The 72,089-nt window shown below is 41.4% G+C and overlaps 1 protein-coding gene across 2 annotated transcripts; it reads left to right on the plus strand.

Moving 5' to 3' along the window:
- Positions 1 to 1,888: 1,888 nt before the first annotated feature.
- On the plus strand, positions 1,889 to 55,574 carry STMN2 (stathmin 2). Of its 2 annotated transcripts, XR_008844275.1 has the most exons (6): positions 1,889 to 2,044; positions 41,950 to 42,045; positions 46,909 to 47,081; positions 49,463 to 49,654; positions 53,476 to 54,475; positions 54,538 to 55,574. XR_008844275.1 is itself a non-coding variant. In XM_056522210.1 (5 exons), exons 1-5 carry the CDS (start codon positions 2,026 to 2,028, stop codon positions 53,533 to 53,535), a joined length of 540 nt encoding a protein of 179 aa, XP_056378185.1. In that variant the 5' UTR covers positions 1,889 to 2,025; the 3' UTR covers positions 53,536 to 55,574. The 2 variants fall into 2 exon arrangements, 1 of the variants encoding a protein (XP_056378185.1); XM_056522210.1 differs by having other exon boundaries at positions 53,476 to 55,574.
- Positions 55,575 to 72,089: the final 16,515 nt, after the last annotated feature.

The following is a 72,089-nucleotide window of genomic DNA, read 5'->3' on the forward strand; positions in this document are numbered from 1 at the left end:
TCTCCTCATGCTGCCGCCACCTCTACGTTGTGTAATTCATCCACTATATGGTCTCCTCATGCTGCCGCAAACTCCAGTCTGTGACATTCAGCCACTATATGCTGCCGCCATCTCCAGGCTGTGTCATTCGGCCACTATATGTTCTCCTAATGCTGCCGCCACCTCCACGCTGTGTCATTCAGCCACTATAGGGTCTCCTCATGCTTCCGCCACCTCCAGGCTGTGTCATTCAGCCACTATATGGTCTCCTCATACTGATGCCACCTCCAGGCTCTGTCATTGTGCTGCTCTCTGCTCTGATCTGCATGTCATACTGAATAACAGCATTATTTCACTAACCCAGCACACACCCTATGCCTGTTACAGCAAGGCAAACTGTTCTACACTCCTATTGAGGCTCTCTGTAGGCCAGAAATAGCCATTTTTAATAGTGATTCACCTTGAATAAATTCAGACCGAACCACATTTTTTAGTAAAATTCAGCGAATCAGCCCAATCGAATTTTTCAACAATTCGCTCATCTCTCAATGCGTTCATAAACTTCCTATTTTCGGGATGTCTTGTGTTTGATCATAGTGAACAATGCAGGTTCACAGCTTCCAGCAAAGTCCTAGTAAAGGGAGGGCAGCTGAGCTGTCTCTTATCTTCTCAATGCAAATACGCTCAACAAATCACACTAAAGTAGAACAAATCTGAAAAATTGTTGAATCAGCAGAGTTACACCAGTGTAAGGGTATTTTTTTCTCCCAATGATAACCCTTATACACATTCAGATTAGACATTTTGGAGATTAAAAACGTCTAAACACATTGCATCTTTCATGCCCAATGTTCTTTGCTTATGTTTTTTAACGTGCAAATCACAGTATGACTTACTGACTGTGATATCTGAGCACGTGCACGGGTGTGGTCAGCAGCCCAAAAGCTGGCAGCCATGGGAGAGATGGCAGTGACACAATGCTACACGTTCCACCGACAAGCCCCTGTCTGTTGTCTTTTTGGAGCATGTGCCTATTATCTTTGGCTTTTTTCAATCTGATTACTGCCTTCTCTCCTGAGACATTCCACACAGGGGAGGAAGGGTTAATCATGCCTTTCCACACCAGCTACCGGGCATTGCCAAATGCACTGTAAATTGGTCTCCTGCTGGGACTGTGTCCTGGCAGTGCTGCAAAGTGAAAGGTGGGAATAAAAGACCTGTCATTCCAGGTTTTTTTACCTCATTTTCTCCAGATAGCATATCTGCATTTAAATAGCAATCATGAGCACAAAGACCTACAGCATTGAAGTTATACGGACGCCTGTGTCGCAGTGTATTCCGTGTTGCTTCACATATACAATGAGGCTGCACACATTCACTTGTGGCCTTGGTGGAATGAGTGCAGATCAGTGTTCAGCACCGAGGACAGCTCACTACAGATCCTAAGGAGAGGGATCAGCATAGTTCATTCTAATGTGATCATATAAGGATTAAATTATGTATGCGCAGGCATAATATATGTGTATATATATTATATTCAAGTATATAGATCAATACATATGAACGGAAATATAAATAAATAAAAAATAAAATAAATATATGTACACAGATTGGTAGAGATATACTTTATAATCACTGATATAATGGTAAACTGTACATGTTGTAGACTTCTTGCCGGTAGCGTTCGACTTCCATTTCGATTTTTATGTAATTCATTTATATGGAATGTACTATTAAAAATAAAAAGGGGGTGTTTCGAAGATCCTCAAGTGGAGCTGCATCATTCTATTTTATCTCTGGGTCCTATTGGCGGATCAATATTTAATGCTTAGAGATTGAAGCCTGGAATGAGTCATATCAGGGGACCCTGGGAGCCAATCTGCTTTGTCCGTGGATTGCTAATTATTCATGGGCTCCTGCCTCTCGCTCTTTCTTTTGCACAGCCCCACAGTGCTGACTCAGTGCCTTATTCAGTCTTTTCTCCCTCTCCACTGCTGTAGCTGGATCTCTCGCAATCACAACCTCTGAGCATCCCTATACATCAACATGGCTAAAACAGCAATAGGTAAGGACGGGAGACCTTTATATTTTCTTAGATCGATTTATCTCAACCATGAAACCGGTTTATTTTATTGTATTTTTGCATTGTTTTATTAGAGGGAGCATTTATGCTTTACATAGTGATCTTTTCTGCAAACTATACATATATATATATACAATACTATGGCTGATGCCATCCCTTATACCAACGTCATTTATATGTACGTTTATTCTGCAGCATCAAGGAGAAATGATCTGTACAACACAGACAATTATTGTTAGACCTAGGAGGCAGACACGCCCAATACATTGCTCCCTATATGAATGAGATGTAATGAAAGTGAATTGTTTTGTACCATCTGCTTTCCTTTACTATAATGCAGATATTATCATTTGTGCACTTTGCTGTTTTATTGATTTTGACCGTCCACAGGGTTAGGCAATGCCGTACAAAGGATATAAGGCACCTGCACTTCTATACTGCGAGCTCTATAGCACAATGCAGACAGACCCCACCCATCTGCCTCCTTTCTTGTTCACAGACGGCTTAATGTGGAGCACTTTGCAATAGCCAAATGTGTTGCTGCTGCCCTCTTGCTATTGTAAAAGACATTAAAACCATCTAGCAGACAATTCATCTGTTTTACCGAAGTCACATCGACGTGTTCCAGTTATGCATATCCAGTCCTAGTTTTTGACATTTTGTTGGAATATCAGATCTGCCTTTCCTTTAAATAGCTGGCAGCTTCACCATGCATGGCGCGCCAGAAATATTACTACATCAATGCATAGCTTTACAGCTTTATTCTTTATTTATCTTTGCTTATTCATTGTATGTTGTCAATATTTTGCTGATTCATTTTATATTGTAAATATTATGCAAACAAAGAGTTTTGCATGATAATAAGTCATTGAACTATACAGTTGTATAATGGGTTATATTAATGTGAGAACTGGACCTGAATGGGTTAGACAGTAACATTTCTTGAATTTTGCATTATCATTGCATTCTTTGTCATTCACGACTGTTAACAAGTCTTCTTGACTCTCTGACACCCCTACAGAGGTTTCCATAGGAGGGGTGAGGCCATAATGACAATACTATCTGGAAATATGGTCAACCTGGATGTATGGGAGTCTGGCCAGCCCTGCAGTACTGATATTGCCACCCCTCCCTATTGCAGCAATAAAGTGATGGGTATTGATAATTTGCAGTCACTTGAAGACTGACAGATGCAGAAGTTTTATGAATCCTATGGATGGGGGACGGCTGTCACTGTATGAGATACATGGATTCACATCTCATCCATCAGAAACCTGTCTATGGGCATCAAGTAGATGTCTCAGATCATTAAAATTGTCAATCAGACTTAAGAAATCAGTCCCAAAAGGCTTCTACATCGGAGAGATTGTAAATTCATACTTTAAGATATCGTAAATATCGCAACTAGAACGACGTAGCTTCTCCGTGGCAAAAACATAGATTTTTTTTAAATTTATGGAATCAGTCACTGAAGCATAGAAATTTTACATTAGTCAATAAGTTTTTAAAGTGTTTAAAGGCCTTATATGAAACATCATAGAAAATCATGTACAAAAAAACTGTGAAAGCTGCGGGGAATTTTGGATGTAACAAAATTTAATTTTATCAATTCTCCCAAAACTAAGAAGAAACAATGGCTTAGGAGTGTTTTCTGTATGATCATTATCATGACAAGGGATAAAGTCAGGAAACTGCTGCCCCCTTGTGTGTGGGAGAGAAATAGCAAAATCAAAATCACACCTTGTTTTTTTTTTTTAGATTTATTAAATCTTTTTGAAGAATTAGACAATTCTTTAAAAAAAAATGTAATATATTATTTCTATTTTTTTTTCTTGATTTAAGGACATAAAAGCTTAAAAGTGGTCTCCAATTTGCAGCTCTTTTTAGTTGCAAAACTACAGCTCCCAGGGTGCCTCCAGCTGTTGCAAAACTACAACTCCCAGCATGCCCGGACAGCCTTTGGCAGTCCGGGCATGCTGAGAGTTGTAGTTTTGCAACAGCTGGGAAGCTTTAAATCAAATAAGTATTTTTAACAAAATTAATAAATAATAAGAAATAAATATTATGCAAATCTACTTACTCTTAATTATATTGAGTTGCAGTATACAAGCTGCCTATATACGTATGTTATAGTCAGCCATTTTCTGGGTTGGCCCAGAACTAAGAGTTCGGAAAGACAATAGGGGTTAGTGATTGACTATATAGACACCATCATTATCGAAAGTATTTTAAACTTACAAAGCGTTGTATTTTTTATAGCATTATATAGCAATGTTCAATAAAGAACACAAATAATATATTTAAGAATAATTGTAGCAAAGGGAGTATAGCAGTTGAACTAAGGGCCTTGAGCCTAAAATTCCACCCTGTCCACTAGGAGGACATGATATTTGGGGGGCTTTTTCTGATTTAGCATTCGGGGTGTATGTACACTTTTTTTTATTTTTTTTTAAGAAAACGTATGTAAGAAATTGTAAGATGAAAGCAATAGAATTAATAATGAGTTTACATATTAGGTAGGAACCCTCCCCATAAAGCCCATACATGGCTAGAAGAAACTAAATGCAGTCATCTTTGTCTCTTTCGGTTGTTACTTTCTTTAACATCTTCCTGAATATATCCGCGGAGAACGAGTTGGCAATGAAATACAGTATAATACTGCTGGGATTGGTAAAGGTGACATCACTAGGAGCCAACGTCTTCCCTTGTGACTCAGAGCTGAAAATAAAAAGATATCTAATGTCTGCTAGAGGACAAGTCCCTAAGGCGGTAGTGTAATGACTGGATCAGATTGCAATCACACTACCCCATATTGGATCCTTATGGGTCAGTAAGAATTAGACTAGGGGCTGGACATGCAGACCTTCTGATTTATGAGGCCGGTCGCTCATGGACGGGTCAAGGTGGACCCCCATATATCACTGCAGGGAATCTCTGCCTTCTCACTGATCTTCAAGGACAGATGTTGAAGGTAAAATGAATTGTGGCGAGGGAGGTGTAACCATTGTCATTCCTCCGGGGCCTTGAGCAAACCAAACAATTGCACTGCCTAGAAATATTGCAGCGTTCTTGTGATGGTTTCTAACCATTGGTCTTGATCAGCTTGTTTTAAGTAACCATTATGTTTATTAAATAGAATTGCATTCATGCACAACCTTGGGTATCAGTCAATGGAGGGGGGGGGGGGTTACAAAAGAGAAGGAGTCTACAGCAAGGTGCCCAATGGCTGCTTCTTCCTAGTGCTGATTCATGCACCCCCATGGCATTATAGGGACTAGGGAGAGAGCTAGTCCTGTATGCCACCTAGGAGAAGAAGGTGGGATGTTGGCTTGGCCACTACCTCTAAAAGAACCACCAAACAAGTGCACAGTCTTTATTTGTAGTTTACTTCGAGATGAATTTTAGGTGTCAACGATTTGTAAAGAGGATGCTGAATATACTACAATACCATCACTGATATTGTTTGCCACACTCATAACATATAGGCATAAAATATGGCCTGGTGTTACAAAATGACATATATAGATTTACTCAGACCGGCATTAGACTAGATAAATATAGATATATTCAGATTAGCTTTAGAATGAATATGGATGAAAATACTGAGTATTGCCACTCCCATCTGAACCGCCATGTTTCTTGTTGCTGATTCACAGCAATGCTTCCGGGGCCTGGCAAATGGGGGGCCCATTAAAGCACATTGAAAGGTGAGGGACAGGGAGAAATGTCTTTCGTATTTCCACTGGAACAAGGGAACAATATAGATGAGGAAAGGATGAGTGCAGATAAACAGATAAAGTGTAGATACGGTGAAAATATAATGTTGTCTGATAAATATTAAGCAATTAATAGTAAATGAAGTAAAGGCAAAGAAAGATTCCCTTTATTTATTAGTTATGCTGATTGTGGGATTACTACATCTTTTACACAATATGTGGCTCATTGAATTGTTACAGTCATTTACATTGCAGTTGCAAAATATTTTCCTAAAATGAATGGCTGCCATGATGAGACAGCATATTTTATTGTGAAACTATGTGCAATACTAGCAAAAAATACCATAGGAAAGCCCAGGATGTAGAGATAGATGACTAACAAATGCCGACTACCATATATCCTGTAATAATTTGCATTAGAAAGTCTTTCAAGGTGCAGCATAACTTAAAGATTCTATTCTAGTTTAGTTCTCTTTTAAGGCATACAAAACCTTTGTAATATGTCATAACATTTATTGAAATATGTATTCATAAACCACACTCATTGTCAAACAAATGTGAAGCAAGACTTGCAAAGTCTGACCAGGAGATGAACGGTTTGGTCAGGTATTATTCACAGTCAGCAGTTATAACACAATACTGCTGCCTCACAAGACCATCTTTAAGAAATCTAATTTACAGATGTCAAGATCAATTGCGTCTTCACATGGTCTACATGGCATGCCTGAGGATGCTTGTGAATCCGTGAGGGGTTACACATCAATTTAATATGATCTCACATTACTGGATTTTTTGCACATTATGGAAATTCCAGTTTAACAGAAGGAAATCATATTTACCAATTCAGCCAGTGAGGAAACCAAAGATATAAATGGAAGAATTCATGGAATTGTCCCAAAGCATTGGAGGTAGACTATGTGACAGATAAGAAAAAAAATCAAGACTGGAGAACTACGGACAACATATATGAACGTCAAGCCGAACAATAAAATACCCATATATTAGTAGTTTACTTGTTAAAGAAGCAGCCATAGCTTTAGAATTATATTTCTTTTCATACAAAATGGAATTTTTCTGTTCTGTTGTGGCAGCCATTTTTGCAACAGGAACAGGAAGTAACTACAGGAAGTGCAGCCATATTGCTTGTCATCCTAGAATCACAAAAACCATGCCTTTCTAATTTTCAGATGGTCAAATATGAACACTTATGGTTTATTGTGTAAAAGATCTCTTTTAAAGCATTATATGTTTAATTAACTCATTTTTAATTAAAATATAAACAAGAGAATCACCAGAAAATGTTTTTATATTTTAAATTGCACCAAAAGATGGCATAATAGAAAAGCTGGGGTCTTATATACAGCTAGGAAATAAATAGATAGCTTCTGGGGCAATATACTAAGTGTGTTATATCACACTAATTTCTCGAGTGATAAAAAAAAAGAGACATTTAAGGAGCAAGGGGACTTGGGTCAAAAGTAGGGACTGTTACTTCTAAAGAGGGACAATTGGAAGGTATGCAAAAATGGAATATAAACTAGCCCATTGTCACCATGTTCTGTAATCATAAAGTTTTGTCATGACTTGCTAATTCTAGACAAAACACAAATACTGTATAAGGGAATTTTGAGGTTGTATATTAGAATCCTTTATTCAAGACCCATGACAATGAGCTAGAGTGGAGAGCAAAGCAGCTTCAATGAGCCTCTCTTGTTCTGGAGGACCCAAAATGTCTATACATTACATGGACAGCCTTTTGATTTTAATGAAAATTCTGCAATTCCCCTTGTCTCCAGTGGTGGTGCTGCAGGGGAATTGAACACTGGCTGCTTTTTTCATGCATTAAAGTATATCACTGGATGTCTTAACAAAAGGATAACTTGTGCTTGTTGGGGAAATTTTTTTTAAACAAAGGGCATATAGACATGGGTTGTCGCCTCTTTTTATTATAATTTTATTTATTTTTTTATCAAGTGGTGCCCGAAAGTTAAACAGATTTGTAAATTACTTCTATTAAAAATGCTTAATTCTTGCAGTACTTATGAGCTGTTGTATGCTCCACAGAAAGTTCTATTCTGTCTGACACCTCTGTCCATGTCAGGAACTGTTCAGAGCAGGAGCAAATCCTCATAGCAAACCTCTCCTATTCTGGACAGTTCCTGACATGGACAGAGGTGCCAGCAGAGAACACTATGGTCAGACAGAAAAGAAATTCAAAAAGAAAAGAACTTCCTGTTGAGCATACACCAGCTGATAAGTACTGGAAGGATTAAAAAATTTTTTTTATAGAAGTAATTTAAAAATCTGTGTAACTTTCTGGCACCTGTTGATTTAAAAAAAAAATAAAGTTTTCCACCGGAGTACCCCTTTAATTTCCGTCTTTTGGTATAGGAATATAGTGGGGCAAAAAGTATTTAGTCAGCCACCAATTGTGCAAGTTCTCCCACTTAAAAAGATGAGAGGCCTGTAATTTTCATCATAGGTATACCTCAATTATGAGAGACATAATGAGAAAAAAAAACTAAAATCACATTGTCTGATTTTTTTTAAATTTATTTGCAAATTATGGTAGAAAATAAGTATCTGGTCACCTAAAAACAAGCAAGATTTCTGGCTCTCACAGACCTGTAACTTCTTCTTTAAGAGTTTCCTCTGTCCTCTACTCGTTACCTGTATTAATGGCACCTGTTTGAACTTATTACAAGTATAAAAGACACCTGTCCACAACCTCGAACAGTCACACTCCAAACTCCACTATGGCCAAGACCAAAGAGCTGTCGAAGGACACCAGAAACAAAATTGTAGACCTGCACCAGGCTGGGAAGACTGAATCTGCAATAGGCAAGCAGCTTGGTGTGAAAAAATCAACTGTGGGAGCAATTATTAGAAAATGGAATCTCCCTTGATCTGGGGCTTCACGCAAGATCTCACCCCGTGGTGTCAAAATGATCACAAGACTGGTGAGCAAAAATCCCAGAACCACACAGGGAGACCTAGTGAATGACCTGCAGAGAGCTGGGACCAAAGTAAGAAAGGCTACCATCAGTAACCCATTATGCTGCCAGGGACTCAAATCATGCAGTGCCAGACGTGTCCCCCTGCTTAAGTCAGTACATGACTGTCTGAAGTTTTCTAGGGAGCATTTGGATGATCCAGAAGAGGATTGAGAAAATGTCATATGGTCAGATGACACCAAAGTAGAACTTTTTGGTAAAAACTCAACTCATCATGTTTAAAAGAGAAAGAATGCTGAGTTGCATCCAAAGAACACCATACCTACTGTAAAGCATGGGGGGGGGGGGGGAGAAGCATGGGAGATTTTGAGTGAAAACCTCCTTCCATCAGCAAGGGTATTAAAGATTAACTGTGGCTGGGTCTTTCAGCATGACAATGATCGCAAACACACCACCCTGGGCAAGGAAGGAGTGGCTTCGTTAGAAGCATTTTAAGGTCCTGGAATGGCCTAGCCAGTCTCCAGATCTCAACCCCATAGAAAACCTTTGGAGGGAGTTGAAAGTCCGTGGTGCACAGTGACATCCCCAAAACATCACTGCTCTAGAGGAGATCTCCATGGAGGAATGGGCCAAAATACCAGTAACAGTGTGTGAAAACCTTGTGAAGACTTACAGAAAACGTTTGACCTCTGTTATTGCCAACAAAGTATTGAGAGGAACTTTTGTAATTGACCAAATACTTATTTTCCACCATAATTTGCAAATAAATTCTTTAAAAAATCAGACAATGTGATTTTATGTTTTTTTTTCTCATTATGTCTCTCATAGTTGAGGTAAACCTATGATGAAAATTACAGGCCTCTCATCTTTTTAAGTGGGAGAACTTGCACAATTGGTGGCTGACTACATACATTTTTTCCCACTGTATGTGTTATATCATGACTACTCTGTTGCTCTAAAACAGTGATCTCAAACTGTGGCCTTCCAGATATTGCAAAACTTCAACTCCCAGCATGCTTGGACAGCCGTTCAACAGCCGTTGAAGTTTTGCAACATCTGGAGGGCCACACTTTGAGACCATTGCTCTAAAACCTGTCTGAATTTCTATTGCTGTAAAGTACAAAACCCCCGAGACCATTAACTTTACCGGTGTGTCAGCAGCCAGCAGGGGAGGTCGTCGTTCTGACCAATCTATCGTAGGGATGCTTTATTCTTGTCCTACCTAAAGCTTTTATGGCAGAAATGTGGGCCAAGATTCTGCTAGGTCAAGAGAAAAGGCTGACGGACAATTACTCCAAGTAATTACAAGTAATTATTTCGGCAGCTTATGATGTAAGTTCCTTAATGTCCACTTACTGGCCGCTCTTAGTGCTGCAGCCCCAGGTAATAGCGAGCCCGGACATTATACTGAATTAATAATGAAGACAACCTTTAGTGTTTATCAGGGCAGGTCAGTTCATAAGCATTACAAGTCCACATAGTTGTGTAAAACCCAGTTCCCCAAGGACTTTTAGGATATTATCTATCTGTACATATTTTATTAGCATTTAGAACTATAGTGGAAACTATTTTATCCATTGTCTTCATTGAGCTAAAATGACATGGATTATGACTTTTTTGCACTACCAAGAACAGTGCCATTTAACTGAATGGGTGTAGTCTGCAATACCACGCACAACCTATGAGCAGCTGTGGTGCTCATAGAAAAAAGCGGCCATGTTTTTTTTAAACAACCTTTACTTCATAAGAGGTTTTTCGAATACTACTAGTACTATAGGTAACAGCTTTAAAGGGGTACTCCGGTGGAAATTTTTTTTTTTTTAAATCAACTAGTGCCAGAAAGTTAAACAGATTTGTAAATTACTTCTATTTAAAAATCTTAATCCTTCCAGTACTTATCAGCTGCTGTATGCTCCAGAGGAAGTCCTTTTCTTTTTGAATTTCCTTTCTGTCTGACCACAGTGCTCTCTGCTGACACCTCTGTTCATGTCAGGAACTGTCCAAAGCAGGAGCAAATCCCCATAGCAAACCTATCCTGCTTCTGGACAGCTCCTGACATGGACAGAGGTGTTAGTACTGTTGTCAGTCAGAAAATAAATTCTAAAAGAAAATAATTTCCTCTGTAGCATACAGCAGCTGATAAGTACTGGAAGAGTTAAAGGGGTATTCCAGGAAAAATAACTTTTTTATATATATCAACTGACTTCAGAAAGTTAAACCGATTTGTAAATTACTTCTGTTAAAAAAAATCTTAATCCTTTCAGTATTTATGAGCTTCTGAAGTTAAGGTTGTTCTTTTCTGTCTAAGTGCTCTCTGATGACACCTGTCTCGGGAAACGTCCAGTTTAGAAGAGGTTTGCTATGGGGATTTGCTTCTAAACTGGGCGTTTCCCGAGACAGGTGTCATCAGAGAGGATTTAGACAGAAAAGAACAACGTTAACTTCAGAAGCTCATAAGTACTGAAAGATTTTTTAATAGAAGTAATTTACAAATCTGTTTAACTTTCTGGAGCCAGTTGACATATAAAAAAAAAGTTTTTTCCCTGGATAACCCCTTTAAGATTGTTTAATAGAAGTAATTTACAAATCTGTTTAACTTTGTGGCACCAGTTGATTAGAACAAAGTTGTTTTCCACCGGAGTACCCCTTTAAGGCTACCAATCAGTTCTTATACACACTGTCAATCCATTGAGTCAAAGGCAAACATTGACAATGGGAATGATGAACAAAACATGATAATAGAGTTGAATATCCAGAATATATATAGAATATACATGTGTTTTTATATGCTGAATGACACTCTAAAAGGGGGTTATTCTAACATCAAATGGTATACCTGTTATGTATTGTCTGTTATATATGTCCAGTGCCACTAGATGGCTCTGTAACTGTGAGGTTCTGAAATATTATATCAATGTCAGTTATTCCTATCCTATCACACACGTAAACAATCTAATGGGGGAGATTTATCAAAACCTGTCTAGAGAAAAAGTTGCTGAGCTGCCCATAGCAACCAATCAGATCGCTTCTTTCATTTTTTTAGAGGCCTTTTCAAAAATGAAAGAAGCGATCTAATTGGTTGCTATTTACAACTTTTTCTCTTAAAACTAAATCTCCCCTATAGTTTTTTTTAGTTCAGTCTCCATTTAGTTCGACCAGTAAAAAAAATAAATAGACCATTGTAATTGCATCATTTTAATTATCAAGTATAATTAAATACAAGACATAACAATATATATTCACAGGATAGGGGATAACTTTCTGATCTGTACGGGTCTGACCACTGGGACCCCAAGAATGGAGGTTAAATGTACCCAAATAAATAGAGCAGCAGCAGCACACACGCGCGAGAAATGCTTTATTCATTTTCTATGGGACTTTTTGAACAAACCAGGATTGTGAGGGTCCCAGCAGTTGGGACCCCACTAATCAGTTAGTTGTCTCTTTTCCTGTTGGAAGGGGGAGAACAGTTGGTGCTAAAATTATTCCTTTAAATTTGTGGTGTGGTGCCTATTTAGATGAGTGTGTGTGTGTTTTACATTATATGAATCAAAGAGATAAACTGTTGGTCAAATATAGGGAGGTCCTACTTTTCAACTGTTAATATACATAGAATCTATTTGTTTATTTCACTATTTCTGAGAAAACAGTGATATTCTAATGACAGAGACAAGTTAATAGGCCATGTCTTTCATTTTATTCTCAGATGTGGTTCTGCTTATGAAAACAGGTTCATATGTGCAGCAACCCATAAAACCACCCAGTAATGTGTATGACGGAGCCTGCGCCAATTAGGCTAATGAAAGCAAATGCTGTAGGAGCTGCGTGGGGTTAGTGTCTCTGTGCAGCGCTCTTTGTAAATCACCTTCCGAGGATCAATATTTCCATGCCCTCTGTGACAGTCCTTCCTCCTATGTCATCACCTTTCCTACAAGCTGATTCATTAGCAGTCGTGTTCATCTTCTCAAGTGACTTCTGAAAAAAAGGGCAAAAATATTAATTACAATTGCTTAAGAGATGCAAAGCTATTTCACAGTAACAAGTTTAGGGGACATAGGAAAATAGAGAATAAATGTATTAACCTAACCAATTAAACAATGAAGCTTGATGTGATAATACTTACTTGGCCTATTGTTGTGTAGTCGTAATTATATCTACTAATGCTTTTCTTTTCCAGTATTAGGGTAGGGTCAGACGGAGCGCATCCACAGCATATTTCACGCTGCGGATGTGCCAAAGGCATTCACAAGAGCGAGCTCCCTGCAGATGCGCAGTGGGAAATCCACCACTATGAGCAGACACACAGATATACCAGGCCACCTCAGGGAGCTCACCCAGGTGACTTCCGTTGGCACTGTGGATGGGCTCCGTGTGACCCTACCCTTATACTGATGTTCATTCTACAAGAAAGAGCAAACAAAATAGGTCTACACAACACAGGATGAATTTAGATTAGATCAGTTCAATCTTTTACCAATAATGTTCAATAAATTATACATTGATCACTTCAGTATAATAGTGAAAAGTTCTTCACGGCAGTCACCATTTATTTCTTCATTCTTTATTTAAAAAAATGTTCAGGGAGAATATGTGCTATAAGAAAATAGACATGAGTAACACCAAGCCTATGACCATTTCGTGTCACACCAGAGACTTTTTAAGGCCTTTCTCATGGACTGATATCTATATTTACATTTCCAGTTATTTCATTAGAGATGACATACATTTTTGCCACCTTTCCGCCAAGGACTGCCTCATTCTAAATATTAGTAGGATATGCTGCTACCAGTAGATCATGACATGAAGAAATCCCCTTGAAGTCAGCATCAGAATCCAGTTGCAGCTACTACACTGGATATATACAGGCAGCATACAAGAATGTGGTCAGTAGTCAAAGTCAGCCAGAGGTCAGTACACGAATATCAGCAATATGGTTACAAACAGGGAACGGTCAATACTTTATGGGCATTGAACATTGATAGTCTATTCACACGATAGGCCATCAATGTCTGATCGGCGGGATGCTAACACCTGGTACCCCCACTGATCTGCTCTTCGGCAGAGCTGCACTTTCAGCACATACACAATGAATGGCCGTGGCACTGTTCATTGGTGATGCTAGGGTGCTACATTACAGCTCTAGCTCACAACCAACTGATCGCAATTGGTTTTTCTTACCAACACCAGATTTTTTTCCTTGCAATTCCACTGCTGGAGAAATGTAGCATGACATGACAGCCATTGAAATGACACATAAACCACATGGATTGTCCAGGTCCAACAGAGCAGGAGACACTCTCTCTGAACTATTCAGGCTATAGAATCAGGACAACTTAGAGACCGAATCGAGCATCTCATGAACAGGGATTCTGAACAGAAGGCCTCACTGTAGTGTCTATGTACTTTAATAAGGCATGTGAAAAAATAAGCCTTTATGAGAAAAATGAATATGTCAATAAACATTTTTATATAAAACTATTATATTCATAGGTTGTTCATTATTGATTCTTAGAAATATGCCGATATGTCCAATTTAATATGTTTTAAATAAATAAATAATTCAATTTATAACTTATAAAGGGATATAATAAACCCCTGCAGAATCCTATTATTGATTCCCCAGTCAAACTGCCAAAAAATCTATATTTTTTTGACCTTTTAAAAGGATATTTTAAACAGATAAATCACAGTAAAAGTCACAAGTAATACAATAAATTGTATTAAGTTAACATTGCCAGTCAAGGACTTAGAGGACATAATAGAAAGCATGAATATTTTCTGTCCTCTTGGAGCACATAATGGCTACTTCCGCAATTTGCCATCATTCTTTAAATATATAACAAGATTATATTAAGAGGAAAAGAATATATGCAATTTGCCATCCTTATTTCCTTGCTTCTCATATGTCGATAACAATGGTTATAAATTTGTCTTAATCTGTGTGAAATATTAATTTATTAGACAAATGTATTATATGTAAAATATTTAATTATAAAAGAAAAAGAAGGAAAATACTTCTTCTATTTCAGGAAACACAATAACTTGAATATTTCAATCATGGAGATGGAATAGTCCCTGGGATTAGGATTCTTCCTGTTTGCAAGGAATCAAAGATTGGGATATGCTTTCTCTCGCTCATGGTTTTGGGTGGGGGGATTTTGTGGATGCAGATCTACCTCCTAGTTCTTTGATAGGACATAAAACGGTAAAAGCATCCTTTAAATTATGGGTTGCCAAAAAAAGAACAAGAATAATGTAAAATTTATTTTTTATTCCTAATATGCAAAAATTGTAATATAAACATAAAAGTGAGGGCCACAAGTAACCATTAAAGGGGTATTCCGGGCAAAAACATCTAATCCCCTATCGAAAGGATAGGGGATAAGATATCTGCAGCAGCCCACATTCTATGCGTAGCTGTGTCTGCAGTTTCAGAAACCGCCGGGCTACCGAGATGGGGACGTGACCTCATGCCATGCCCCCTCCATTCACTTCTATGGGAGGGCGCGTAACGGCTGCAATGCCCCCTCCCATAGAAATGAATGGAGGGGGCGTGGCGTGACGTCCCCATCTCGGAAGCTGGACGGTTTCCAAAACTGCAGACGCAGCTACGCATAGACACCGCGTTCAGACATCTTATCCCCTATCCTTTCCATAGGGGATAAGATGTTTTTGCCTGGAAAACCCCTTTAAGCCCTAGACTTAAAGGGGGACCTCAGCGTTAAACACCTTATCTCCTAGTGTCTGATCGGGGTCAGGGGGTCCGACCTCTGTGAACACCTGCAATCTTCAGAACAAGTCTCTGAATCTCCAAGCAGCATAGAGCAGCTAAGAACCCTTTCCAATTTCTAATACGTTTTCTTTAATATTTCCTTCTCCAATTTTTTCAACCATAAAAGTCTGTATGACCTCCCAACTCTCAAATCATGCAAAGCTTTCATTTCTTCTACTAGAGCTTTACATTTACATTTATCACATGCACATTCATAGGGGATAAGTTTGAGATCGCAGGGGGTCCGACCGCTGGGGCCCCCTGCGATCTCTCTGTACAGGGCCCCGGCTCTCCGGCCAGATAGCGGGTGTCGACCCCCGCACGAAGCGGCGGCAGACACGCCCCCTCAATACATCTCAATGGCAGAGCCGGAGATTGCCGAAGGCAGCGCTTCGGCTCTGCCATAGAGTTGTATTGAGGGGGCGTGTCGGCCACCGCTTCGTGCGGAGGTCGACACGCCCCCTTCCCGCGGGCTCTCGGGGCTCCGTACAGGAGATCGCAGGGGGCCCCAGCGGTCGGACCCCCCCGCGATCTGCAACTTATCATCTATCCTTAAGATAGGGGATAAGTTGTTTACCACTGAGTCACCACTGGACTACTCCTTTAACGCTTTAGAATGTAGGGCTGAGGTGAGCTTAAATGGCCACTCTCATTAAAATAATTTTTTTATATTTTATTCTTCATGCGATTGGCTGCACTACGCAGCATAGATGAGGAGAGGGCGGAAGTGGGCTCCCAGCAGGCTTCAGTGACATTACTTAATTCCGCCAGCAGTTCAGTTAGCAAGTGAGAAACTATATAGGTAAAGAAAAAAATATTTTTAAAGTTAAAAAAAAATGTGAGGGCACGGAGTGGATTAGGGCTCGTTATAAAACAGGTAGGGACTTAGAAAAAAAATAAGTTAATGAGAGGTACTCTTTAACATTTCTATTACATTGGTAGATGTCTTACTCCTGAATGCAGGTCCACCTCTGCCTATTTCTACTGTGGTTTCTTGTTTATTGCCATACACTATGTCAGAGGTCGTTGTGATCCTTATGGATGTTTATAGAAAGGTGTGTTGTTTAGAAACTTTTAGATGAAAAAGATGTCTTATTAGAACAAAAGTCAATCAAGGCCATAGATTTTGGTGGGATCAATCGAAAATCCAATATGTATTGAGGCCTCCAAACTTTCCCCACCAGTGGCAGATATATACATATACCCAATCCTTCCTTTCCTGAGCGGAGCATCATGCCTATGGTGTAATAGAGGGAATGCTGAGGATATGTATGACTAGCTTAAGAAAAAATGATGTTGCTTTACTTTCCGTCAATCCAACTACATCCAGTCTAAAGACAAATTGGTAGCATTGCTTTAGAATGTCAATATTATAGATTGGAGGAGAAGTGCTTTCATTGTAATATATTATGCAGTGTATATTATCACAATAGCTGGAAATAGTATTGCATCTGCTGATCATTCTGCTTTGGCCAATAAGCAGTCCTAGAGTTTTGTAGGGCACATTTAGTTCATCATAAAGTACTATGAGTGCATATCCCTGCCTGCAGTATTGAACCCCATCGTGTCCGCCCTTTTGCAGTATTATTCAGCCTTAGGTTTCATTTGATTAAGTGATAGATGATATTCACTTCATCTCTTCCTCTGGCAGTAAATTCATTATATTATAAGGCCAGGAGCACAGAACTACCTTAGAAATAATATCAGCTTCTTGCTGCCTGATGTAAGTTTATAATCACATTCATGTGTATCACCAAGAGCACTTTGTGAAAATAATGAGATTTTGCAATTCTATCTAAACTTCTTAAGATCTTGTAAAGCAAGAAGCCTGGTAAATGACAGATCTAGGTTAAACTGAAGGATTGTGGCGCAGCTTTTTCTTACTGTGCATGCCCTAAAATTGATTCCCTGGGTACTTATACATTGGGAGCCGCAGTAAGGATCCTGCTTTTTCCGCTAATAGGAAAAGACATATGTTCTGTAATTCAGAAGACATTAGCAGATCTATTAGCAGCAACACTGCAGTATAGTCTGTAATCTAATCTCATGTTATTACTAAAAATTGAGCCTTACACTATAATATTTTTACAATACTAGATGTAAGACCTACTACAGCTACATACAGAAATAATTACTGTCATTTGTCTTACTGTTATTTTATCAATTGGATCTCTGTTAAAATGAAAGTGTTATCAGAGAATGGACTGGTGTTTTAAGATGAACCGGGATCAAGCAAAAAATATGTTACTAAATTTATGTGATCTACGGTAGTTATTTTTTTGCCACGAGTGCTTTCATTCCAACTGGTTTTTTACTTTTTTGCTACACTATCTGGTTTAAAAGATTTTACAATAAAGTTCCCGCCCATTTGTCAATTCAGAGAAAAGTTAAAAATAGTCAATAAAATTTTAACATTTCTATGTCACCGGAACCAGAGGGGCATAGCAAGAAATTTAAAACACCATTGGTCTTGGCCCCTGAAGCTACATTTTAATATAAGAATTCTATTTTTCAGACCAACCACAGGTCCTGATGTAATGATAATTTAATTTTTTAAATGTTCATGTCACCATCTATATTTAAGAGAAATCCAAATATCTTGCATTTTTCTGGCCATTGAACCTCATAGTAAGCTGACACTGCTCTGTAGATATCATTTCCCATCAGTTTTCTTATTATCATCACAGCACAGAATTACAATGGTAGATGACACCTCATCAAAATAATTCATTCTTCACAAGTGACATACCCACCAGAAGCAACATAGCCACATACCCACCAGAAGCAACATAGCCACATACCCACCATAAGCAACATAGCCACATTCCCACCAGAAGCAACATTGCCACATATTCACCAAAAGCAACATAGCCACATACCCACCTGAAGCAACATAGCCACATACCCACCAGAAGCAACATAGCCACATACCCACCAGAAGCAACATAGCCACATGTTCACCAAAAGCAACATAGCCACATACCCACCAGAAGCAACATAGCCACATATTCACCAAAAGCAACATAGCCACATACCCACCAGAAGAAACATAGCCACATACCCACCAGAAGAAACATAGCCACATACCCACCAGAAGCAACATAGCCACATACCCACCAGAAGCAACATAGCCACATACCCACCAGAAGCAACATAGCCACATATCCGTATTGTGAATAAGAAATTAAATAAGTCGCACTTTATTCTTTCTGTATGTATGTATACATTTTTTGCATTTGTTTATATTCAATAAAATAATGAATACAAATATTTAAATTCGGCAACTTGCCGCCCTGAAAAGTATTCATTTGTAGGTGTGAATATGATAGAGACATGCAGCAGCTGAAAGCCTCGGATGTCTCATAGACCACCTTATGTAAGAATAGATCAATGTGATCAGTATATAGTTGTGGAAACTACTGAGATCCCATTGTACTAAAAATAATTTCTTCTTACTGAAAAGAACTGTAGAAAATGCTTATACATATCATATATGTCTGCTTATAGAAACCTCTTCAAACGCTTAAACCATTGAGATAATTCTGCTGATTTAATTCCCTATATATTGGTGATTGGTTAAGGTTTGAGCTTGTGCAATCCACTCTTTCTTTTGCCTGACATGTCTGTATGGGTGGCTCCCCTTCTGTCGTCTTTGTATTCTTTAAAGGGGTATTCCAGGCAAAAACATCTTATCCCCTATCGAAAGGATAGGGGATAAGATGTCAGATCGTGGGGGGCCTGCCGCTGGGACTCCCGCGATCTCCCTGCAGAAGCCTGCATTCTATGCGTAGCTGCGTCTGAAGTTTCGGAAATCTCCGGGCTTCCGAGACGGGGACGTCAGGTCACGCTACGCCACCTCCATTCATGTCTATGGGAGGGGGCATTGCGGCGGTTACGCCCCCTCCCATAGAAATGAATGGAGGGGGCGTGGTGTGACGTCACGTCCCCGTCTCGGAAGCCCCGAGGTTTCCGAAACTTCAGATGCAGCTACGCATAGAATGCGTGCTGCTGCAGGGAGATTGCGGGGGGTCCCAGCTGCGGGCCCCCCGCGATCAGACATCTTATCCCCTATCCTTTCAATAGGGGATAAGATGTTTTTGCCCAGAATACCCCTTTAAATCTGATTGACCTCCACTGAACACTACACATTGAGCACTGAACATTTCTCCTTTGCTTCAGGGGAAATTCCTGGTTGGTTGTGCCTTCTCCCCTAGCAACAATAGCAGGTTGCTGAGGGCATCATCAGCAGGACTCTTGGGGGGGGGGGGCGTTAGCTGGTCACCCCAGAGGCCATCATAAAAGGGTTTGCCTTCAAAAAGAGTTGAATTGCCTTTGAGGAGAAAACCCCTTTTCTTTATCCAGATATTTCCAGTCCAGTTGCATCGGTAAAGGTACTTTTACATGGGCAAGTATTCGTATTAATGATCATTCCTAAAAAGGAACAAACACATATTTGTCTGCTGAACGCAACTTTTGTGTGACCAATAAAGTCATCATTAGGTGTAATTAATGGCCCACACGATTGGTAGAGCGTTGCGAAGGCTCAGGAAACCATTGTCCTGTCTAAAGGGGCCCTAAAAAACCTCTTGTTTAATCATGTAATCCTAAGGGTTTACCACCAGAGATATCATACATATTGCACCGTGTTATAAAGAGCCATGAGGTGTAACTATAGGGGATGTAGAGATTGCAGACTGCGTCTTGGAGCCTAAGGAGGCCCAAAGCTTCTTCTGCCCAATCTGTCCAATGATGAATGATGTGTGATGTGGACTCTGTTACAGGTTTTTCATTTTGGGCCTAAGAACTTCTTGTTGCATCTGTACAGAACAGCAATGTGCTTTTTTGAGTTTACACAGGATAATTATTGCCTTATTACTATAAATGAATGCGTGTAATGGATGCCGCTTTAGAAGCCTTTAGTTCATTTCATTCCCTGTGTGAAAGGATTTATACCACAGATGTTGGTCTGTGAAGAACCTCCTTGAAAATTAACCCAAAATAATCAGTTCATTCTAACCCAGGGAAGATGCGTATTTGACATATTTTATCACTACACCGAATTTAACTACAGCATTGTATACAGTGAACTGATAATGGAAGATTTCACCAGATGACGCTTTACCCTGTGAGCGGAAGGGAACATATGGACCACACTAGGTGTTCACTCATAAAGTGAGAAGTACGTCAACAGTTTGGTTGGAGCTTTCTGTCACTCACAGCCCCATTTCTGTGTGTTATCTGGGGCATGACGTATTTTCATCAGCCACCTTTATTATTAGGATAGTATAGGTAGCGTTTATTTTTATAAAAAAAAAAAAAGTCCTGGGCATTTAATACCCAATGTTCAATTTTCCTACAGCACCTCTACAGGGAACATGGAAGCGTACCCATCATTTGCAAAAACATGTTATATAACGTAGCTAATACCAGTATATGTATATTTGTAATATACATTGGTCAAAAAATGTTTATATTTTGGGTGAAATAAAGCTGTCCCTCCATACAGGAATTATGGGTGGGACAAGCAGGGCTCTAGGCAGTGAGGACAAGCAGGCCTCATTGCAATGAGGACAAGCAGGGCTCTTTTCAGTGAGGACAAGCAGGGCTCTTTGCAGTGAGGACAAGCAGGGCTCTGTTCATTGAGGACAAGCAGGGCTCTGTATACTGAGGACAAAGCAGGGCTCTGTGCACTGAGGACAAGCAGGGATCTGTACACTGAGGACAAGCAGCACTCTGGGCACTTAGGACAAGCAGGGCTCTGTGCAGTGAGGATAAGCAGAGCTCTGTACAGTGAGGACAAGCAGGGGTCTGTACACTGATGACAAGCAGGGCTCTGAACACTGAGGACAAGCAGGGCTATGTACACTGAGGACAAGCAGGGCTCTGTACAGTGAGGAAAAGCAGGGCTCTGTGCACTGATGACAAGCAGGGCTCTGTACACTGAGGACAAGCAGGGCTCTGTAAACTGAGGACAAGCAGGGCTCTTTTCAGTGAGGACAAGCAGGGGTCTGTACACTGATGACAAGAAGGGCTCTGAACACTGAGGACAAGCAGGGCTCTGTACACTGAGGACAAGCAGGGCTCTGCACAGTGAGGAAAAGAAGGGCTCTGTGCACTGATGACAAGCAGGGCTCTGTACACTGAGGACAAGCAGGGCTCTGTACACTGAGGACAAGCAGGGCTCTGTACACTGAGGAAAAGCAGGGCTCTGTATACCGAGGACAAGCAGGGCTCTGTACACTGATGAAAAGCAGGGCTCTGTGTAGTGGGGACAAGCAGGACTCTGTGCACTGAGGACAAGCAGGGCTCTGTACACTAAGGACAAAGCAGGGCTCTGTGCACTGAGGACAAGCAGGGCTCTGTACACTGAGGACAAGCAGGGATCTGTACACTGAGGACAAGCTGCGCTCTGGGCACTTAGGACAAGCAGGACTCTGTGCAGTGAGGATAAGCAAAGCGCTGTACAGTGAGGACAAGCAGGGGTCTGTACACTGATGACAAGCAGGGCTCTGAACACTGAAGACAAGCAGGGCTCTGTACACTGAGGACAAGCAGGGCTCTGTACAGTGAGGAAAAGCCGGGCTCTGTGCACTGATGACAAGCAGGGCTCTGTACACTGAGGACAAGCAGGGCTCTGTACACTGATGACAAGCAGGGCTCTGTACACTGAGGAAAAGCAGGGCTCTGTACACTGAGGACAAGCAGGGCTCTGTACACTGAGGAAAAGCAGGGCTCTGTACACTGAGGACAAGCAGGGCTCTGTACACTGAGGAAAAGCAGGACTCTGTTCAGTGAGGACAAGCAGGGCTCTGTACACTGAGGAAAAGCAGGGCTCTGTGCATTGAGGACAAGCAGGGCTCTGTACACTGAGGACAAGCAGGGCTCTGTACACTGATGAAAAGCAGGGCTTTGTGTAGTGAGGACAAGCAGGACTCTGTGCAGTAAGGACAAGCAGGGCTCTGTGCACTGAGGACAAGCAGGGCTCTGTACACTGAGGACAAGCAGCGCTCTGTACACTGAGGAAATGCAGGTGTGGTTTCCCGGTACAGTATTGCATACCGTACCTAGTGTAGAGGTCCCCAAAGTCAAAGTAACTACATTCAAGTAGGGTTCCTCAGGTGGGACAGCCCCTAGTCGCCTCTCCTCAAGTCTATCTCTAATAACAATATATGCGTATATATTTAATAATAGTATATATTCTATAGTAATGTATAGTGCTTACCTTGTTCGGCATCGCAGGACCTTCGGTCATGTGACCATGCTAATAACCTCTATGGTATGTTGCAGGACCTTTGGAGGTCCTTTGGTCATGTGTTACCCCCAAACCTTTGTAATGGTGATTGACATCTATATGGACCAATTAGCGTTAATCCAGCCCCTGCCCATATAAGGGAGCTGCGTCCAATTATCGCTCTCTTGGGTTGCTGCTCTCGTGGATGCCGGACTAACAGGACGGTGCTACGCAACTTTCAAAGACCCGCTAGGCCTCAAAAACCTGCCGACCTCAGCTGAACCAAAACCGTGAGTTCAAATCTAAATCCCCGCTAATGCTAGCGTGACTACTGGACCGCAACTAAATCCCCTAAATTCAGTGAAACAACGCAGAGTACTAAAAGACTCTAAATGCTAAAGTCCCAACCTTTGTCAATCTCCAAGGAAAGCCGTTGTTATGCTTAAAGACTGTTATGTTATTGAAGCTTGCAGAAAACCTTCAGTAAAAGTTAATACTGTTTCAGAAAACTCTCCGGTTGTGGACAATCTATTATTATCTACCTCCCTATCGCTCTTGGGAAGGGTGGCGGTAGGACAAGCATTATTGAGGAGCCGACACCTTGGCATCACGAACAGCAAGGGTTAACAAGCACCCTTTAATTACAGCACAGCTAAACTCCCCGTACCCTACATCCCCTAGGCTATCACACAGGGCTCTGTGCACCTAGGACAATCAGAGTTCTGTTTAGTAATGACAAGCAGGGTTCTGTACATTGAGGAAAATCAGGGCTCTGTGCACTGAGGACAAGCAGGGCTCTGTTCAGTGAGGACAAGCAGGGCTCTGTGCAGTGAGGACAAGCAGGGCACTGTGCAGAGAGGACAAGCAGGGCACTGTGCAGAGAGGACAAGCAGGGCTCTGTATACTGAGGAAAAGCAGGGCTCTGTGCAGTGAGGACAAGCAGGGATCTGTGCAATGAGGGCAAGCAGGGCTCTGTGCAGTGAGGACAAGCAGGGCTCTGTACACTGAGGACAAGCAGGGCTCTGTACACTGAGGACAAGCAGGGCTCTGTACTCTGAGGAAAAGCAGGGCTCTGTGCCCCTAGGACAAGCAGAGCTCTGTTCAGTGATGACAAGCAGGGCCCTGTACACTGAGGAAAAGCAGGGCTCTGTGCCCTGAGGACAAGCAGGGCTCTGTTCAGTGAGGACAAGCAGGGCTCTGTGCAGTGAGGACAAGCAGGGCTCTGTGCAGAGAGGACAAGAAGGGTTCTGTACACTGAGGACAAGCAGGGCTCTGTTCAGTGAGGACAAGCAGGGCTCTGTGCAGTGAGGACAAGCAGGGCACTGTGCAGAGAGGACAAGCAGGGCACTGTGCAGAGAGGACAAGCAGGGCTCTGTATACTGAGGAAAAGCAGGGCTCTGTGCAGTGAGGACAAGCAGGGCTCTGTGCAATGAGGGCAAGCAGGGCTCTGTGCAGTGAGGACAAGCAGGGCTCTGTACACTGAGGACAAGCAGGGCTCTGTACACTGAGGACAAGCAGGGCTCTGTACTCTGAGGAAAAGCAGGGCTCTGTGCCCCTAGGACAAGCAGAGCTCTGTTCAGTGATGACAAGCAGGGCTCTGTACACTGAGGAAAAGCAGGGCTCTGTGCCCTGAGGACAAGCAGGGCTCTGTTCAGTGAGGACAAGCAGGGCTCTGTGCAGTGAGGACAAGCAGGGCTCTGTGCAGAGAGGACAAGAAGGGTTCTGTACACTGAGGACAAGCAGGGCTCTGTGCAGTGAGGACAAGCAGGGCTCTGTGTAATGATGGCAAGCAGGGCTCTGTGCAGTGAGGACAAGCAGGGCTCTGTGCAGTGAGGACAAGCAGGGCTCTGTGCACTGTGCACTGAGTACAAGCAGGGCTCTGTGCACTGAGGACAAGCAGGGCTCTTTACACTGAGGAAAAGCAGGGCTCTGTTCACCTAGGATAAGCAGGGCTCTGTTCAGTGAGGAAAAGCAGGGTTCTGTACACCTAGGATAAGCAGGGCTCTGTTCAGTGAGGAAAAGCAGGGTTCTGTACACTGAGGAAAAGCAGGGCTCTGTGCACTGAGGACAAGCAGGGCTTTGTTCAGTGAGGACAAGCAGGGTTCTACGTAGTGAGGACAAGCAGGGCTCTGTGCACTGATGACAAGCAGGGCTCTGTGCACCAAGGATAAGCAGGGCTCTGTACACTGAGGACAAGCAGGGCTCTGTGCATCAAGTACAAGCAGGGCTCTGTGCACTAAGGCCAAGCAGGGCTCTGTACACTAATGAAAAGCAGGGTTCTGTGCAGTAAGGACAAGCAGGGCTCTGTGCCGTGAGGACAAGCAGGGCTCTGTGCGGTGAGGACAAGCAGGGCTCTGTGCACTGAGGACAAGCAGGGCTCTGTGCACTGAGGACAAGCAGGGCTCTGTGCAGTGAGGACAAGCAGGGCTCTGAACACTGAGGACAAGCAGGGCTCTGTTCACTGAGGACAAGAAGGGCTCTGTACACTGAGGACAAGCAGGGCTCTGTATACTGTGGACAAGCAGGGCTCCGTGCACTGAGGACAAGCAGGGCTCTGAACACTGAGGACAAGCAGGGCTCTGTATACTATGGACAAGTAGGGCTCTGTGCACTGAGGACAAGCAGGGCTCCGTGCACTGAGGATAAGCAGGGCTCTGTACACTGAGGACAAGCAGGACATTGTGCAGTGAGGACAAGCAGGGCTCTTTGCAGGCTCCTGGCTTGTCAATCAGCCTGCTGTGTGAGCCAGGGGCGTGTCTCAAAGCTTTAGTGCACAGATATTGCACCCTGTGTGCCGCATGTACAGATTGCCGGTGTAAATGTTTTAGTTTTTTTCTCCTACGAATCTATCAGGCGGGAAGTGAAATTTTTTTTTTTCCAGGTGGAAATTTTCAAGCAGATTTTCCGTTCACTAATTCTGTTCACAAATTCCTGGCATATAAAATTTATGCCTGGGTGTATTATGTGGGATTTTTGAAAAAATTTCTGATGGGTTTATGGAATACTGTACTAAAATAAATGCAGTATAACATATAAAAACAATTAGAGTGCTCCTCGAAGGTCAGTGCTCTTATTATGAGTCTCTGTTATACAGGACCATACTGAACCTCTGCAGGCCACCAGTTTTAAACAGGTCTTGATATGTTCATGCACATGTAGTATAAGAATATGTTAACAAGTACAGGATCTACTGAATATTTTCTGCTGCCATTCACTTTAATGGGTAGTAAATTCAACTGCAGGAAATATGCAACAAAATATGCAACAGATTCTGTATATTTGAACATACCCTTTTGCAGATATTCTGCCGCATAAGAGAATACCTACAGCTTGGTACGACTGCACTCCATTTATACAATAGAATAAGGCTAGGTTCACACTAAGGAATTTCCGCCTACAATTCCGCTTTGAAATTGCAGGCAGAAATTCGGCTTCCTAAAATGTATATTATGGTGAATGGGTTTCCGTTCACAAATTCACACTTCAAATTTTGTGAAGCGGAATCTGTGACCGGAAAATCTGCTATAAAATTTCCGCCAGAAGAATGGCATTGCTCATTCTTCAGGCGGAAATACTTGCGGAACACATTGCAGTCTATTGGAGACTGCAGTGTCCGCACGGTCCTAGCACCGACTGATTCAGTCAGCGCTGGCCACACTCAAAGTCTCCGGGCGGAAATATTCTGCCTGGAGATTCCGCAGTGTGAACCTAGCCTTAGAATGTTACTTTATCTCTTAATAATATATCACTTGTGAGGAAAACTGTTAATCTCTTAAAGGGGTTCTCCGGTGCTTAGACATCTTATCCCCTATCCAAAGGATAGGGGATAAGATGCTTGATCGCGGGAGTCCCGCCGCTGGGGACCCCCGGGAACTTGCACGCGGCACCCCGTTTGTAATCAGTCCCCGGAGCATGTGCGCTCCTGATCTGATTACCGGCGACCTACAGGAGGGGGCGTGATAGCTGTCACGCCCCCTCCCGTAGGCTTGCATTGAGGGGCGGAGCGTGACATCACACGGGGGCGGAAGAGTGACGTCACACGCTGCCGGCCGTGTGGTCGCCGGTAATCAGGCCTGAAGCGAACACGCTCCGGGGACTGATTACAAACGGGTGCCGTGTGCAAGATCCCGGGGGTCCCCAGCTGCGGGACTCCCGCGATCAGGCATCTTATCCCCTATCCTTTGGATAGGGGATAAGATGTCTAAGCACCAGAGTACCCCTTTAAAGATTCCTTTATTTAGCATCTGAATTCATTCTTCCCAAATACTTGTAAACACTAGTGGTGTATTTAGCATAAAGTATCAGATGTTTGCCTAAAGCAAAGCTCATCTTCCCTAAATAAATACATAAATAAATACATTTTGATTATCTAAGTGGATCTGGTGGGACTATTATTTTATAAAAATTATTTTAAATAGATTTTTTTAGGCCCCAGTCACATGATGTTTTGGAAGGTAAAATTTTTTTAAGGTACCCCAAAGTATTGCATGGCATACCCAAACTGGCCCTTTATTTAATAAACCGAACATAGTCCACTAGTGACAATATTTAGTCTACTTTCCTGATGTAAAGTTTCTTTTGCTGGTTTCGAAAGTGCAGCAGACCACACTTTGATTCCCACAATAATAAAGTATTGTTTAGTATAACAGACCAAATGTAGTCAGTAGGGGACTATGGTCAATAAAATAAAGGGGAGAGGTTAGAATACTGTGGTGACCCAGTACGGAATACCATATCCTGCCCATCCTATCAGGCAGATGCCCTCAGTGACCCACTACTCAGGACTTAATATGTTATACAGTATTGTTATGCCATTTTTGTTATTCTAGAATTTTCTATGTTACTGTTTCTTTAAGTCTGTTAGCAAAGAAGGTGAAGAGTGGATCAGGTGACCTGTCTGCCCCAATGGGAATCCTCCAAATTGCCCTGTATATAGTGTGGGGGGGGGGAGAGAGATTGTTCAGTTATGTTGAGGAACAGTGTGGAGAGGTCAGAAAGAGGTGTGTGAGGTGTTCAGAGGAGGCCTTAAGCTAATCAGAAGTCTAATCCTGCATCCACGCATCTTCTAAGGAAAATCTCCCACGCTCAGGTGAACGTCAAAGCCTAGCGGTAAGCACTAAACCCTGGGGAAGAAAAGCATTAGTCTTCAGTCAGTCAGTCAGTCGGCACCACAAAAGTCAGTGTGAGTTGCCATTCATGACAAGTCAGTCAACATACAGCACAGCACAAACAACTACAAGTCCCAGCAAGGTGATAGGCTTCCAAGGTTTTCTTTGCACCTCCCTTTGAACCAATCTATGCTGTAAAGAAATTACCATCTATCCTGCCTCTGTAAAGACAGTTATCTGTAACCTTGTATCGGAGTATTTATTGCCAAATGCCTGGCCCTGGAGAAGCTGTCTCAAACCTTGGACTGTATATAGGCTAACGGTGCCCTGGTGTCAAGAAAAGATTAATTTCACGTTAACCACCTCATAGACACCACAATACCTTTTTAGCATACACCATTTATTGTAAAAGGGATATTCATCCCTTATATTAGAAACATTTGGGTCACACAAATCATAGTATATAATACTATAGTATATAAAACTATACTAATAGTATAATAGTGTAATAATGGTAAAGGGACACTTACAAACCACCAATGTTATAGTACCTCTACATGTAGACTTAAGGTTTAATGTTTTGCACTGTTTTCCCTGTTTCTTGTGCTCAGTAAGAACAGTGACTACATTTATGAAGTCTGCCATTTCATACATTATTCTAAAAAACAGATTTGCGCCAATTGTTATAGCTTTAGGATTATTAAATCGTTCTCAAATTTGTAGCCAATGCCCTTTCTTCCATCATATCCACACTCATTTTTCTTCGAAATTTTCAAAACTGGCAAGTGCCATCAAATGTACCATCATTCGCACCTTTTTTCACTTTACTGGTGCCAACAAAACAATAAATGAGAACAAAGGGTCTATAATGTTAGTGCCGTCTACTGGTCCATCTAAACATTTACTATTTTTGTTTTTCTAATACCACATTACTGGCGCTGTACAGAAGACGAGGTGAAGACTGGTGGGATTGATTAATTAGTGATGAAACAATCTGTCAGTATATAACATGTACGGCTCACCCTACAGATGGCGCACCGAGCGGTGCAGTTTTTTGGATAGATAATTATAGGGTAAAGGCGCTCTGCCAAATACTGCACTAATATGTATTCCATCTGTCTACTGCTAGCAGCTTAAATCATAACAAGTAATCCAGGCTGTCATTAATATGCAGTCTTTTTCTGTCTTCTTGCCTAGCCAATATTACAATTAAATTTAGGGCACAATATATTTCTGCTGATTACAGGAATCCTTAATGTTACACTTTCATTATTTTATGTTAATTTCCTCTTTAAAATTCATTTCATTTTTTAACCACTTTAACACTTTAGAGATCAGTGTTCACTAAAAGCTTATAAATCCAGCTAGGAAAATCTAAAAGGTCAGCCAAATGATATTTCCAGCCTGATCCAGTAAATTAGGACTATTGGGACAAATAACCTGCACCTTTAAAAAGCCAGGACCAAATAAGCAGAATTGTAGAATAAATAAAGTCGCTTCTCTCCTATGTGAAATATTTTTTCACAATAAGTTTTAAGAATCTTCAGTATTTTTTTTGTAGATTTTTAATTCAAAAATATAAAACTTTACAATGATAAACAACATAAATATTAATACAAACAACTTAAACCTGTATAACATACACAAATATATATATATATATATATATATATTTGTCTATATTAGTCTGTGAATGTACATCAAAGTATTTTCTGGTCCAACTACCACCCCAAAGTAGTCTTCCACTTTTTTACATTACGGCAGTGTCACTTTCCTGCTGCAGTGCTCTCAGGTTACTAGTGGCGCTGCTGTATGTTATTGTTTCTCATAAAATAAATAGTACATCCACTTATGAACCCAATAGTACATCCACTTATGAACCCATCCAGAAACATGTTTTATGCACTACGGTGCTTCGCCTGGCCCGTACGGGCCAGACGAAGCACCTAAGTGCATAAAACATGCTGTCGTATGGGCCAGACAAAGCGCCATAGTGCGTGAAACATGTTCCCGCCACTGTGAAAATTGCTACAGAGCCTGCGGAGTGCAGAGTGGAATAAGGAGTGGAAAGGAGTGTAGTGCAGAGTGGAATAAGGAGTTCATAAGTGATTGTACTATAGTACACCGTAGTGCGTGAAACATGTTGCCGCACCTGTGAACGCCGCCAGCCTCACCTGTTCCACCACCTGCCTGTGTACCTGTATCGTTGGACTTTCTACATGCCGAATACATTTTGAAATTTGCTACAGAGCCTGCGGTGAGTGCAGAATTCTTCTATCTCTTACATGACTTGCAATTGCCAGTATACTTCTTTCCTGGATAAGAGCAACTCCTTAGCTCTGATATACCTCACGTAAAAGTACTTTTGCTACACGCCATATATATGGGAGGACTTTCTCTATAAATAGTATTAGCGGTGATAGACCCTCATCTTTTTGTTTGTTGGATAAAAGCTGAGAAATAGCTGAGTTTGTACATTTAGTGCATTACATCCCATACAACAATCCAGAGTTACAGCCTGCATTTTCTATTCTGATGGTTGTTGCTGGAAGCTGACTACAAATTTGTTGTCAGACACACCCCTAAAAGTTTAGCTTAGTTCCTAGCAAGCAAGGAATGTTGGGAGATTTCTGAAGGTTCTACGAATGTCAAAGATTAGATAAAAAGACAGATAGGTATGTCTGCAGAAGCTAGTATGCTTGTTGACAGGTTCAATGTAGCTAAAGTATAATATATATATATATATATATATATATATATATATATATATATACACACACACATACACACAGAAAATGCAAATCAAAGACATCTCCTCATCTCCTTCATCATTTTCCTATAATTTTGTTGTTTTTAAGTAGGTCAGTTCAGATGCAGGAGGTAGTGATTCTGAACTTTCTTCAGACATATCAGCATTGATGTGGGGACTACGAGGTGGATGGAAGTAGTAGTGCAGTAGTAGTGCAGGGTCAGCTGGGGGGGGGCGGTAATATAATGCCTAGAAGAGTCTATGGTATCACTGATGCATTGTAGGTCTGGCTAAACCATGAGTGTTCTCCTGTGGTCTCAGTAACTTTTGTCTATGAGGATTTGCACATACAAGGGTAGTACATGACCCCAAGGCACATAATGGCGTAAGTGTCTGGGTGTAGATGTGCCTGTGATGGAAAGTGCAAATGACTTGAACCAGACAGGTGTAAACTTAGATCAAGGAACAAACTTTACTTAAAGAATCCTTTGGGCTCATCCTTTGGGTTCACACAGTCTATTTACAGCACAAGGTGATGATGAGTTTACACAGTCTTTGGTTTCAATGTATGATGTGGGCACAATCCTTGTAGTAGTTTTGTTGGTAGGAATAATTTAGTAAGTCCTTAGTATATACAATCCATTAAGGCTAACTCTATTGAAAGTGGCATTCACAGCTTGGTTTATTGGGGTATATATGTAGAAGACCCACAGTTAGTTGTATTATGATCCACTGTCGCAAGATTTAAGAAGAAAAGGTTGTGACATGTAAGGCATGTGGCACTGACTCTGGCAGGAAACCCACAAAGAGTCAGGAGGCAGCAGAAGAACCCTTGTACAGCATCCATCTCTTCTGGCTTATAATCTATTCTCCATTTTGGTGAAGAAATACAAATGTAGAATGGACACTCCTTTAGCATGGACTGTAGAAAGGTCTAAGTAACTACACCTCCTTAACAGCACATATTGCTCTGGTTTACTGTGACCAACCCACAGCTGATTCCAGTTAAACAGGATTAAAGTGAGCTAGGCTAAGTGACTTGTTTAGACTGGTTTAACCCCTTAAGGACGCAGCCCTTTTTCACCTTAAGGACTGAGCCCTTTTTCGCAATTCTGACCACCGTCACTTTACAAATTAATAACGTGAAAACGCTTTTACCAAATATTCTGATTCTGAGATTGTTTTTTCGGGACATATTCTACTTTATTTTGGTGGTAAATTTTCGGCGTTAATTGCATCCTTTTTTGGTGAAAAATCCCAAAATTTCATGAAAATTTTGAAAATTTAGCATTTTTCTAACTTTGAAGCTCTCTGCTTGTAAGGAAAATGGATTTTCCAAATAAATGTTATTTTTCTTCACAAGTACAATATGTCCACTTTATGTTGGCATCATAAAATGGACATATTTTTGCTTTTTGAAAAAATGAGAGGGCTTCAAAGTAGAGCAGCAATTTTCAAAAATGTCATGAAAATTGCTAAATCTGAAGGGACAGATGTTACAGAACTACAACTCCCAGCATGCCTGGGCAGTTGAGGCATGCTGAGAGTTGTAGTTTGGCAACATCTGGAGGGCTACTGTTTGGGCACCACTGTAACAGTGGTCTCCAAACTGTGACCCTCCAGATGTTGCAAAACTACAACTCCCAGCATGCCCAGACAGCCTTTGGCTCTCTGGGCATGCTGGGAGTTGCAGTTTGGCCCCCCTAGTGGTTGCCACAGTAAAGATCTATTTACTTTCACTTTCAATCCCCCCCCCCCCCCCCCCCCACTGTCGATTCCCTACCTGATCAGGATCCTGCAGGCTCCAGCGAAGATCCCAGGTCCCCAGGCATCTTCTCCTGCAGGTACGGCCTCCATCTTCTTCCCAGAGCCCCTCAACACCCAGGGGCGGGCAGAATGGGGGGTTGCCATGGCAACCCCCTGTCCTGCGCTGCCATTGGTCAGAACTCCGTTCTGAGTAATGGCAGGGGATAGGAGTAGATCGCAGCTTTGCGATCTCACTCCTATCCCTTAGGCTGATCGGGGGTGTTGCTGACAACTCCGATCAGCCCTATTTTCCGGGTGATCGGGTCACCAGAGACCCGATCAGCCCGGAATTGGAGAAAATCGCATGTCTGAATTGACATGCGATTTTCTCCGATCGCCGACATGGGGGGGTCTCAGGACCCCCCTGGGCGATGTGCAAGGGTGCCTGCTGAATTATTTCAGCAGGCATCCGGCTCCGGTCCCCAACCGGCTAGCGGTGGGGACCGGATTTCCCACGGGCGTATGGATACGCCCTCGGTCCTTAAGGACTCGGAATGCAGGGCGTATCCATACGCCCTGTGTTCTGAAGAGGTTAAACACTATGGGGAGATATTGAACTTAGGGACTCCTCCCTCAGAACATTCTAAAGGCTTCTAGGCAAAAGCCTGTCTAAGGAGAGGTCATGTGACCCACTTCTCATACACATTTATAATATCCAACAGTGGTAGCAGTACAGAGAAAGTTAACCATTGCACTACTGTACACCTCATTGTGTGCACATGTAAAGCAGTGTGAAAGCAATATAGTATATTACACAAGTTAAACTCACAATGCCTAAATAAGAATAAATTGACAGGTGTTAATCTACAGCCGAGCTACACACTATACACATCAGCAGCTTATAGACAGGTGCCAGGATATTGCATTAATAATGGCTTTTTTATTCTTGCATTGCCTTGTTTTTATTATAGTACCAAAAAGAAATGGGGTACCTAAATTATGACTGTGACCATATACAGTAAATGCAATACACGAAAGAATTAGCACAGACAGAATTTTTTGCAAAAATGTCATGTCAATTTATTGGAACAAAAAATGGAAGATGAATTCACAGAAAGAAATGCCCCACAAGTCCCACCAGTACTAGTTGCCAGCTGGCATACCTATTGCACATGTATCATCTATATCCTTTAAGGAGCAAACATTCACAAAATAATACACATATACATGTGAAGCAGCAGATGAAAGCAATTGTATGTAAAAATCTCTATGTCTATGTTGTGGCAACAGATATTGGCCACTTATTCGTAAAGGGAATAAGTCGCACAGATATAAATGCAAAGGATACCTGTAAACTTAACTTAAAAAACATAAGTAATTTATCCAAGTGGATCCCCACAGCAGTGGCCTCGCCCCAAACCAGGAGCTGGGCGACACGGCTGTGCGGTCACACTCGGAAAACATACAAAAACAATGTAAAAATGACAATCGTCAATGCAGACAGGATATGTGGAGCACCCCAATGTAAGTTTCATTCAATTAGCTTCCTCAGGGGGGAGAAGCTTATTATGGTGCAAACAACATTTAAAGCCCCTGCAGTTTGCTGTTTCAGCTCTTTATTCTCTATATACTTCCTATGCGATTCTCTTCAGACTGCCTTGTATCTGCTCTTCTCTCTATCTACAGTCTGTATTAGCTGCCTTCCAAGGATTTTTTCAGCTAATAAATAACCCCCTCCTTGCTTGAAGGCTAGTGTTTTGATGATCATTGTGGTGCTCATCACACACCAAAATGACAGCTGACAATGCTGCAATGCCTGCCACATTGTTACATCATGAATTGCGGCACATGTTTTAAGCGTGCATACTCCGTACATCAGAATAAGTAATGAGTGACTTATTACAACCGTATGACTTGGGAAAGTGCCAGCTGCTGATTAGACCCATTGAATATATGGTAATCTGTATCCATGACAGCAAAATATATACAATTTTTCACATAAATCCGAGTCTAAAAATATGATGTATGAACATGCCCTGACACTGAAAGAGCTGAAAGTCCTTGTGACGGATTTATCTTATCTTTCTCTAAGTAGAATCTAATGCAAATGTAACGATGCAAATGTAAATCCAGCCTAAAGAAGACTATGTAGAAAGTTGCTTCATTTTGCATTAAGAAAACAAATAAAAAAACAATAAAAAAAAATTAAAAATGATTACTAAGTGTATAGGTTTTATAATAATTCAATATATTTGGTGGTATAACACAAGAAATTAAATGTCCAATTGATCAAGGTATACATGAATAAGAAATTGTTTCCTAAAGATAAAAGAGTGTATTTGTATGGTTGCGATGATTGAATTCATTTCCCCCCAAAATTTGTACTAATATCACAATAGCTGCCCAATGTTACATAGTTACATAGTTACATAGTTAGTACGGTCGAAAAAAGACATATGTCCATCAAGTTCAACCAGGGAATTAAGGGGTAGGGGTGTGCGCGATATTGGGGAAGGGATGGGATTTTATATTTCTTCATAAGCATTAATGTTATTTTGTTCCATGAATGTATCTAATCCTGTTTTAAAGCTGTTAATTGTTCCTGCTGTGACCAGTTCCTGAGGTAGACCGTTCCATAAATTCACAGTCCTCACGGTAAAGAAGGTGTGTCGCCCCTTGAGACTAAACTTTTTCTTCTCCAGATGGAGGGAGTGCCTCCTCGTCCTTTGGGGGGGTTTAACCTGGAACAGTTTTTCTCCATATTTTTTGTATGGGCCATTAATATACTTATATACGTTTATCATATCCCCCCTTAAACGTCTCTTCTCAAGACTAAACAATTGTAACTCCTTTAATCGCTCCTCATAGCTAAGATGTTCCATGCCCCATATTAGTTTAGTCGCTCGTCTCTGCACCCTTTCCAACTCTGCAGTGTCCCTTTTATGGACAGGTGCCCAAAACTGAACAGCATATTCCAGGTAAGGCCGTACCAATACTTTATAAAGGGGGAGTATTATGTCCCTGTCCCTTGAGTCCATGCCTCTTTTGATACATGACAATATACAAAATGTGTGCAGTAGTGCTGGGGGGGGGGGGGCAACACTTCAGTGAGTAAAAAATATAATGATAAATACTTTTCATACAAGTAAATTTAGCAGCATTTCTAATCTATATACATTCAACCAAAAGGGGCAATTGAATCAATTTTCCCCTCTGGTTGAATCCGCATGGGTCATATGTATTACTAAATATACCTGAAGATTTGCAGCCGCCCATGATGTTGTCCATTTGTGATTGATTTCATCGCTTTCTGTGTATAGATGAGATCCATGATCATTCTGCAACAAAATCTGCATGCGTTTTTTGCTGCATATTTGTAAACCAATCTGCACATATGTGGATCACCCTAATAGGGTGTATTCAGTCCTAGGGCCCAGGGCAACATGAGCTGCAAACATGGCCTTGATAACAATGTAAGGGCTGATGATGATGATTATTATTATTGTTATTATTATGGGGAAGATTTATTAAATTAATTTAAAAGAAAAACATGTTGCTCACAGCAACCAATCAGAATGCAGCTTTTTTTTTCCCCAAAAGGAGAGTGGAGAATAAAGACTGTACTGTGATTGGTTGCATTGGGCAGTTTCATAAATATCCAACAATACATTGACTTCTAGCAACAAAATAGGTGGAGTCCTCTGACATCACTCCAAAAACAGCTAAGCTGAAAAAAAATGAAATAGTGGGCATAGCTTGTGATGCAATGTGCATGCAATGCTGATTAAAGTCAATGGATGTTGCACAAATTGCTTGGCAGCCCAGCTTTGCTGTCTTCAGCTTCCTGACCATCTTTAGTAGTCAAAAGCAGGCTGGAGGGCCTCTTTTCCAGAAAGGAATACCTCTTCAATGTAATTGGTACAAAAAGCCTGTATGCACCATATGTCTTCTGCTGCGTTCACATCACGATTTAGCAACATAGCAGCCAAATCCAGCGGAAGAATTCGAAAATCGCCTGCTGCTGTATCCCCGCCTGATCCATTCATTTGAATGAGCCTGATGGAGTCAGTGTTTTTGGATCGTATTAGTTTTTGTCACTGGACTGAAAACCTTGGTCTGCTGCAGTTTTAGTCTGGCAACAAAAACTGATATGGTTTAAAAATGAGCAGACCGGAGACACTAGCTGACTCCATCTAAATGAATAGAATGTGGCAAAAGCTGGTTTTCAAATTTTCCTGCTGGATCTGGCTGCCATGCCCCTAAATTGTGATGTTAGAGGGGTTATCCGGTGCTTAAACATCTTATCCCCTATCCAAAGGATAGGGGATAAGATGCCTGATCGCGGGAGACCCGCCGCTGGGGACCCCCGGGATCATGCACGCGGCACCCCGTTTGTAATCAGTCCCCGGAGCGTGTTCGCTCGGGGTCTGATTACGGGTGACTACAGGGCGGGCAGTGTGTGACATCATGCCGGCGTGTGACATCACGCTCCGCCCCGATATGCAAGCCTACGGGAGGGGGCGTGATAGCTATCATGCCCCCTCCCATAGGCTTGCATTGAGGGGCGGAGCGTGAAGTCACATGCCGGCGCAGGCGTGACGTCACACGCTGCCCGCCCTGTAGTCGCCGGTAATCAGTCCCGGAGCGAACACGCTCCGGGGACTGATTACAAACGGGGTGCCGCGTGCATGATCCCGGGGGTCCCCAGAGGCGGGACTCCCGCGATCAGACATCTTATCCTCTATCCTTTGGATAGGGGATAAGATGTTTAACCTCTTAAGGACCCATGACGTATGCATACGTCATGGGTCCCGGTCCTGCGATATAACGCGGGGTCACACGGTAACCCTGCATCATATCGCGGCGGGCCCGGCGTCATAGTGAAGCCGGGACCCGCCTCTAATAGCGCGCGGCATTGATCGCTGTGCCGCGCGCTATTAACCCTTTAGCCGCGCGCTCAAAGCTGAGCCGCGCTGCTAAAAACAAAAGTAAAAGTGCCCGGCTAGCTCAGGGAGCTGTTCGGGATCGCCGCGGTATAATCGCGGCATCCCGAACAGCTGTAGCACAGGAGGAAGGTCTCTTACCTTCTCCTGTGCTGTCCGATCGCTGAATGAATGCTTCAAGCCTGAGATCCAGGCTTGAGCATTCAATCGCCGAAAACACTGATTGATCCATTCCTATGGAGATGGATCAATCAGTGTAAAAGATTAGTAAATGCAATGTTATAGCCCCTTATGGGAGCTATAATGTTGCATAAGAAAAGTGTAAAAAAATCATTAACCCTTTCAATTATCCCTTCCCCTAATAAAAGTTTAAATCACCCGGCATTTCCAAAATTAAAAAAAACATTATGTAAATAATAATAAAAATAAACATATGTGGTATCACCGCGTGCGGAAATGTCCGATTTATAAAAATATACCGCTTTTTAAACCGCTCGTTCAATGGCGTACGCGCAAAAAAATTCCAAAGTCCAAAATAGCGCATTTTTGATCACTTTTTATACCACAAAAAAGTGAATAAAAAGTGATCAAAAAGTCTGATCAGAACAAAAATGGTAACGCTAAAAACTTCAGATGACGGCGCAAAAAATTAGTCCTCAAAGCGCCCTGAACACAGAAAAATAAAAAAGTTATAGGGGTCAAAAGATGACCATTTTAAACGTATAAATTTTCCTGCATGTATTCATGATTTTTTTCGGAAGTGATACAAATTCAAACCTATACAAGTAGGTTATCATTTTAACCGTATGGACCTACAGAATAAAGATAAGGTATCATTTTTGACAAAAAATGTACTGCGTAAAAATAGAAGCCCCCAAAACTTACAAAATAGTGTTTTTTCATCAATTTTGTCGCACATTGATTTTTTTTCCTGTTTCACCATAGATTTTTGGGTAGAATGACTAATGTCATTACAAAGTAGAATTAGTGACGCAAAAATTAAGCCATTATATATAATTTTAGGTGAAAATTTTTAAGAGTTATGATTTTTTAAAGTTAAGGAGGAAAAATTGAAAATGAAAAAACGGAAAAAGCCCGGGTCCTTAAGGGGTTAAGCACCGGAGAACCCCTTTAATGCAGCCTAAGGGGGAAATGAAACAGGGAGAGTCACTGGTAGAGAACGATCTGGGTGTACTGATAGATCATAGACTACAGAATAGCATGCAGTGTTAGGCAGGGGTACTGAGAACCCTCCCCCTCTCAACACCATAGATGCCGAGTCAAAGGATCATCAATGGTAATAAACTAATAAAGAAAAAACTTACAAATAGGCATCTTTTTCTTTGATCTTCATCAAGTCCGTCAAAATGTCATGTCAGCTATTCAGTGATATGTCACCGATGTGGTTTGTAAAACTCCATGGATCAAATGTTTCATATATTTTTATGTATTTTATGATATCTGTTTTGTATTTTACATTATTAAATTGAGGCTTCATGTACATGGTAATTATCACATGCATAGAACTATATGGAGTGCCTAAGGCACTTCATCATAACCATGTAGGCATGCTGGGAGTGGTAGTTTTGCAACAGCTGGAGGCACCCTGGTTGGGAAACACTGGCCTAAGGGACCAATATTACATAGCTCTAGCTACTCCATGTAATGTTGTGTGGTGCCTCCATAACCACTGACTGGTGCAGTTGCCCATAGCAACCAATCAGGTCGCTTCTTTCATTTTTTACAGGCCTCTTTAAAAATGAAAGTAGCAATCCAATTGGTTGCTATGGGCAACTGCACCACTCTTCCCATACACAGGTTTTGATAAATTTCCCCATTGGTGTACTTCTACGTAAAATCAGTGTCAAGATGGTGCAATATAGCTACATAGGTTGGAAAAAGTTTCAGGTCATCGAATATATAGATTTCTATAGGTGTCACATTCAGGATCATTGTTAACCACATCCTGAATATGTCCATGTAAATATGAATATATGCCCATGTAAATATGAATATATGCCCATGTAAATATGAATACATGCCCATGTAAATATAAATATATGCCCATGTAAATATGAATATATGCCCATGTAAATATGAATATATGTCCATGTAAATATGAATATATGCCCATGTAAATATGAATATATGCCCATGTAAATATAAATATATGTCCATGTAAATATGAATATATGTCCATGTAAATATGAATATATGCCCATGTAAATATAAATATATGCCCATGTAAATATGAATATATGCCCATGTAAATATAAATATATGCCCATGTAAATATGAATATATGCCCATGTAAATATGAATATATGTCCATGTAAATATGAATATATGCCCATGTAAATATGAATATATGCTCATGTGAATATGAATATGAATATATGTCCATGTAAATATGAATATGAATATATGCCCATGTAAATATGAATATATGCCCATGTAAATATGAATACATGCTCATGTGAATATGAATATGAATATATGTCCATGTAAATATGAATATGAATATATGCCCATGTAAATATGAATATATGCCCATGTAAATATGAATATATGTCCATGTAAATATGAATATGAATATATGTCCATGTAAATATGAATATATGCCCATGTAAATATGAATATATGTCCATGTAAATATGAATATATGCCCATGTAAATATGAATATATGCCCATGTAAATATGAATATATGCCCATGTAAATATGAATATATGCTCATGTGAATATGAATATATGCTCATGTAAATATGAATATATGCTCATGTGAATATCAATATATGCCCATGTAAATATGAATATATGCCCATGTAAATATGAATATATGCCCATGTAAATATGAATATATGCCCATGTAAATATGAATATATGCCCATATGAACATGAATATATGCCCATGTAAATATGAATATATGCCCATGTAAATATGAATATATGCCCATGTGAACATGAATATATGCCCATGTAAATATGAATATATGCCCATGTAAATATAAATATATGCCCATGTAAATATGAATATATGCCCATGTAAATATGAATATATGCCCATGTAAATATGAATATATGCCCATATGAACATGAATATATGCCCATGTAAATATGAATATATGCCCATGTAAATATGAATATATGTCCATGTAAATATGAATATATGCCCATGTAAATATGAATATATGCCCATATGAACATGAATATATGCCCATGTAAATATGAATATATGCCCATGTAAATATGAATATATGCCCATGTGAACATGAATATATGCCCATGTAAATTTGAATATATGCCCATGTAAATATAAATATATGCCCATGTAAATATGAATATATGCCCATGTAAATATGAATATATGCCCATGTAAATATGAATATATGCCCATATGAACATGAATATATGCCCATGTAAATATGAATATATGCCCATGTAAATATGAATATATGTCCATGTAAATATGAATATATGCCCATGTAAATATGAATATATGCCCATATGAACATGAATATATGCCCATGTAAATATGAATATATGCCCATGTAAATATGAATATATGCCCATGTGAACATGAATATATGCCCATGTAAATTTGAATATATGCCCATGTAAATATAAATATATGCCCATGTAAATATGAATATATGCCCATGTAAATATGAATATATGCCCATGTAAATATGAATATATGCCCATATGAACATGAATATATGCCCATGTAAATATGAATATATGCCCATGTAAATATGAATATATGTCCATGTAAATATGAATATATGCCCATGTAAATATGAATATATGCCCATGTAAATATGAATATATGTCCATGTAAATATGAATATATGCCCATGTAAATAGAAATATATGCCCATGTAAATATGAATATATGCCCATGTAAATATGAATATATGCCCATGTAAATATGAATATATGCCCATATGAACATGAATATATGCCCATGTAAATATGAATATATGCCCATGTAAATATGAATATATGTCCATGTAAATATGAATATATGCCCATGTAAATATGAATATATGCCCATATGAACATGAATATATGCCCATGTAAATATGAATATATGCCCATGTAAATATGAATATATGCCCATGTGAACATGAATATATGCCCATGTAAATTTGAATATATGCCCATGTAAATATAAATATATGCCCATGTAAATATGAATATATGCCCATGTAAATATGAATATATGCCCATGTAAATATGAATATATGCCCATGTAAATATGAATATATGTCCATGTAAATATGAATATATGCCCATGTAAATATGAATATATGCCCATGTAAATATGAATATATGTCCATGTAAATATGAATATATGCCCATGTAAATATGAATATATGCCCATGTAAATATGAATATATGCCCATGTAAATATGAATATATGCCCATGTAAATATGAATATATGCCCATGTAAATATGAATATATGTCCATGTAAATATGAATATATGCCCATGTAAATATGAATATATGCCCTTGAGCCCTAACCTCTGCTTTCCTGTAGCATTTATAGGTGTGCCCTTTGTCAGTTTTCACTTTTATAATACTTATTCAAAAAATTCTATATGTAAAATGTAAGAGATATCATGTTACATATGTTTAACTTTTATTTTCTTTTTTTTTTCCAGCCTACAAAGAAAAAATGAAGGAGCTGTCTATGCTCTCTCTAATCTGCTCATGTTTCCATTCTGAGCCCCGAAACATCAATACATACACATATGATGGTAAGTAACGGCATGCTCTCGATAGGTGTGACCATGTATCCATAACATAACAATTCTTCGGCACATTTAAGCCATTTCCCATTCATTGTTACCACACCCACTTTCTGATCATCCACATCCCTTTTGTCAAACAAGTTGCAAAAGTGTCTAAAGCAGTGTTTCCCAACCAGGGTGCCTCCAGCTGTTGCAAAACTACAACTCCCAGCATGCCCGGACAGCCTTTGGCTGTCCGGGCATGCTGGGAGTTGTAGTTTTGCAACAGCTGGAGGCACCCTGGTTGCGGAACACTGGTCTAAAGCACATAAAAATGTAGTACAAGTCTAAGCCAGTTAAACTTGCACAAGATTCTCAGAGCAAGTCGCTTTGTTTATCTTCCACAATTACTCTTTTGCCAGTTTCACACTATGAGATAGACATTCCTGGCACCAACTTCAGCATAAGGACCTCACGGTCATGTGACATCTCAATAGACAGCAATGCATATCCGGGCAGATTCCGCCAAAAGAATGAATCTAATCCAGAATTTTTATATAGGTAAAGTACGAGCTGATCAGCTACCACCGGACCATCCTCCCAAAACCAACGCACGGCAGGTGTATGGCAGCACCGAATGCAGAAACAAGAAAGAAATGCCAGTGAGGTATAGCGGATCCCAGATTTATTAAATGGATAAAAACAGGAACGATAAATACAGGGTTACGCGTTTCAGGCGTGTAACAGAACGCCCTTAGTCATACAGTATAGTCATACAGTATGACTAAGGGCGTTCTGTTACACGCCTGAAACGCGTAACCCTGTATTTACCGTTCCTGTTTTTATCCATTTAATAAATCTGGGATCCGCTATACCTCGCTGGCGTTTCTTTCTTGTTTCAGAATTTTTATATGTATTTTTTTATTCTTAAAGCGTACCCGTCAGATCCAACAAAAAAAAACATTATTTTTAATATATCAATCAGTACCTATTCCTGACCACGTAAATCTAATTTTTATGTGTCACTTTATTACTCAAAGGGAGGGGGTGTGGCCTCACTGTGCAGGTCTCCTCCCCCTCCCTCAGTATGCTGTCTGCTCACATCTCCCCTAACGTTAGCAAAACTACAACTCCCAGCTTGTCCTCACTGACAGTAGCGGGACACAAGATGACAGTGGGAGGATTTTTCCTCCAGCTCTGAGCCCTGCGCTCACAGCTGTCAATCAAGAAAGTGTGTCCATGACATAGGTGATGATGCATGGACACAGCAGGACTTGTATGTGTCCAAGCAGACAGGGGGCGCCGTTGTTTGACTGGCTTTTTCTGTATGAAATACTGAACATTTTCTAATGAAAGCAATTGCAAAACCTATTGGTTATACATGCTTTATAACATATCAAAAGTTTTCATATCTGACAGTGCCCATTTAAATATCAAAATTACAAAAAGGAAGAAAATAAACACCAATGATCCACACATAGGAACAATATGATCCAGAATTTGACTTTTTGCCGCATGCACGGTGCAGCAGAATTCCGGAATTTCTGAGCAGAACTTTTCCTAATTTTCTCTGTTTTCCCTTATGCCTTCCCCTCAGGTCAGTGTGCCAGAATTGGCCTGTAATGAGCCAAAAACTGTCTAAAAATGGAGAACGCGGTATATTATCTGTTTTAGATTTTTTTAGACTAAAAGTTAATATAATTACAGTATCCCTTTAGACTCTTTTGATCCTACTTTAGCAGAACCTGTTATCATATTCACGTGGAAATGTCCTAACTTATACAGTAAATGTATCAATACCAAACATGGTCCAAATGGATGCCATTTTGGCATCTAATTTAAAGGAGCTGTGTAGTGAAAAAGAACTTATCCCATATAACGGCAGTCTGCTGGAAGGAGGCATGCTGACCCCCGCATAGAGCGCTGGCCGTCACGCCCCCTCCATGTATCCCATAGAGATAAATGGTGTGGGTGTGTCGGACGCAGCTTCCAGAGGAGGTCGGAACGGCATCTTCAGGCAGACTGCCGGGGCCCCGTTCAGGAGATTGCGGCGATCTGTAACTTAACCCCTATCTTTTGGATAGGGGATAAGTTATTTTTTGCTGTACTACTCCTTTAATGGTTTATATTGTGTCTTGTGTCTTATTTGCTTGTAAAATTGTGCTATACAAATGAGAAGCATGCGGTAAAAATCCTACACCTCTTGATATACGTTATTTTAATCATAGGATCCCATGTATGACAGATGCCACTATATGTTGAATGTATAAGTCAAGGAATTTTCCAAAGTTATACCTCCAATAGACACATGTTTACAACAGCTAGAAAAGAAGGTTGGGAGACACTGATATAAAGTGTAATATAGTATAACAATTTATTGTAGGGGCAGAAATTTCCTAGTTCTTGGCCATTGGGTTTCTAGAAGTTCAACAAGTTAAAGGGGCATACAAAGTGATTTAAATGGGCACTATCATTCAATGCTGAGACCCATACGGATCAGGAGAATGAGCCTGAAGAAGTGCAGGGCATTGCTGTTCACTCCCCAACTGATAGCGTTGTCCCACTGCTCTTTTACATGTCTATGTGGCATCAAGACTAAGGCTGCTGTATGTTCACACAGCTTAATTTTTCTAGAATATCCAGCTGGAAATTGTTGGTTGGACAGTTCGTCCGCAGCAGTCGTCAACTCATCAATTAGCCGACTCAAAATGTGCTGTCACCATGGGCAGCAATGCATTTTCGAGCGGATTCTGCCCCAAAAAATTGACACGTCTTTCTGCAGATGCCGGAATTTGAATTTTCACACCAGATGTTTTCTGCATGGAAATTGTGCTGAGCCTGCTGCAATGGAATTTCCAAGTTACATTTTTCTGCCAGATTCCTCTTGGAAATTTCCCTTTGTGAATGAAACTTAAAGGGGTACTCCACCCCTAGACATCTTATCCCCAGCAATATAGCATGCGGCACCCACCTGTTTCTGCTCCGGACTTGCATTGAGGGGGCGGGGCGTGACGTCACACGGGGGTGAAGTCGTGACGCCACGAACTTCCGTTCCCGTGGTCTGGACCCAGACCCTCCAGCGCTTCCAGAGCAGAAACAGGTGGGTGCCGCATGCTATATTGCGGGGGTCCCCAGCGGCGGGACCCCCTCGATCAGACATCCAAAGGATAGGGGATAAGATGTCTAGGGGTGGAGTACCCCTTTAAGAGTGCTACAAGCTGTGGAGTAAACAGCAATGCCATGTACTTCTCTGCACTCATTTTCCTTATAATGGATATATGGATGTTAGCACTTAGACCCCCAACCAATCTAAACTAGGACATGTCAAAAGCTTTTAAAAGTGCAAGGTAGACTTTAAATTAGACTGAGGGTGGTTAAAAAATAAAGATCAACCTTACTCGTGCCTAAATCTGCTCCTCTGCTGCTTTCTATGGTGTTTCATTCATGAACAAAATGCAGGGCAGATAAATATATGGCTCATTTTTATTTTGAAAGCACCCTGCCCTTTAAGACCTTGTTCACGCAGCGGAATTTCCAAAGGAATCTGGTGGAAAATTTCAGCTCGAAAGTTCCATTGCAGCAGAGTCCTATTGTTTTCTATGGGATTCTGTTGCACTGCACACACTGCGGATTTGTCGCAGTGGAAACATCTGCTGTGGAAATTCCGATTTCAGCCTCTGCAGAAAAAATTGACATGTTAATTCTTTCTGCAGAATCTGCCTGGGAAGGCATTGCCGCCTATAGAGATGGCACATTGCCAAGTGGTCCTAGCGCCGGCATGTTCTGCCAGAAATGTCATACCCTGGTATTAAATCATGATCATGAGCAAAATTGTGGGCCAAATTATAGGCATAGGACACTTGCAACTTTTTTGCAAGCTCTAAATTGAGACTTTATAGAGGACAGTGGCCTTTCCTCACCTGCTTTTTTAGAAGATACAGTGAATGAACAATTCTGTAGCATCTTTTCTTATAGCTCTGTGTTGTGCCTTTCCTCTATTATTCTTACTAATAATGTATGACTTAATAGCAAACTGGTTTCCAAATTGAGGGCATGTCCCTATATTGTCTAAAAACTATACAATTAAGACTGGCAATGACAGACAGTGTGGAGACATGCCTCTAACTGGTAACACCCAGTTGACTATTTATTCATACATTTCTAATAAGAATAACAGAGGAACCACACAACACCCATTTATAAGAAAATTAACTAAAACAGTTAGGAGAGGTTACTAATAACTTAGGCAAAAGCTAATTTTGTCACCTCTTTACTCCTCCCATTGGAATGCCCTACCTTACTAATGGAGTGACACACTGTAACAAACCTCCTCCCTATGTCATCTCCTTACTACTGGGGTGAAACACTGTAACAAACCTTCCCCTCATGTTATCTCCTTACTACTGGGATGACACACTGTAACAAACCCCTTCCTCATGTAATCACCTTACTACTGGGTGACAGCTTATGGACTGTCAGGACCTGGAGAAATAACTTTCTTGCGGAGAGCAGAACGGCGCCCCAATCAAGAGGGCACTCTAGGCAGCTGCCTATTTTGCCCTGAATATGGTCATCTACTCATCTCACTTCCATTGTCCTCTATGTGATCACAGTATTTTAATGGTGATAAATTCATATTTTACTTTGTAGATGACATCTAGCAATTATAGGAAAGAAAAGCAGTAAAAATGTCATACTTGTTAATCGTCACGTAAATATTATAGAATCTGGCATCATATGATACATTATGCTGTAAATATTATTGCTGGATGTTTTGTAAACCTGCCTGACATAGACACATTTTTCTCCTGACAAGCTGTAATTATTTTTTTAAAGACGTTGACTATTTTAAATGTATCTGACAATTACTAAATGAATTGCGTTCAATAGATATGGAAGTGAAACAGATTAATAAGCGTGCATCTGGACAGGCTTTTGAGCTGATACTAAAGCCACCATCACCAGTTTCTGAGGCGCCACGAACCTTGGCCTCTCCTAAGAAGAAGGATCTTTCCCTAGAAGAGATTCAGGCAAAACTGGAAGCTGCAGAAGAAAGAAGAAAGGTACGTCCTAAAAACGTATATGGTTTATATTATACAGAGTTTAAAGGGTATGCTTCAATGTGGAAATAGGGGGAACACATCTATTTGCATTGAGACATATTGGAAACAGTAGATAAATGATCATCCCCGCAGATTTACTTATTATATCTATGAACATTTGGCACTATAATAATTAAAAAAAAGACTTTGAGCAGGGGTGTAAGTAAAATTCATGGAACCCCATGGCAAAGGCAGCAATGGCCTTCACTTTGTTGAGAGTAAAATGAGTTGTAGTAATATAAGCAGCAGGATGTTACTATTACCTATTACTGTTAATAACAATTGAAGGATGCTTAGTAATGTTATATATCATCAGATCCTCTGAACAAAACCCAATGAAAGAGCTATACAATGGGAAATCACATGTTCTCCCACCAGTCTCCAGACCTGTACTAGTTTATATGGCTGCTACAGATAAATTTACTTTTAGGACCTTAAGTTAAAGGGGTACTCCGCTGCTCAGCATTTGGAACAAACTGTTCTGAACACTGGAGCCGGTGCCAGGAGCTCATGATGTCACACCCCGCCCCCTCAATGCAAGTCTATGGGAGGGGGCATGACAGCCGCCACGCCCCCTCCCATAGACTTGCATTGAGGGGGCGGGGCATGATGTCATGAGGGGGCATGCCTATGACGTCACGAGCTCCTGGCACCGGCTCCAGCGTTCGGAACAGTTTGTTCCAAATGCTGAGCAGCGGAGTACCCCTTTAAGCTTGCCATAAACCTTCAAAAACTGTCATTCAATCCCATAGCTTGATGTTTATGTGTTCTAAAGGGGAGAGGGGAGGTAAGGCACTGTTGGCTCTGACCACAATTTATTTTTCCTGGGAACAAAAGGATCGGAAGTTGAAATCCAAGCATCCAATGGTACTCTACCTTAAAGGGGTACTCCGGTGAAAACCTTTTTTTTTTCTTAAATCAACTGGTGCCAGAAAGTTAAACAGATTTGTAAATTACTTCTATTAAAAAATGTTAATCCTTCCTGTACTTATTAGCTGCTGAATACTACAGTGGAAATTCTTTTCTTTTTGAAACACAGAACTGTCTGCTGATATCACGAGCACAGTGCTCTCTGCTGACATTTCTGTCCATTTTAAGAACTGTCCAGAACAGCATATGTTTGCTATGGGGATTTCCTTTATCCTTGGACAGTACCTAAAATGGACAGAGATGTCAGCAGAGAGCACTGTGCTTGTGATTCAGCAGTGCTATGTTTCAAACGGAAAATAATTTCCACTGTAGTATTCAGCAGCTAATAAGTACAGGAATGATTAAGATTTTTTAATAGAAGTCATTTACAAATCTGTTTAACTTTCTGGAACCAGTTGATTTAAAAAATAAAATAAAAAGTTAAGTACTAGTGTACTTTTACCAATTAGTAAACGTTTCAAGACACACAAAGTTTTATTTAATAAATATAATGATGTTTCTGATCATTAAATTTCAAGACAGAAGGAAGCCCATTCTCAGTCACAGTAGTTTCCATAACAAGATCACTGCTGTGTTATCTGAGAAAGGAGAAAGAGAAAAAATATGAGAAAGAATATGATCTCCCCTCTTCACATCAATAGTCTGGTCGTCAGCAGACATGAGGGAAGTTGGGAGCAGGGACGGAGCAGACTGCATTCAGGGAGTCTGATGGGATATCACAGCTATAAGCCAGACAGCTCAGCTGTTATGGAGAGATCTGTGCAGTATGACTGATCACATTATATTATAAGTTGCTTTATTATACTTTTTGACACCTTAGAAAAAGGTTATTTTTTTTTCACTGGACGACACCTTTAATGTATATTGAGGCCTTTATTTTTGAGAAGATTAGATTAGAGACCAATTTATAACATCATTAACACAATAGGTGCTTTATATAAATTGGTGACAAGTCAATTATCTTTAAATCATCACAATTATTATTTGTAGCAATGAAAGTGTAATCTTATGGTTAAGATGAAGAAAAATATATCTAATATGGTCAACATCAGTAAAGCTTAGTGAACAAAGATTATTGACAAAAACTGTAAGCACTAAAAAAGATTGTACAGCATTAGAAATGGCGCGGCACCTGTTTATAGGTTGTGTCTGGTTTTGTAAAACAACTTTACTTAAGTGAACTGGGCCTTTTTAATGCTTTGTTTAGATATTGATGATATTAATATATTTTATTTTTGCACAGCTTTTTTACTTTAGCATCAAAATTCTCATAATTCTCATAATGTCTTTTCACAACTGAGAATAATGTTATAGTTTGAAAATAAAAAATCAGGATAAATCTAATTCTATTTGATGGTCACATGGTGGAGAGCTCCTGTTTACTTATGGACACATTCTGTTCTGTTCTGTAGATTCAGGAAGCCCAAATCCTGAAGCAATTGGCAGAGAAACGCGAGCATGAAAGGGAAGTTCTCCAAAAGGCTCTGGAGGAAAACAATAACTTCAGCCGAATGGCAGAAGAAAAACTGATATATAAAATGGAACAGATTAAAGAAAACCGTGAAGCCTATTTAGCTTCCCTTATGGAACGTCTTCAGGAGAAGGTAAGGAAAAGTTGTTGCAGCAAAGAATACAAAGTAGAAATGAGAGGCATAACTTCAAGAACAAAAATGGGGCTATAAGGTCCACCACCTACAAAGTGCAGTTTTAAGGGCTACTCAGATGGAATTTTTTTTATAAACTGGTGCCAGACCGTTAAACAGGTTTGTAAATTACTTCTATTAAAGGGGTACTCCGCCCCTAGACATCTTATCCCCTATCCAAAGGATAGGGAATAAGATGTCAGATCGCCGTGGTCCCGCTGCTGGGGAGCCCCTGGATCCCCGCTGCGGCACCGCGCTGTCATTACTGCACAGAGCGAGTTCACTCTGTGCGTAATGACGGGCGATATAGGGGACGGAGCTGCGTGACGTCATGGCTCCGCCCCTCGTGACATCACGGCCCGTCCCCTTAATGCAAGTCTATGGCAGGGGGCGTGACGACCGCCGCGCCCCCTTCCATAGACTTGTATTGAAAGGGGTGGGCCGTGACGTCACGAGGGGCGGAGCCGTGACGTAACGATGCTCCGGCCCCTGTATAGCGCGTCATTACGTGCAGAGCTAACTCGCTCTGTGCTGTAATGATAGCACAGTGCCGCAGCGGGGATCCCAGGGCTCCCTAGCAGCGGCACCGCGGCGATCTGACATCTTATCCCCTATCCTTTGGATAGGGGATAAGATGTCTAGGGGCGGACTACCCCTTTAAGAAATCTTTACCCTTCCAGTACTTTTTGGCAGCTGTATGCTACAGGAAAAATTCTTTTCTTTTTGAATGTCTTTTTTGTTTAGTCCACAGTGCTTTCTGCTGACACCTCTGTCCGTTCCAGGAACTGTCCAGAGCAGCATAGGTTTGCTATGGGGATTTTCTTCTGCCCTGGACAGTTCCCGATGCGGGTATCAGGAGTCAGCAGAGAGCACTGTGGACAAGACAAAATTGAAATTCAAAAAGAAAAGAATTTCCTCTAGCATACAGCTGTTAAAAAGTACTGGAAGGGTAAAGATTTTTTAATAGAAGTTATGAACAAATCTGTTTAACTTTCATGCACCAGTTGATTTAAAAAAAAAAATGTCACCAGAGTACCCCTTTAAGTACACAGGTAAAATACAAGTCCGTGTGAAGTGCTGTGCCAGAGGAAATGTGGGAAGGCCATCCCTAAAATTCCCATTGAATTTAATGGTAGCTTCAGCACGTAACATGTGACATGTTTCTTTTTTTCTGCACCGTTACTCATCTCCATTAAAGTTAATGGAAGAAGGGTTTCAGACGCTGACATCATGTGGTTTTTGCCATAGAAATCAGTGCAGTTTCCATGACAAAAACGCACAGTTATTTGTAATGTGAACATGACCTATTACTGATGTCTTCTTATGTATGTGGCAGAGGGGCTTTTGGGCCCCTTAGTCACCAAGGTCAGATTGCATCAGCTATCTATGCCCGATTTTTCCAAGATGACAACTTGTCTACCCACATGATGGATGATAAGCAGCATCAGGTATCAAGGCAGGTTAGTACACTGCATTGATAGATAACAATTAAAAAGTGTTATGGTAGTCCCATAGAGATAAAAAACCTAGTCAGAGGACTTCCGGTTCCAGCGTCATGCTGTAAGGACACACGCCACACCAGCTCCGCTCCCAGTACCGGAATATCTCCACTATTCTGCATCATTCAGGGGGAGGGGGAGAAACATGCATTTGCATTTAAAAAAAGAAAAACACATTTCTTTTCTACACTTGGACTGTTCTTCGGTTTTTAGTGTTCTCTCTGGTTAAGTATGCCTATTTCTTTAAAATTAGTCTTATCGGGGGGGGGGGGGGATAAGGGTTTGAGGAGTAAGGAAGTTTTTATTTGCTCTCTCCACTGGCTGTGTGGTGGGGTAGAAGAGGGGACATTCTATAGGGGAAGAGGAGGAGATGCGGAGAACCACTTTTTGGGTGTCAGGACTAAATGGTTGCGTTTTTTTTATTTTTATTATTATATAAGGGTCAAAAGCTTACCTAGGGTTCCTTGCTTATATTGATTGCTATTTCCGGGGGCAGAGGTGGGATTATGAGCTGGTGTTTGGTACAGAGAGTTCTTCAGTATGGGAAGAAGGGAAGTCTGGAGAGAAATGGGTCCCTCTGGATTGGGTGAACTGATGGGGGTCTCCTCGGGGTGGGAGGAGGGTCTTTGGATGGGAGTTGCGTTTTGTTTGGGGATGGGATGGGTTGGGCGGGGTTGGTTTTCTGTTAGTTCTCAACGGGAAGACATTGGAATTTCCACCTTTAGGCTCTCTTGGCACTGTCAAAGGCTACAATATCTTCATTTATATAATTAGAGTTATTTCCTGGAACATTAAGGGACTCAGGTCAGCCCAGAAGCATAGCATGGTGCTGCAGCATCTTAAATCAAATTCTCCTGATATTGCCCTACTACAGGAGATGCATCTAGAGGAAGCTGATTTCCTACGAATGAAGAGATGATAGGTAGAGAAAGTGGTTGGCTCCCCCTCGGTGGGCCGTAGAGCGGGTGTCCTCATCCTGATACACAGGGCGTTTCACCATGAGATTCTCTCTGTGTCTCATTATGCGGATGGTGGGTGGTGTAACTTGTTATTGCGAACTCAATCTGGGGAGTGTGAAATAGTGAATATATATGGTCCAAGTGGAAACAATTTGCCTCAATTGCAGCTCAATTACACCAAAGTAGTAGGACTGATAAAATAGTGGTGGGTGATTTAAATGATGTGATGTCGAGGGAGGAATATAGAAGACAGAACAGTTTTGGTGCTCGTTCTCAGGGAGGCTATAGGGACATTGCCCTGTGTACATGGGTATCTCAGTTGGGGCTAGTTGATACATGGAGACTGTTGTACCCTGATTCCCGTGAGTATACTAAATTCTCTTACTCGCAGGATTCATGGTCCCGCATTGATTATGTTTTTGTCACGCAAACACTGGTGTCTAAGGTGATGTATAGCCGCATAGCGGATCTAGTCATATCCGATCAAGCCCCTGTCATCTTTAACTGTGCGGACACGGTGACAAAGGGCACTGATTATATTTGACGCTTCCCCTAAGGGTTAGTGAGGGAGGATTAGTTCTGGCAATTGTTAATACACTGGTGGCTGGAATACGAGTCCCATAATGCTCAGGCCCTGATCTACTCACATATGCGTGTCTAGTACAGAATTTTCAGGTAGTTTTCATCTCAGCCTGACCACAATTTGCTCAAATAAATTTTCTGGCTTACCCCCTTGAATGCCCAGAAAAACCCATTCAAATAAGACACATAGCCAAACCGAGCTGGGCTCCCTCTATCCAGGAACACCATAGCAGCCATGCTACCTATTCAAACCGAGCTGGGCTCCCTCTATCCAGGAACACCATAGCAGCCAGGCTACCTATTCAAACCGAGCTGGGCTCCCTCTATCCAGGAACACCATAGCAGCCATGCTACCTATTCAAACCGAGCTGGGCTCCCTCTATCCAGGAACACCATAGCAGCCATGCTACCTATTCAAACCGAGCTGGGCTCCCTCTATCCAGGAACACCATAGCAGCCATGCTACCTATTCAAACCGAGCTGGGCTCCCTCTATCCAGGAACACCATAGCAGCCAGGCTACCTATTCAAACCGAGCTGGGCTCCCTCTATCCAGGAACACCATAGCAGCCAGGCTACCTATTCAAACCAAGCTGGGCTCCCTCTATCCAGGAACACCATAGCAGCCAGGCTACCTATTCCTATTTGGCTGCCCATAGACACCATTTATACTAGTTAGTGAAGAGTAACAAGTTAGCTTACCTCCTACTTCATGTATTAAGAGACCTTTTCTTGTTTTACAGGAGAGGCATGCTGCTGAGGTCCGTAGGAACAAGGAACTCCAGGAAGAGCTGTCAGGCTGAAAATATACCAACATTAGTCACTTATTTGCCTATATTTACGGATCATGCGATAACAATATGGAATATGTATGACATCAAAACAAAGAACAAAAAAAAACAACAAGAACTCATGACGAACAAAAAAAAAACAAAGAAAAAAAACAAAAAAAATGTGGTCTCTTTGCAGAATGATTTGCTTCATGTTTAAAAAGAAAAAAAAAAGTAAAAAAAAAAATGTGGGTCTTATTTTGTAAATACTTACATTTTTGTTAAAAAATTCCAAGTATTGCATTATGCAAGTTATTTCATAATCTTACATGTCCTGTAACAGGCTTTAGGTGTCGTCTGTTTCTTCGAAAAAAAAAATGAATTTGCTGAATCTTTCCAAAACACCTAATTTCATTCCCTGCTGCCTTTCTTTTTGGTGCATAACCATCTAAGTACTCACTGGGCGGTGGTGGTGAGGCCTGCCATCACTGAGCCAATACTGGATATTTTGTAAGCTTTCCACTTTGTTAATTCAGTCTTTATAACCCAAGTACAATGATGTAATTACATGTCAGTGTCCAGAGAGATTCTTATGTCAGAAAACCCCCCGAAATGCTCCTTCCTTGTGTGTCATGATAAGACGTTTACAGTGATTTCTGGTGTAGGCTAAACTGCTATTCCATTAGTTTGATAGTTCGTAACACCTGGGGAATAGATGTCACTGTTTTTTGGGGAATTACACTACACATGAGAGGCACATAGGGTCTGTTAACAAACACTTGTAGTGATAGAGTAAGACAACTAAGCAAAAGATTTGCACAAGGACCCTATTACCGTATTTTTCGCCATATAAGACGCTCCGGCATATAAGACGCACCTAATTTTATAGGATAAAAATCTAGAAAATAAAGATTCTGAACCGAATACAATGTAAAGTATAGGACAGTGATCTTCAACCTGCGGACCTTCAGATGTTGCAGAACTACAACTCCCAGCATGCCCGGACAGCCGTTGGCTGTCCGGGCATGCTGGGAGTTGTAGTTTTGCAACATCTGGAGGGCCGCAGGTTGAAGACCAGGAGGTAATACTCACGTGTCCCCGCCGCTCCGGACCCATCACCGCTCGTCACCGCTGCCCTGGATGTCGCCCTCCATCGCTGTTGCCGTGTCCCTGGGGTGTCCCCGTCGCTCCGGAATGTCTTTGCTGCCCGGTATCCTCGCTCTCCGTCGACGCCATGACGTCGCTACGCATGCCGCTCCTATTGGAAGACAGGATGGCGTGCGCAACGACGTGATGACGACGGAGGAGAGCGCTGGCCATGCAGGGGATCCCGGCACGGAGCAGACACCGATGAGGCAGGTAAGGTCCCTCCCGGCGTCCTGTAAGCAGTTCGGGACGCTGTGATTTCACCGCGGCGGTCCCGAACAGCCCGACTGAACAGCCGGGTTAGTGTTATTTTCGCTTAAGACGCGGCGGTCAGCTTTGATCGCCGCGTCTGAAGGGTTAATACAGGGCATCACCGCGATCGGTGATGTTATGTATTAGCCGCGGGTCCCGGCCGTTGATGGCCGCAGGGACCGCCGCGATAGGTGTGTATTCGCCTTATAAGATGCAGCAACTTTCCCCCCCCAGAAGAAAAAGTGCGTCTTATACGGCGAAAAATACGGTATATAAAAATGGTCCTAGTTCTCCCAGCGTTAGCTCCCTGTACTCTCCTGCTATATGTCAACGGTCCGCGAGGACTACTATGTACAACGTAATTCTGTATGGAGCCTGTAAGATTATTATTGAACTTGGAGAACTCTACCATTGGTTCAGCAGTAGGAGGGGTTCCTATATTAATAAAAATAATTCCTGAATATGTAAATTTTACAGGGATCATTAGACAGGGTGCACGTGCCAAGTGTGGAATTTCCTAACAGCCACCAAGTGTCAAACATAGTTGCGATTTTGGAATTGTTCCTGCCCCATGGAAGTTGCTGCCTGCATATTCTACTCTTCATTAGTGCTATTTCCTGTATGTTATTGTGAGCAAGCTGTGGTTAATAAAGAACTGGGGTTCTGAGAACTTACACGTGGCTGGTCTATTTTTATTGTCCTTTTTTAGTAAACACTTGTATTGCGTATACAATAACAATTCTGGAGTATTTGTTCTTAGAATTCTGGGCTGTGTAGTTCTTCTGATGTCGTCCTCCCGGATGCAAAGCCAGGAATGGATTTGGGAAGAGAAGTCTCAGTCCTTTATTCGTTTTCTCCATTTTTAATCTATTCCAGTGGTCTCACACTGTGGCCCTCCCTTCAACTCCCAGCATGCCCGGACAGCCATCGTCAACATCTGGAGAGCCACAGTTTGAGACCACTGATCTGTTCCTTGGTTTGTGTTCAGTAATAGCCATTAAAAACCTGATGGTGTGATGGGTGGAGCGCACAAACAAGATGGAGGCAGTCACTCCGCCCGGTCCAATCATGCCCCACTGATAAGGAACCCGGTTGTCAATTTATTCCAATTTGTTTATACATTTCCAGGAAGATAACAGATGGCCATCTATTTGTCATTCTTCCTGAAAATGTATAAATGGTATGTAAGATGCTCCAGAAATGTTGTAAACATTTTAAAACAGTGAAATCACACATACAGTGAAATTACATACTATATTCATAGTGTCTTCATGAGATTATCCAGAAATAGAAAAAAAGAGCTAATTTCTTATTTTTTTTTTTTTTTTTAAACAGTGCCACACCTTGCCTCAGGTTGTGTGTAGTATTTCAACTTGGCTCCACTTGAATGGAACAGAGCTACAATACCACAAACAACATGAAAAATTAATTGGAGAGATACAAAAAGAAGAATGTGTAGTAAATCAGTAGGTGTGCATCCCACCACCACACCAATGTGACATACTGACCTTATATAGTTGTGCTAGCAATAGGCACAACTCTATGGAGAATGTACAATAGAAGGCAAATGATAGATGAGCTGACCAGATCCCACACCTTATAGGTGCGGATAAAAAGCAAGTAGGCAAGCAATAAAAGAGGAGCTGCTCAAAGCTTGCCAAAACACGACCACGTGCAATGCACAGGACGACAATGATTTGATTGGTTATATAACTTAACAACGTGTTTCGGCACCTTCATGTGCCTTCCTCAGGTCCACCAAAATGACTGATGCAGTGTCCTGGACTGAAGCTGTGCAAGTTTTGAGCAGTGCCCCTAAGACCTTTTTTGTAGTATTATTGCTTATCCGCAAACAACATGAGGATAGACGTGGTGCTCTATTCAGCTCTATTTTTCTAATCCTGGATAAAATCTTTAAACCACTTAAAAATGTATCCCTTATCCGCAGGACACCCACGATATCCCGTATGGGGCCAGTTCTGCCTCGGCTCTGCTACTGGAAATGGCATTTCGCACCCAGTGCATCAGCTGGTCGAAAAAAGCCCCCTTTTGAGAGGCGTAGAAACAATGTTTGACCAGCTGACGTGCTGGGTATAAATACGCACATTAGCAGAGCTGAGCCAGGGCCAAATTGGGGCCCCATAGGGAGATCGCGGAGGGTCTCAGCTAATATGATTCTCCTCTGCATTATCTGGTGATGGAGATGGAAGCTGTAATATATGAGAAGTATGTACAGCAACAGCTCAGCTCACCGCCAGTCCCTGGAGCAAAGAAGATGCAAACTTAAAGCGTACCAGTCAGATCCCACACAAAAAAAAATATATATATATATTCCTCAGTACCTAATCCTGACCATGTACATCTATTTTTATGCCACTGTCACCTATATTTATGATAAAAATCCCTCTTTTCATTAGCTCACAGTGTTAGAAATCCTCTATGGGGAAGGGGCGTGTCCCTCCCTTGTGGTGGTGGGAGGTGATTGGTGTGTGGTAGAAGGGGGTGTGTCCCTACCTTGTGGTGGTGGGAGGTGATTGGTGTGTCTGCTCATGCAACCTTGTCCATGAGTCATCTCTTGTCCATGACTTATGGACAAGCCTGATTCTGCTGGACTCGTTAGTGCCCCAGTAGGGATGGACACAAACCTATAGGTCACCAAGGTGATCCAAAATTACCCTATTTCCCATATACTAAAAATTGTCCTTTATTAAATATTCCACACAAAAAAACAGTTTCAAAACATCCAGCGTCAATTCACTCCGTTCATATAGCTATCATGGTGCCAGTCCGGTCACCTGTATTGTAAACTGTGAGCTCCGCATGCACCTGCAGTGTGCTCGGCGGAATAGGAGTGAAACACTGTTTTAAAAATAATTCTCAGCCCTCCTCGACATGTTTCGCTGCAAACGCAGCTTTGTCAAGAGGACAGCGGGCGCTGAGAGAGAAAATAGCGAGCAAGGGGTTTTAAAACCTTCTACGATGACATCACAGGAAAGGAAGTATGAGAAAACTCTGTGCTGATAGGAGGATTTGCATTCTGTCCAATCATCAGCCTGACAGGTATAAACACCTATGAACACAGAGCCTATTTCAGCGAATCAGATCCACCTCCAGGTAAGTAGTCAGGATAGGTGGATCTGATTCACTGACGTGTCTGCGCTGACACTTGGCGCTAACACTTAGAGCACGGAGCTCTGTGCTGCAGCCCTCAAGAGGATCGCTCAAGCTGTGCTGCGCAGTGAGCCCTGCGCTAGCTGATAGTGTAAGATCAAGAGACTCTGTGCTGTAAGCACATACAGTGGTCCCTCAACATACGATGGTAATCCGTTCCAAATGGACCATCGTTTGTTGAAACCATCGTATGTTGAGGGATCCGTGCAATGTAAAGTATAGGACAGTGGTCTACAACCTGCGGACCTCCAGATGTTGCAAAACTACAACACCCAGCATGCCCGGACAGCCAACGGCTGTCCGGGCATGCTGGGAGTTGTAGTTTTGCAATATCTGGAGGTCCACAGGTTGAAGACCACTGGTATAGGAAGTTGTACTCACCTGTCCCCGCTGCTCTGGACCTTCACCGCTCGTCACCGCTGCCCTGGATGTCGCCTTCCATCGCTGTCGCCGCGTCCCTGGGCTCAGAGCTCCAGGAAGGCCTCTGCTTCCCTGACATCCTCGCTCTCCGTCGCTGCCATCACGTCGCTACGCACGCCGCTCCTATTGGATGACAGGATGGCGTGCGCAGCGACATGATGACGACGATGGAGAGCGCCGACGATGGAGAGGATCCCGAAGAGGACGCTCCGGAGCCCCGAGGACAGGTAAGTGATCATCAGCGGACCACACGGGGCACCGTAAACGGCTATCCGGTGGCAGCTGAAGGTCTACACTGCCGGATAGCCGTTTGTGCGACATACAAAAGCATCGTATGTTGATGCTGCCTTCAACATGCCATGGCCTCTGAGAGGTCATCATATGTTGAAATTATCGTATGTCGGGGCCATCGTAGGTCGGGGGGTCACTGTATCTGAGTTCTCTTGTCCTACACTGTGTCAGTGTGTTAAAACACAAATTATCTCGGCTGTAGGTCAGAAATGAAACCAAAAATGATGCACTTCTCATATATATCAGATTATATTAATCCTTATAGTTATCTGAGTGGTTGACAGGCCAGGTATCAATTATTAATTATGATATTCAATAAGTAGCTACCTGAAAAGTTTTTATTCAGATCAAGATATCACATGTGACTGCCTGCAGTCATCTATATTAAAGGGGTATTCCAGGAAAAAACTTTTTTTTATATATCAACTGGCTCCAGAAAGTTAAACAGATTTGTAAATTACTTCTATTAAAAAATCTTAATCCTTTCAGTACTTATGAGCTTCTGAAGTTAAGGTTGTTCTTTTCTGTCTAAGTGCTCTCTGATGACACGTGTCTCAGGAAGCACCCAGTTTAGAAGCAAATCCCCATAGCAAACCTCTTCTAAACTGGGCGGTTCCCGAGACACGTGTCATCAGAGAGCACTTAGACAGAAAAGAACAACCTTAACTTCAGAAGCTCATAAGTACTGAAAGGATTAAGATTTTTTAATAGAAGTAATTTACAAATCTGTTTAACTTTCTGGAGCCAGTTGATCTATATAAAAGAAAGTTTTTACCTGGAATACCCCTTTAAGTTTTGACAATTTTATCAACTTATTCAGGTACCTATTATATGCTGTATGTTGTTATATTGGGGACCAGTGTTCTTGCTGTCATTGTATTATATTTTACCACCTCAATTGGTGCTACCTGTCTACTTCTGGATTGGACTTATATTAACTCCCTTTCTGTGTGATAACATCATTAAGGGGTCCCACCCAAGTGGAAACTGTTTTTTTGTGTGGAATAATTAATAAAGGACAATTTATAGTACATGGGAAAAAGGGTATTTTTGGATCACCATGGTGATCTATAGGTTGGTGTAGTTGATATTACCCGCCATATACTGGTCTCTAGTGCAATTAACACAGTAGGGATGGAGACCCCAAGTGTTGGTGTTTTCAGGAGCTGTTTTCTTTATTAAATATTGAAACATTTTTAAACAACCATATAACAAAAAGCCTTGAATTTTCATCAGTAACAACATATAAAAAAGTTTTTAATATGACATTGCCCATTTAATTAAGTGAAAGTCATTTATGAAAATGATTAAAGTGCTCATTCCTGCACTATAATAATTTTTTTTATAACTGCTGGTTACCTCAGTGAGCGGCACTGCATACAGTACTGTATGCATTATGGCTCACAGTTCAGAAGCAGGGAGATTTCAACTTTTAACACCATTGAAGTCAAGAGGGAAAGCTCACGATAAACCTGCAGCATTTCTAACTAAACAACAGGCATGCTGTGGACTTAAAATCTGCACTGCAGGTCAAATACTGCCGCGGATCTTTTTCTGCAGGGTATGAATAAGATTAACATCCTCATCCACTATTCTGGTACTGTAAACGCTGCAGATTTTATGCAGGGAATTTCCGAGCAGACAATCCACAGCACTTACGCCATGTGCGGCCTTACCCTTATAATGGTAAGCATGTTGAGTTAGCATATCTCTGTAAAGGGGGAGGATGTCAAGCATATGCCATTTATACACCCTAATAGGGCATATGGATAGGGGTCACCTTGACGAGAGTATCCTTTAATATTACATTTTCAAGTATGTTAAATTCAGCAGAAATACAGTATACTGGGGAATTGATTTTTAGGTATTTTGAAACCAGAGCATCACATAATAACAACCTTTATATGACATTTGCTGAAGATGACTTGATTTATGCTTTTTTCCTAAAGCTTTAGTTGTTGTTGAAATTACCTTTACACAGTTTGTATCCCACAGAGAAGATTTTCTGCTTGGCCTCTGATAATGCGGACCCTGTGGCACGGTCTCGCTGTTAGAAAGCAGTAATATCTGAGTTATGTTGTGTCACACCGGCTGTTAAATAAGTGTTGGCAGCTTATTATTCAGCCCATCAGGCGGCTTCTTTGTATACTGGGGTGAGAAGAAAGCTACGTACCTGCCCTGTCTGACACATAATGGGATCTACGGTGCAATCTCTTGTAGCACAGACAAAAACTAGTCCTACAATACATTTGATCTACTTCATATTATAAGACACACGAGCAGAACTGTGTTCAGTCACATCAGAGTATTTTTGCAATATTTTGAAAACAGTTTTCTGAGCAGCATAAATCCTCCCAAGGCTTTGTCCAGACCAAATGTTCTGCAAACATCAGGCGCTGGCAATGTGCTAGGACCGCTCCGAAATGCTCCATCTCCATAGACCACATTGCATTTCCGAGAGGATTATGCAGAAACAATTGAAACATAGAAACACAGAATATGTCGGCAAATAAGAACCATTTGGCCCATCTACTCTGCCAAATATTGTGAATACTATGAATAGTCCCTGACCCTATCTTATATGAAGGATAGCCTTATACCTATCTCTATCTTATATGAAGGATAGCCTTATACCTATCCCTATCTTATATGAAGGATAGCCTTATACCTATCCCTATCTTATATGAAGGATAGCCTTATACCTATCTCTATCATATATGAAGGATAGCCTTATACCCATCTCTATCTTATATGAAAGATAGCCTTATACTTATCTCTATCTTATATGAAGGATAGCCTTATACCCATCTCTATCTTATATGAAGGATAGCCTTATACCTATCTCTATCTTATATGAAGGATAGCCTTATACCTATCTCTATCTTATATGAAGGATAGCCATATACCCATCTCTATCTTATATGAAGGATAGCCTTATACCTATCTCTATCTTATATGAAGGATAGCCTTATGCCCATCTCTATCTTATATGAAGTATAGCCTTATGCCTATACCTATCTTATATGAAGGATATCCTTATGCCTATCTCTATCTTATATGAAGGATAGCCTTATACCTATCTCTATCATATATGAAGGATAGCCTTATGCCTATCTCTATCTTATATGAAGGATAGCCTTATACCTATCTCTATCTTATGTGAAGTATAGCCTTATACCTATCTCTATCTTATATGAAGGATAGCCTTATACCTATCTCTATCTTATATGAAAGATAGCCTTATGCCTATCTCTATCTTATATGAAGTATAGCCTTATACCTATCTCTATCTTATATGAAGGATAGCCTTATACCTATCTCTATCTTATATGAAGTATAGCCTTATGCCTATCTCTATCTTATATGAAGGATAGCCTTATGCCTATCTCTATCTTATATGAAGGATAGCCTTATACCTATCTCTATCCTATATGAAGGATAGCCTTATGCCTATCTCTATCTTATATGAAGGATAGCCTTATGCCTATCTCTATCTTATATGAAGGATAGCCTTATACCTATCTCTATCTTATATAAAGGATAGCCTTATGCCTATCTCTATCTTATATGAAGGATAGCCGTATGCCTATCTCTATCTTATATAAAGGATAGCCTTATACCCCTCTCTATCTTATATAAAGGATAGCCTTATACCTATCCCTATCTTATATGAAGGATAACCGTATACATATCTCTATTTTATATGAAGGATAGCCTTATACCTATCCCTATCTTATATGAAGGATAGCCTTATACATATCTCTATTTTATATGAAGGATAGCCTTATACCTATCTATATCTTATATGAAGGATAGCCTTATACCTATCTCTATCCTATATGAAGGATAGCCTTATGCCTATCTCTATCTTATATGAAGGATAGCCTTATGCCTATCTCTATCTTATATAAAGGATAGCCTTATGCCTATCTCTATCTTATATGAAGGATAGCCGTATGCCTATCTCTATCTTATATAAAGGATAGCCTTATACCCCTCTCTATCTTATATAAAGGATAGCCTTATACCTATCCCTATCTTATATGAAGGATAACCTTATACATATCTCTATTTTATATGAAGGATAGCCTTATACCTATCCCTATCTTATATGAAGGATAGCCTTATACATATCTCTATTTTATATGAAGGATAGCCTTATACCTATCTATATCTTATATGAAGGATAGCCTTATGCTTATCCCATTCATGCTTCAACTCCTTCACTGTATTTGCAGCTACCTTTCTGCAGGAAGGCTCTTCCATGCATCCACTACTCTCTCAGTAAAGTAATGCTTCCTCATATTATTGCAAAACCATTTGCCCCTCTAATTTATAACTATGTCCTCATGTGGTAGTTTTTCTTCTTTTAAATATCATCTCCTACTTTACTGTGTTTGTTCCATTATTTGTATATAAAGTTTATATTATGTCCTCCCCTTTGTCTCGTCTTTCTTCCAAGCTATACATGTTAGGGTCCTTTAACCTTTCCTGGTAAGTTTTATTCTGTAATCTATGTAATAGTTTATTATCTTCTCTGAAGTCTCTCTATTGTATCTATATCCTTCTGAAGATACGGCCTCCAGTACTCCCTCCATTGCTCTGTACAGCACTTTCCACTATAATCCTAATACCTCTCCCTATACACCCATGAGTATTTCCCTCTGTTCTGCTAATACATCTCCCAATACACCCATGAGCACTTCCCTCTCTACTGCTAATACCTCTCCCTATACACCCAAACAAATCTTACTCTTTTAGTTGTGTCCACCTTCAGACTATCTCCTGAATATCTTCAGTGCACTGTGAATATGCAGCCAAGATAACAAATTTGCCGGATTCCGGTCAGATATTCCGCCCTATGAATGAGGCCTAAAACAGAAAGGGAGAGTCTAGCTTACTCCGCCCACCCCTAGTGATTGACAACCTTCCTTGTATCAGTGTGTAGTTGTGGGGAAAGCTGTCAGTCATACTGTATTGCAACTACACAAGTCAACCCCTTGTGTAGTTTGTAAAATAACATAATTCTAGTTATGGTACGTATTAGTGGGTTGTTTTTGTTGTCAAGTCCATTAACCAATTTTGCATACGCATTACATTCTGTTATCAGAGCCCCATGATTATATAAAGATCAGTGGTTACTATATATGGCGCTACTGATGTCTCCTGCAGAAGCTGTCTGTCACAATGGGGGACAATTATCAATGTTTGCTTATGTATTTTTTATTTACTATTTTTTTAGGTTTTATTTCTTAACACTTTTTGCTTACGTGCAACTTATTTATCAATTGGTTTTGGCCTGTTGATAAATTTCTTTCACATAAGCAAATTTTTTATATATTTTTTTTGCTTTGGTAGTGGCTTTTTCTGCTCCATGTTTGAGATGGAATAAATTTGGTAGGTTTTTTTCATATGATGCGACTTTTTATTTTTTTTGCTTAGGACACTGCACACTCAAAAAGTAAAAAAAAAATAGACGCAACATGCTACTTTTTTGCAACAATTTTAAGCAAAAAGAAAACTACTGAATGCTTTGATAAATGTCCCACATAATGTTTTTGCAAAAATTATTATAATTCTGCCTCCTGTGACTGACATGAATTGCTTACTATCTGTTAATAAAAAGAGGCTTTTTATTTTCTGTCTTTTACATGAACAACAAAAAGTTTGGAAACCCAAAAGATCTGGAAACATTGCTATCCATCTTAGGCTGGGTTCACACTACATTTTCTCCCATACGGGAGCGCATACGGCAGGGGGGAGCTAAAAGCTCGCGCTCCCGTATGTCACCGTATGCACTCCCGTATGTCATTCATTTCAATGAGCCGACCGGAGTGAAACGTTCGGTCCGGTCGGCTCATTTTTGCGCCGTATGCGCTTTTACAACCGGACCTAAAACCGTGGTTGACCACAGTTTTAGGTCCGGTTGTAAAAGCGCATACGGCGCAAAAATGAGCCGACCGGACCGAATGTTTCACTCCGGTCGGCTCATTGAAATGAATGACATACGGGAGCGCATACGGTGACATACGGGAGCGCAAGGTTTTAGCTCCCCCCTGCCGTATGCGCTCCCGTATGGGAGAAAACGTAGTGTGAACCCAGCCTTACAGTTGTCACTCAAATAAACGTAGTTTGCCATTAATATGCAAAAAACATGGGGCTAGTGAGTAAAAACACTGATGAATTTTGAGCAGTATGTGCTAAGAAAACATACCCCTCGAAATACTACCCTTTGAGTTTTACTTACTAGCCGCATGTTTTTTTTGTATAAATGGATACATTAAAGTTATTTCATCAAGTTTTATAGGTCCTGGAGCATATTACCTTTCATTGATTAGTTATCTATTGCTTCCAATTCTACAGGTTAGTTTACTGTTAACCTAGTGAGGAGACCATTCCTGACTTTACAATAGTACCCTATGAATTCTTGCTAAACTCCTGGAAGTCGTCATTTCTGACCTCAAAATTATACCTCCGAATTTATATGAAAACATTTTGAATTTTTTTTTTACTGTTGGACTATGCAGTGTCTTACATGAGCCCCCTTGAAATCAATGGGACTCTGCTGCAACGGAATTTCCAAGCGGAATGTTCCCACGGAATTCTACCGCATGAACCTCACCTTACAGAGTTAGTCTGACCTAGTAAATGCCATATGCCAAATGGATCAGCCTCCATACCCTTATAAACATCATGTAGTTTCTTTACACATACAGCTACCATACAGTATGTACTGCAATTTGTGCTCTTTTTCATAATCTATTCAAGGGACAAGACACGTAGTCTCCTGCCGTACTGCAGTTATCAGTTTAGATATAGATAATCTTAACAGCTCATATGTGGTGTGGGGTGTGAGATGCAGGGCAGATGGAATTACTCTAGGGGCAGATGGCATTAACCCCTTTTATTCGTGATGCCAGGATGTGGTCTATCCTCAATACCACCCGAAGGTGTACCGCTGGATCCTGGGCCTGGCACGGGGCAATAATGACTCTAAAGCCAAGTTACGGACAATGGTAGCTTTACTAAGTGAAAGATGGTACAGTCTATACAGTGTAGCTGGGCCCACAGAGGTGACCAGTGACTTCAGAGACCTTAAGGGCTTGCTGGGACTTGCAGTGGTTTTGCACAATTTAGTGCAGGCCAAGTTGACTTGACAATAGATGACAGTGACTGACTTGACTTGACTGGAGACAGACTAACCTGTGACTTTAGCTTACTTGTAGCTTGTGGCTGCAGACTTGACTTGAGGCCTCCTATGACTCCAGACACACTCCTAGGCTCGACTGCACCTCAGCAAAGACTCAGGAACTAAGAGAGAGAAGAGACTCCTCCCAGGGTTTTTATGGGGGAAACTCTGCTGGGGTCCCATTGGTCACCCTTAAGTCACCTGGTCACTGATACCTCCCGCGTAAAAATCACATGACAACTCACATGACAACTGGTGATCACATGTTAACCTTTCTTAATTATACAACATTCTTATATACATAACATAGGGGATAATATACAATTACAGTAGAACAGATGCAGGGGGGCCCAGGGAACACTGCAGGGAGGCTGCCTGACAGGGCAACAAGGGTACGGGGTAACGACTCCCATACTGGGCCACCACAGAGAGACAAGTGAGCTTTATGGGGGAGATTTATCAAAACCTTTGCAGAGACAAAGATGCCCAGTTGCCCATAGCAACCAATCAGCTCGCTTCTTACATTCTTAACAAGGCATCTGAAAAATGAAAGAAGCGATCCGATTGGTTGCTATGGGCAGCTGGGCAACTTTTCCTCTGCACAGGTTTTGATAAATCTCCCCCTATCCTCAAGGCTTCTTCATTAAGAGACTACAGCCCAGGATTCACTGAACTATCCATCAATGCAACAGCTCGGCCCAGGTGGATATAAGGGCATCTTGTGATATAACCCTGGTCCCCATTATCCTGCGCTCTTTGTGTAGGTGAAAAGGTCTGAAAACCGGTATTGACTCCTTGTGTCAGACGTCAGCGTGAAATACAATACTGCTGAAGATGGGGATCTAATAATCATATATATCGAGCAAATGACCTCAGCCTCTGTTCCCCTTCTCATTATCCTCTCCGCTATAGTCAGGGTTCCTGTAATTCGGATTATTCAGAATCCATTGTATTGTTCTTCAGATATTTAACCCTGAAAGGAATGTTCTGCATTTAGAGAGCGCATAAAACATTTCTAGGTACGTGAATTCAAATAGAGAAAACAGACATGGTCGCACATCCACAACATGCACCTTGATCTAAGGCTTCTCAGCAACATTTATTAAACTAACAGGTCGTTAATGTACTTTATGATCATGAAGTGCAAGCCCCCTAGCCACGTCACAGCCACTTGTAAGTAGCCGGCCCTAACATCCCTAGCATAAAATGGCGCAGCACTGAGCGGCGACCACCACCACAACAACACCAGTGCCCACAGGGGGAATGACCCACTGGCAGAGCAGCCCCTGTGCCACTCAAACCAGTTTCTGGGCCCATGACTCTCCACAGACATGGCGCCGTGGCAGCAATGGACGCTGCACAGCACCGTATCAGTGTGAACAGATGTAAAAGCTCACTTACCATGTGCTCCCAGTCAAAGACAAGGGGGGGAGATTTATCAAAACCTGTCCAGAGGAAAAGTTGCTGAGTTGTCCATAGCGACCAATCAGATTCCTTCTTCCATTTTTGATAAGGCCTGTGAAAAATGAAAGAAGCGATCTGATTGGTTGCTATGGACAACTCGGCAACTTTTCCTCTGGACAGGTTTTGATAAATCTCCCCCAAGGAGACTGCCAGAAAGAATAGGGCCCTATGCAGCTTCCTGCCAATTTATATAGGCCTGGGCTGAGGGGGAGGGGCAGAGTGCTGACCAAGTAAAAAAAAAAAAAAAGGGGGGATAGAAAACACAATGAGGAGAATTTATCAAAGCTGCTAAGTGACTTTTTTTGCTTATTTTATGCGCATAAATTGTCGCATGTGCGCCAAAGCAACTTTTCATGCGACTTTTTGAGGGCTTGTGATCTTAAGCAAGCTTTGTTAAAATTAGGTAAGGCTGGGTCCACACTACGTTTTGTCCCATACGGGAGCGCATACGGCAGGAGGGAGCTAAAACCTCGCGCTCCCGTATGTGACCGTATGCGCTCCCGTATGCCATTCACTTCAATGAGCCGACCGGAGTGAAACGTTCGGTCCGGTTGACCACAGTTTTAGGTCCGGTTGTAAAAGCGCATACGGCACAAAAATGAGCCGACCGGACCGAACGTTTCACTCCGGTCGGCTCATTGAAGTGAATGGCATACGGGAGCGCATACGGTCACATACGGGAGCGCGAGGTTTTAGCTCCCTCCTGCCGTATGCGCTCCCGTATGGGAGAAAACGTAGTGTGGACCCAGCCTAAGCAAGTTTTCAATTTTTCCCTTTGCAGTAGTAGTGAATTTATTATAGCGACATTCGCAAAAAAAAGTTGCATGTAAGTAAAAAAACACTGCCCAGCAAAGCAAATTAAATCCTATCTTTTGAATTTCACTTATGTACGCAATATCAATGGGGCTGGTAATCTGTTTCTGAATTAATGGCAATTTCACTTGAATTTGTGCTATTTATAAAAAAACATTTCCACAAAACTCTACAATCTATAAAATCCCCGCAAGTGCATTTATAATGTGACCCCGTCGGCGCATTTGTCTTAATTTTCCCTTGCAGCGCTATATTTGACAAGAATATTTATCAGAAGGCATCCAGCATCCGCCCGGCAGATGATCCTGATAGATATACTATTCATTCATAGAGTGGTGGCTGCATATGTATATAGATGTGCTGGGGGGGGGGCAGACATATAGCGTTATCTGCCCCCACAGCGCTTCTATATACATATGCAGCCACCGCTCTATGAATGAATAGTATATCTATCAGCATCATCTGACCGGGCGGCTGCTGGATGCGCTGCTGACAAATATACTTGTCACATATAGCGCATTTGTCATAATTTTCCCGTGCAACGCTATATGTGACAGATATACTATTCATTTATAGAGCGGTGGCTGCATATGTATATAGAAGCGCTGTGGGGGGCAGATAACGCTACATGTCTGCCCCCCAGCACATCTATATACATATGCAGCATGCTGGATGCGTTCTGATACTATTCACATATAGCGCTGCACAGTTGACAACTGCGCCGGCGGGGTCACATTATAAATGTGCTGGCGGGGGTCATTTTTTTATTAATGCGCTGGTGGGGGTATATATTTTATATAAATATTTATTTCTTTTATATATTAATTTAACAAGCTGCCGGCACCTGCGACTACACTGCGCTGCCGCCGGCTTCTATATACACTTTAAAAATTCATAATCACCGCCGCCGGGAGAGGGGAGCTCTGATTGGTCAATAGCTATTGACCAATCAGAGCTTCCGTGGTCCGGCGGCAGGGATTATGAATTATGACAGTGTATATAGAAGCCGGCGGCAGCGCAGTGTAGACGCATGTACCGCTGGCTTGTTAACTTAACCCCTTAAGGACCGGAGGTTTTTCCGTTTTTGCATTTTCGTTTTTTGCTCCTTGCCTTTAAAAAATCATAACTCTTTCAAATTTACACCTAAAAATCCATATGATGGCTTATTTTTTGCGCCACCAATTCTACTTTGTAATGACGTCAGTCATTTTGCCCAAAAATCTATGGTGAAGCGGGAAAAAAAATCATTGTGCGACAAAATTGAAAAAAAAACGCTGTTTTGTAACTTTTGGGGGCTTCCGTTTCTACGTAGTACATTTTTCGGTAAAAATGACACCTGATATGTATTCTGTAGGTCCATACGATTAAAATGATACCCTACTTATATAGGTTTGATTTTGTCGGACTTTTGGAAAAAATCATAACTACATGCAGGAAAATTAATACGTTTAAAATTGTCATCTTCTGACCCCTATAACTTTTTATTTTTCCGTGTATGGGGCGGTATGAGGGCTCATTTTTTGCGCCGTGATCTGAAGTTTTTAACGGTACCATTTTTGCATTGATAGGACTTATTGATCACTTTTTATTCATTTTTAAATGATATAAAAAGTGACCAAAAATGCACTATTTTGGACTTTGGAATTTTTTTGCGCGCACGCCATTGACCGAGCGGTTTAATTAATGATATATTTTTATAATTCGGACATTTCCGCACGCGGTGATACCACATATGTTTATTTTTATTTTTATTTACACTGTGTTTTTTTTTTTATTGGAAAAGGGGGGTGATTCAAACTTTTAATAGGGGAGGAGTTAAATGATCTTTATTCACTTTTTTTTTTCACTTTTTTTTTCCAGTGTTATAGGTCCCATAGGGACCTATAACACTGCACACACTGATCTTTTACATTGATCACTGGTTTCTCATAAGAAACCAGTGATCAACGATTCTGCCGCATGACTGCTCATGCCTGGATCTCAGGCACAGAGCAGTCATTCGGCGATCGGACAGCGAGGAGGCAGGAAGGGGCCCTCCCGCTGTCCTGTCAGCTGTTCGGGATGCCGCGATTAGCCGCGGCTATCCCGAACAGCCCGACTGAGCTAGCCGGGAACTTTCACTTTCACTTTTAGCCGCGCGGCTCAGCTTTGAGCGCGCGGCTAAAGGGTTAATAGCGCGCGGCGCCGCGATCGGTGCTGCGCGCTATTAGAGGCGGGTCCCGGCTTCACTATGACGCCGGGCCCGCCATGATATGACGCGGGGTTACTGTGTAACCCCGCGTTATATCAGAAGAGCAGGACCAATGACGTACCGGTACGTCATTGGTCCTTAAGGGGTTAATAAATGCGGATCACAACAGATCTCCAGTGAATGATCTGCTGCAATCCACATTTAATTTAAAAAGCCGGCAGTACATGCAGCTACACTGCGCTACTGTGCTCCAGAATACGCTGTCATAATTTATTATCCCCGCCGCCGGGAGACAGGAGCTCTGATTGGTGAATAGCTTTTCACCAATCAGAGCTCCCGTCTCCCGACGGGGATTATGAATTAAGAACTTTATATAAGAGCTCGCGGGGAGCGCAATGTAGCTGCATGTACCGCCGGCTTTTTAACTTAAATGCGGATTGCATAACAAGCCGGCGGTACATGCGTCTACCCTGCGCTACCACCGGCTTCTTTATACACTGCAATAATTCATAATCCCCTAGCTATTGACCAATCAGAGCTCCCCTTTCCCTGCGACGGTGTTTATGAATTATTACAGTGTATCTAGAAGACGGCGGCAGCACAGTGTAGCCAAATGTACCGCCGGCTTGTTAACTTAATAAATGCGGATCGCAGCGGGTCTCTGCAGAAGGACCCGTTGCGATCTGCACCTCAGCCCCTGGACTATAACTCCCACCATGGGCAGAGTCTGTCGATGATGGGAGTAGTAGTCCTAAAAGTCCCACAGCCGGGGGTGCCCCGGGAGTGTAGGGTGTTTAGGGCGTCATTGTGCAGGATAGTTAAGGGCGCTGTTAACCCTTGTCAATCGTGACGCCAGGGTGAGGGTTAAATGCTGTATTCTTGATGGGCCTATTGCCACCCTTCCCAAGAGCAATAGGTGATGTAGAAATAAAGGATTGTCCACAACCTTAACTGAAAACTTGCAGGAACTTTTACTGAGGAGTTTCTGTGCATGTAGTAATAGTAACAGTCCAGATAGCAAAGTCTCTTTACATACAGCTTGAGCAGCGATTGACAGTCGGTTGGGATCAGGTAAGCCAATTTAGCTTCTGAAGGATTGTATAGCAGAGATCCGCTGGATTTAGGGGAGTAATTAGGTCCAGTGATCTTGCGATGAGTAGCGGGGAATTGCTTAGTCTATCCGCTAGGTTAGAGGCCTAGGCCGCAAGGCTTTGGCCTAGTAAATTGTCTTGTAAGCTGCAGAGGTCCTACCTCTTCCAGAGTCAGCAACCCAAGAGAGAAGAGGACGATCAAGATGAGGTGGGTCCCTTATATGGGCAGGGGCCGGCCGTTTTGGATTGGTCCGTAACGACTGTCACTCACAAAGGTCCTAAATCAAAACCATAGAGTTTTAACCTATTCACGTGACCCGCAGGTCCTGCTACGCTCCGAACAGGTAGATAACTAAATATATACATATATATATCCTTATACTTATATTAATATGGAATAGAACTACTATATAGTTATAGACTAAATGTGAGGTGACAAGGGGAGATCTACAACAGAGGGACCCCGACGTCCTAGGTACTCTGGCTATGGGGACCTCTATACAGGTAACGTATATAATATGGTACCGGGACACCACATGCATTTTTGTGTCTGTGAACA

The sequence above is a fragment of the Hyla sarda genome, chromosome 5 (genome assembly GCF_029499605.1).
Source record: "Hyla sarda isolate aHylSar1 chromosome 5, aHylSar1.hap1, whole genome shotgun sequence".
NCBI lineage: Eukaryota > Metazoa > Chordata > Amphibia > Anura > Hylidae > Hyla > Hyla sarda.

Excerpts from the sequence above, each read along its gene's own strand:
- STMN2 (XM_056522210.1), top strand. Across the intron at positions 47,082-49,462 it reads CTGCAGAAGAAAGAAGAAAG|ATTCAGGAAGCCCAAATCCT; the intron begins GTACGTCCTAAA and ends TCTGTTCTGTAG. Across the intron at positions 49,655-53,475 it reads TGGAACGTCTTCAGGAGAAG|GAGAGGCATGCTGCTGAGGT; the intron begins GTAAGGAAAAGT and ends CTTGTTTTACAG.